The 69119-nt window shown below is 43.0% G+C and overlaps 2 long non-coding RNA genes across 2 annotated transcripts in view; both read left to right on the top strand.

Annotated features, from left to right (window-relative positions):
- The first annotated feature begins 10114 nt into the window (after nucleotides 1-10114).
- On the top strand, nucleotides 10115-49032 carry LOC117079246. The gene is made up of 3 exons (XR_004435335.1): nucleotides 10115-10267; nucleotides 10485-10580; nucleotides 48885-49032. It is a non-coding gene; the product is annotated as an uncharacterized LOC117079246 (long non-coding RNA).
- A 15842-nt stretch (nucleotides 49033-64874) lies between these two features.
- Nucleotides 64875-69119, top strand: part of LOC117079457 — a 24546-nt gene continuing 20301 nt past the window's right edge. Inside the window, exons 1-2 of the long non-coding RNA XR_004435453.1 lie at nucleotides 64875-65100; nucleotides 65500-65608. This is a non-coding gene — a long non-coding RNA (uncharacterized LOC117079457). The remainder of the gene's footprint in view (nucleotides 65101-65499; nucleotides 65609-69119) is intronic.

Here is a 69119-nt window from a genome sequence, read left to right as displayed (position 1 = left end):
ACTCCACTAAGATGCAGTAGATTCACCTTCTGGTTTGACTTCTACTTTTGCCCCTTCACTTGGCATGTACCCTTGCTGCCTCTACCTGCTCCAGTTCTACATTGCTTCTGAGAGGACCAATAGCCTTCTCTCCAGGCTTTCCCCACTGTAACCTCCTCCATACACTACTGCAGATAAAGTCTGATTAACAACACCAATATACAAAGGAATGACCGCTTCAATTTATAAAGCACTTATACAGATTAATATAATAAGAAAATCACTACGACCCCCTAGTGTATGCCTTACCCTCCTGTAAAGTGCACCCAGAGCTCTGCCTCCTTTTTTTTTTTTTTTTGCACATAGTCTCTTCTGCTTGAAATCTCCTTATCTTGCTTCTCTCTTGTTTACTCTTTAAGATGGAACTTAAATGTCACTTCCTGTTGGAAGCCTTTCCAGTCTCTTTTCCAATCCCTCTATCGCAGCTGAACGAGTTTTCTCCTTCTCTGTGCTCTCCTGGCACTTTGTACATTCTTGCATTATAGTATTTATCACACTATATTGTACCTATTGTCACACTTATTTGCTTCATTTCCGCCTCCTCCCATAGGCTATGAGTCCCTCAAGGGCAAGGGCAGTGTCTTCCTTGTGTATTCAGCACCCACACAATGCCAGCCATGTAGCAGGTGTTCAGATTTAAAGGCTGGTCAGGATGACAGTAAATCCTCCCAGTCATCTCTGCTACCCCATAGGTTCCTGGCCAAGTTGTATATAAGGAATAGCAGTCAAATGAAGAACAAAGTATGAGCTTTCACAATGATTTGCCAGTACCATAAAACCCCCAAATGAAGGTCTTTTTGGATAAAAGCTGGACAGTAGATCAGAGCCTTAGATCTGAAGAAAATGGGGCCACCTTTTCTCTGTTCCCTCAAGTCTAGACTGGCTGGCCATGCAGTGCCATTTCTAAGTCCACTTACCCAACCAGCTTCATGGGTAAGGATGGCCAGGTTGCATGAGAAACCCAGTAATGGACAGAGAATAAGACACAGAGAGAAGGCTTCCTTTGGGAAGAGAGCTGTGTGTGCAGATGCAGAAAGTGAAGGGGTGCGGTAGCTCCACCTGCAAGTAAAACAGTCTGATGACCATTCCAGGCTCCGGTAAGTTACAGGAGCTTGCCTCCTTCTCTTGGGGGGCAGCTGTCAAGGAAGTAGACAGAGGTACTAGAAGTGATGAAAGTTCCTCTAATCCTATTGTAAGAGAGAAAAACCACAGATGGGCAGGAGGCCCTCCTCCTCCTGTCCTCAAACCAGGGAAAACGTCCCCAGTGAATGGAAAGATCCTCCATGCAGTCTCCTCCTTTCCTTATGCATATCCTGTATTCCCTCCTCAAAGGATAGTCACTCCTCAAAGGAGAACTGAAATAAGATCTCCAAAGGGCCTAAGGAAAGGACCAGAAATTAGAAAGCCTAGTAGAAATATTGCAGTTTTTTTCCTTTTAAAATCTACTGGTAACTTCATAGAATCAAATCGTTTTAATCAGCCTTCACGCAACATAAACCAGCAGGTTGCCCTAGTTCAATGATTAAAATTTGGAGATAGAGAAATTTACTGAGAAAAAAAAAATATTTGACATCCTTTTCTGACTGTGGGCTGTGTTCTCTCATGGGAACAGCCCGCGTGTTTTCAGAGATCCACGTGTCCCCGATGGGCTCCTTTATGACTGGAGGCAAGCCAGGCTCCTGGAGTTGCTTGATCTATGACCTTTCCTATTAGGGAAAAATACAAACCTGTTTGGACAGGCAGCGATTTGGGTGATGCTCAACCTTCTCATCTCCTCTCTCAGTCGGCAGCTTGCGTGCTGTCAGAGCATCCCTGTAACACATGAATACTGTAGAACATTTTGAAATTACAGATAAGAAAAAAAACCAAGAAAATTAAAATGTAATTCAACCACCGAATTAGTACCACTGGCATCATTTTTAGCCATTATCTTTCCAGGTCGCTGTGCGTGTGTGTGTACATGCCTGCATGCATGTGTGTGTAAGTATTACATTAAACTATTATTAAAACTCTTATTAGGTCATGGCATATACATTAGTTTGTGTGTGTATGTACTTGCTTCTAAAAATGACTTCACGATACCTTACAATCTGTTTTCTGTGACATTAAATATTCTTGCACAAAATCATTTTCAGTGGCTGCTGAGTATTTCACCGTGGAGATGAAAGATGATTTAATTACCTGCTCTTCTGTTGTTGGGCCTTTAGATTGTGTCCAGTTTTTCACTATTATAAACAATTCTGGAAATAAAAATTCTTTAGTGGTATTTTTGTGTACATCTATGATTATTCACCTAAGATAAATTCTTCCAAGTGGAATTGCTAAGTCAAAGTATTTGCACACTCTGGAGGTTTTGTGACAGATATTTGACATCCAGTTGTGCAGTAGTTCCCTTCAGCAGTGGCCCATTTCCTTGAAATATGCCATGCCTGGGCAGTAGTGGGTCTTCAGCATTTCATTGCCTAATTGATAAGTGAGATGTCTCCTGAAGGGGCGCCCAGTGGTTTGAGCTTCAGTTACCCACAGAGATAACTCTCTCATTAGCACACCCTTGCTTGGGGTTTTTATCTCCCTGTCTCACTTCTTGCATTTCCTCATTTGTCTTCATGGGATGACTTCCCAAATAAACTCTTTGCATCCAAGTCATTACTACAGAGTCTGATTTTGAGGGAATCTACACCAAGTTTATGGAACTCATACGAAGACATACGGGAACACAGTGGAGGGAGGAGTCATTCTGTCTTCGTGAGCAGTGGTAGTTGTAGCAGCAGTCATTGTTAAAATAATAATGGTAATAATATTTACAAGGCGGTAACAGCATCACCATTTACTGTGTGCTTCCTGCCTGCCAGGCACAGTGATAAGCTCTTCATGCCCACTGGGCCACTCTACCTTAGAACTGCACGGGGTATGTACTATTTTATCCTATCTGATGGGTGAGGAAACCAAAGCTTAGGAAGGGTAAACAGGCCGGGCGCGGTGGCTCAAGCCTGTAATCCCAGCACTTTGGAAGGCCGAGGCGGGCGGATCACGAGGTCAGGAGATCGAGACCATCCTGGCTAATATGGTGAAACCCCGTCTCTACTAAAAAATACAAAAAACTAGCCGGGCGTGGCGGGCGCCTGTAGTCCCAGCTACTCGGGAGGCTGAGGCAGGAGAATGGCGTAAACCCGGGAGGCGGAGCTTGCAGTGAGCTGAGATCCGGCCACTGCACTCCAGCCCGGGAGACAGAGCTAGACTCTTTCTCAAAAAAAAAAAAAAAAAAAAAAAAGGAAGGGTAAACAACTCTCCCTAGACATGTGGTACAAAGCAGGTGAGCTGGGATTTGGAGTCCAACTCCAGGATCTACAACCTTAGAGAAGGACACGTTTGTGCTGATGCCTTGGTGAACAGTGTGTGGGGTCTGCCAGGTGTATAAGGAAAGAGGGACGTCTCGGGCAGATAGAGGAACTTGCTGGGGCAGTGGGTCTTGCACAGGGGCTTGAAGAGAAAAGTGAGATGTGTCAGGAAGGGTCTAGATAGAAAAGAGAATCGAAGCTGCAGCATTTAGTGAGGCCAGGCTATGATGGACTTCATTTATCCTGCTTAGAACTTTGTACTTGGACGCATTGGATGGCACACTGTGAAGCACAGAAATGACATGCTCAGGCCTGCATGGCAGAGTGGAGAGCAGAGAGGTGGCGGGGAACCCAATTAGCATACAATTGCGATGGGCTTTGCCTCCACCCTGCCATTTTCCTAACCACCTCAGTGGAGAGGGATCCGGGCCAGCTGGCAAGTGAGCTAAGTGGCTCCCCTGGGATTATTTTTTCAGCAACTGGCTGTTCTTCATACAGATTTGCTTCGCCAGGTTTCCAAAGCAGCCCACAGACTGTCCTGATCTATAAATAAGTTGTATCTGTCTCCGTTCACCCCCTCCCCCATTGCTCCAGGTGCAGCCTTTTCTTTCTAGAATTCAGATAACCAGAGAGATGGCCTGAAACCTCTGCTGGGAACGGTGGGGGAGAAAGGGCGTGTGGACAGGCACTGACAGTTCTGAGGATGTAGGTGGTGAAGCTGTGAGTGCTTGAGCTGTGCAGGACCTAAACAGAAGTGACCTATATGATGTGGGGAAACTGAGGCTTAGAGACACGAGCCTGGGTCTCCTGACTCCTTTAACTTACACAGCCTCGCCAGAGGCCCATCTCTTCAGCTATTCCTGTTGCCTAAAAATGCATTTATTCCAGGGAGTCACTTGAACACTCCCTACTTCCTTCAAATCTTTGCTTGAAATCCGCCCTTTTCGACAAGACCTACCTAGATGGCCCATTTAATATTGCAGCCTGGTCCTCCCTGACCCTCATTTTGTCCTCTCTTTTGCTTTAGCATTTATTGCCTTCTAATATCAATGTCATTAACTTGCCATTTTTACCCCTGCCCTGCTTTCCTCAGGGATAAGGTCTATGTCTACTTTGTTCACCGATCCCAAGTTTCTAGAGATGTCTGGCAATAGCATAAGCTCAATAAATATTTGTTGAACTAACCATAGTGCTTGTCTTTCTCTTCCTGGCTGCCTTTAATGGCAATTTGCAATTAGTCTCCCTGATACAAAATGTTAAAGTTGTGTAAATATGAGAAAAACATGGTGGTAGTGATAATTTTAAACTCAGGGCCATAGTCAAATTGCTAAGGAAGAACTTGAGAACCTGCCCATCCAGTCTTAAACATTTAACAAATCACTTCTTTGAACACATCCATCTAAGCTTCAGCATTCGAGATCAGAGCCTTAGATCTGAAGAAAATGGGGCCACCTTTTCTCTGTTCCCTCAAGTCTAGACTGGCTGACCATGCAGTGCCATCTCTAAGTCCACTCACCCAACCAGCTTCATGGGTAGGGATGGCCAGGTTGCATAATAAACCCAGTAATGGGCAGAGAATCAGGCACAGAGAGAAGGCTTCCTTTGGGAAGAGAGCTGTGTGTGCAGATGCAGAAAGTGAAGGGGTGCGGTCCAATAGAAATATAACACAAGGACACACACATACTTTTAAATGTTCTAGTAGCTACATTAAATGAGGAAAAAATGAACAGGTGAAAATAATTTTAATAATTCATTTCATTGAATCCATCATAGCCAAATATTGTCATTTCAACGTATAATCACTGTAAACATGATTAACGAGTTTTTACATTTTTTTTCTCCCTAAGTCTTTGAAATCCAGTGTGTATTTTATGCTTCCAGCACATCTCAATTTGGACTCACCACACTTTAATTGCTAAGCAAGCACAGAAACCAGTGGTTTCCATACTGGACAGGGCAGTTCTGGAGAGGAAGACATGGCCTTTTTCCTCTAGTGGCTTCTATGTGAGCCAGTGGCAGCAGCACATGGTAAGCCCAGGAGTAGAGGTGGGAAGCAGGTACCAAGAGAAGACCAAGGGATTAGTTCTGTTTGAAGGGAGAGAAATTGGCAAAGACATGAAAAATCAGGTGTTTATTTTAACATCATTTACTGTTTGGTGGCAAATTGAATGACTCAGGACATGGAAAAGAACTTGGGGTAACTATGGTTCAACCTCCTTGTTTTATAGGTAGGGATGCTGAGATACAGAAAGCGGAGGTGACTAGCTCTGGGTCACACAGCAAGTCAATTTCCCTCTCTGTAAAATGACAAAACCCCTGTTCCACCCTCCCTTCAGAATTATTGTTGCAACAAATGGGATTGTAAACAGGATGTGTCTTGCATGGAGGAAAGTCTTTTTCTTCCATGCTAAAGTACATTTTCGCCCATGGCTAAAAATGTTATTTCCAAAGGGACTCTTTCTGAGGGGGTGTGGGCCTCAAGTTTCTCCATGTGTCACATGCTTCAGGGCTAAAGAGGCCTTGCTGAAGTCTATGCGCTGCCATGAGCTGTGTATATTGGGGGTTCACGTCTTTGCTGGTCCCAGGGCCTACTCTGTATAGAAAGCCTGAGTGCAAAGTCTCCTGGGAGGGGAAAGAAATGGGTTTGAAGACAGGCAGATTATGGTTTGCATGTTGGCTCAGTCACTAATTGCCTGAATGAGGTTGGGCCAGTCCCTCACTCTGTCTAAGCCTCAGTTTTCTCATCTGTAAAACGGGAGTAATCACAAGGCATGTGCCAGGTACTTGTTGTGAAGGCTCACAAAGGTAGCTCATGGGAGATGCTCACAAACATGTTTCTTCCCCGACCCCTTCCAGCCCCAGCTTTTGATATGACCTTTCACCCATTACACCCTCCAGTGTGCCTGGCACCAGGCTGAGTGATTTGTAACATTACTCCTGAAAATTCTTACAATCGCTTCTGTTAGGTGATTGAGAGGTGTAGGTGGAAGACATAGGAGATTGGCCAGAACCACGTGAAAACCTGCCTTTCCCAAATCAGCCCAGGTGTGGCCTCTCGCAGTTCTCCCTCCTCAGTCATTTCCCTCTACAGCAACTGGCAGGGTAAGCAGGGGCTTGCGGGCCCCACATCTTCCATTTTTTCCATTCCAGCTTCCCCCTGAAACTTCTTGTGCAGGAATTGCCCCAAGGGACAACAGGAGCCAAACTACCTTCTTGAGCAGTGGCAGGAATTCACAGGGTGTCACACTCACCTGACGAGATTTCAGAGGGCGTCCTGGCCACGCCTCTTGGCTGTCTGTCAAATCAACTTTCTCCTTATTTCTATTCATTGCAGAAATGTGAAAATTCAAAGCTAGAGTAAAATAAACAACGATAATACAGCCAAGATTGTTAAGAATAATATCTGTATATTTCTACATGTAGATGGAGATTTAAAGCATGGTGTTGGATTATACCCACTTGTGAAAGTTGCTTTATGTCTATATAATGTATGACAATCACCTTTCTTTTGGTCCATAAATATTCATTTGAAAGTTATTTAACAGCTGAGTGGAATTCTCTATTATGACTATACCCTATTACTGGACGATGAGTTCAGGACTGAGGTTTTGTTGTTAGAAAGCAAAACTTCCATGCACGTCCTTGTCAGCTCAGCCTTTGTGCATGGGCTTAATTCTTTCTTCAATTTAAATTCCTGCATTGAAATTGATGAGTAAAAAGAGTTACACAATAAAAACTCTTAAATAAGAAAATTGTACTTAAAAAAAGGATAAAAAAGTAGGCATGCATGATTTCTATAGTGATAGTCCCCTTACTCTCTGTGCCTCTCCAAACCATCCCTGGAGCCATCCCTGGAGTGCTGGTAACATTCTGTTGGGTATCCCTTCAAAACTTTTTTAGATTCAGCCAAGCATCCTTGTATGCAAATCCCATATGCCCTACACACACACACATAAATATTGCTTCAAGCTTTTGATGTGTAATGTCAGGTTTTATTCCATAAAAATCTTTCTTCCCTTTAAATCTCCACTTGTTTCTGTCTTGTGACCCTGCTGCAGAGCCTTTGTGCCAGGTGCTATGGGATTTTTGGCACATCCAGCCTTTCGGAGCTCTCTGAGGCCAGGCAGAGAAGGTTTGGATTGTGAAGTCTCTGCATTGTGGTGTATGTTGGGAGCAAAGCTCATTCCTGATTCTGCTTTGGCTCTTGACCCAGCCCAATCTGCCCAAGAACAGAAAGGTATGGAAAGATTTAAAGACCATCCTGGCTCCTTTGAAGAATGTAATATACCACTCCCAACTTTGGCAAAGCTTCATGCCTCTTTGTCATAAAGCTCATGTGCAAGAAAAGAAAAACAGAAGGAGAAAAATACTATTTTTTCCCCATAGCCTAACACAGTGAGGGCTAGACCTAGGGCAGAGGCAGGGAGCTCTGTGGCCAAGACTGCTGAGAAGGTAATCATATAACTTACTGTCCAAGTGGGACACTTCTGAGAATGAAGTGGAGAGCTAATAATGTGTATACTTGGACAGCAGGCACAAGCCAGATATCTGGTTACTCTTCCTTACAAGGGATGTCTTCAGCTTATAGGAGACACAGGTGGGGTGCAGTTGATGGGGGCACCAGGTTGGAATGAGAAAGACTGGATTGAAGGTCCTGCCTCTCGTGGTTGGTGAGACCTGAGATAGTCACTTCACACCTAGAGCCTGTTTTCTCCTCTGCAAAGTAAGGGGTAAAACTATTTACCTTACGGAGCTGATGCAGAGAGTAAATAGGATGTCGAGTTTGTAAAGTGTGATTTGCTGTGTGTGTGCTAGGTATTGGGTAACAAATTCCTTCAGCCTCATTACTGAACCCCATATAAGGGTCTTGTGGAAAGAGCCTGCTTAAGGTAACAACGGGGAGTTAAACTAATAATATTGACTTCAACCACATTCCGGTACTCCAAAGAAGGAGCAAATCCTCGTATGAACCCAAGATAGAGATAAAGTGGGTGTTGTGGGCTGAATAGTGACACTCTAACTCATGCCCAACTTGAACTTCAGATTGTGACCTTATTTGGTGCTCTGGTCTGAATATTTATGTTCCTCCAAAATGCATGTGTTGAAATCGAATCCCCAATGCGTTGGTTTTAAGGGGTGAGGCCTTTGGAGGTGACTAGGACGTGAAGGTGGAAACCTCATGAATGGAATCATTTCCCTTAATAAAAGAGGCCCGAGGAAGCTTGTTCAACACTTCAGCCATGTGAGGACCCAGTAAGCAGGTGCCATATTTGAAGCAGAGCCAGTCTCATCAGGTGCCAAATTGACTGGAGCCTTGCCTTCAGAACTGTGAGCAACAAATTCCTGTTGTTTATAAATTACCCAATAGAAGGTATTTTGTTATAGCAGCCTGAACAGACTAAGACAGGATATTTTGGAAATAGGATCTTGCAGATATAATTAAGGTAAAGACTGAGAGGAGATCATGCTGGATTAGGGTGGTCTAAGGTTACTCAATGTGAGTGTCCTTAAACGAAGAGGAGAGGACACACACAGGGAGAGGGAGGAAGGCCCTGTGCAGATGGAGGCAGAAATTAGAGAGATGCTGCCACAAGCCAAGAAATGCCAGGAGCCGCCAGAAGCCAGAAGAGGCAGGGAATTATCTCGAGCCCTGGAGGGCGCAAGACTCTGCTGACTCCTTGAGTTAGACTTCTGCCTCCAGGATTGTGAGAGGATAAATTTCTGTTGGTTTTAGCTACATTTACTGCTCGTCATTACTGGATATCAGCAAAGGTGCGTGTCTTAGCAAAGGCCCAGAAGTTCTTCGAGTAGAAGGTTTAAAACTCACCATCGGCCGGGTGCAGTGGCTCATGCCTGTAATCCCAGCACTTTGGGAGACCGAGGTGGACAGATCACTTGAGGTCAGGAGTTCAAGACCAGCCTGGCCAACATGGTGAAACCCGGTCTCTACTAAAAATACAAAAATTAGCCGGGAGTAGTGGCACATGTCTGTAGTCCCAGATACTCAGGAGGCTGAGGCACGAGAATCACTTGAACCTGGGAGGCGGAGGTTGTGGTGAGCCGAGATCATGCCACTGCACTCCAGCCTGGGCAACAGAGCAGGACTCCATCTCAAAACAAAACAAAACTCACCATTGAAGGCAGAAAATATGTGGCAGTCTTTGATATACACAACAGGTGTCAGCTAGACTTGAAAGGGGTGTAAGATACACAAACATACACACATGTACACCCCCTTTTTTTTTTTTTACCAAATATGAGAGTCCTCTGTTTCCTCATCCTCATTACCGGCAGGCTTTAATTCCTGGGAATCTCTCTATTGTGTCCTTGGTGGGCAGAGATGGTTTCTGCAGGTCTTTTGCTCTGCTTTGCTCAGTGAAATCCTTCAAATTGGATTCCCATTTCTCTTGATCACAAATAGTGCTACAAAAAGGGCCCTGAGAGTTTAAGCAGTAATGTGACGTAGAAAAAAATAAACTGTCTCTGAAGCCAGAAGACTAAGACTTCTTCAAGGACACACACCGAGCACATAGCCCTGAATAGGCCTTTCCCTGTTTTGATGAAAGTTACACATACGGGTGCTCAAACCCTACTTAATCGACAAATTGATGTGTGTCCCTGGAATTGTTTGTGCAGCCAACTGCATGTGAATCCCAGAGAGGCGAGGGCGTCAGAAGGGCGAGCGTCTGGGATATTTTAATATTCAGTATTTTCAGACTCAGCAGGCAGCAGGCTAAATCTGTCCGCTGATGGGCAGGCATGAATTATGAAACCACTCACACAGGTTGAGAGGTTGCCCTGAGCTGGGGAGGTGCTGCCCCCAGTGTCTGCTCAAGGTGGTTGGGGGGTGGATTGCTCCCTACTCAGGAAAGAAGGGGGAATACGAACAGGTAAGTGACCACAATGAGGTTGTGACCCGTAGACAGTGGGACCAGTGGGGGCTTCTCAAATCCTGGGCCCTCAGACTGCAGGATCAGAAGAGGGAAAAAACCCCGTAGGACAGGCTCAGCTTCCCGAGGCTGGAGGGTGAGGCTGCCCCCTAGTGGCTGAAGTTCACGACCGGACGGACGTTCAAGGAGTCTCAGGATTTCCAATGCCTTTTCCCAGGAAGTGGGCTGTGCAGGGTGGAGGTGCCCTAGTGTCAGGCTGAAGGCTGGGAGCCGACATCTAATCATCAAGATGATGGAACTCTGAGGGCTGAAGGTAAGAAAGGAGGTGGTGGCGGTGGAGGATTGTTTGCAATGGCCAGGGGAGAGAACGAAGAAGCGGAGACTCTGTAGTAATACTTAATGACGGTAGCTCATTAAGAATAACTACTTATTGATGTTCTGTTTGTGTCTGACATGGTGTTAAGCATCTCACACATTTTCTCGATTTATCACAACAACCTATTCATTAGTAATGAGATATAATTACTTTCAAATATACAGATAAGAGGCAACATAAATAATTCACTATTATAACTACAATGTGTGTGGTAGTTTATAGCTATGTAATACTTACTGTCGCATAGGCACTTGAGAAGCATTATCTCTTTCAGTCTTTACATTTATTTTCCTGAGGTAGGCTTTATTATTCCTATTTTTATTATTTCTGTCTTATCATTGAAGAAACTGAGGCTTAGAGAGGGTGTATACCTGTTAGCTTTCACAATGTAGCAAATCATCCTTCAAATTTAGTGGCTTGAAACAATAGTTACTTATTTAGTTTGTAATGCAGTGAGTTGGCAATTTGGGCTGGGTTCAGCTGGATGGTTCTTCTGGTCTCAGCTGGTGCAGTGAGACCACTATACCTCAGTGGTCAGATGCTGGTCAGCTAGGTGGTTCTGCTTCAAGGGATTGGTTAGTTGGGGGCTGGGGTAATGGGTGGAGACTGGTCCATGTGTCTCTCATCTAGCAGGCTAGCCTAGGCTTGTAGCTGGAAGGAGTCTGAGAGAAAGAATGGAAACATGCAATATCTCTTGAGGTCCAGGATAAAAACTAGTACAATGCCACTTCTACTCAACTATTGGCCAAGGCAGGTCACATGACTAGTACAGATTTAAGGGGTTGGGAATATAGACCCCACCTGCTGATGGGAGGAGCTGTAAAATCACATAGCAAAGAGTGTGGTTATAGGAAGGGGTGGTGAACTGGGGCCAGTTTTGCCACTTATCACTGAGTGGCTGTGGGGAGTAGAGGATGGCTCCCAGGCAGAAAGAATGGAATGTACAAAGACCCCCCTAAGACTCTAGGCAGGAAAGAGCATGTATAAGCTGGCATGCCTAAAATACAAAAGAGGAGACAGTAGGAGAAGTTGGGATGGAGTGCTGTTCTTAGAACTTTGTATGGGTTAACTAACTTAATTCTCACAACAACCCCATGAGGCAAACAGTATGATTTTATTCCTTTTCTAGGAGGGAAAGCTGAGACATGGAGAGATTGAACAATACCCTAAGTCATACAGCTAGAAAGCAGCAGCATCAGATTCCAACCCAGGGAGCCTAGCTCCAAAGCCCATACCACAAATCACTTGTCACACTGCTGGCACCACAACAGGTGCCAAGAAAGAACATGGGAAGAAAAGGTTCTTGGTGTTGAGTTTGAGGGCTGAATGTTGAAACTACTTTTCTTAGAGGTTTAAAGACAATAAGGCGGAGATTCCCTGTTACCTGTTTGCCCAATATTGGGACTGCTTATTCCTGCTTAAAGGTAGAAAGGAACCAGGAGAACTTGTGTTTCCTTCTGGCTCTGTGACCCTAAAAATTGGTGCACAATACTGTCCAGTGTATTCACTAGGATCCCTTTGGTCTTAAGAAACAAACTGACTCAATGTAGCTCAAGTTTTAAAAAGAGGTGTTCCTTAGTGTCTTACTGGGTGAGCTCAGAGAATTAGAGGATCTTAGGAAGGGCAGGAACTAAATGAGGTCCTGGGACTTCACTCATAGTAGTTTGTGGGTTCACTTTCTAGATTGTAGCCAGCCAGCTGATTCGATTCTAAAGACTTCCCATCACTACGTCTCCTTGTTCAAGTTTTAACTTTCCATGAGAGGGAATCTGCCACAACTTGGGTCACATGTTTTTACACTGGGCCAATTGAACCTGGTGAGGAGAACACATTCATGAGTATAACCAAGGCCACTTGGGGAATCACTATGAAGCCATCTTTATCGGGGTCTATTGCTTGGTGATGGGATGAGTTCTGAGCCCCACTACCTACACTCACCTGGAAAGTTCCAAGGATACATCTATTTCTAAAGCAAAGGAGTAGACTTTCTTCTCCCAAGGATCCCAAAGTTCCAGAGTTTCTGAGCAAACTCATATCCAGTAGCTTTGTTGCAGATACAAATTCTCAGTCAGAGAATTTGGATATAGTTTTATTAATTACATTTTTTGAGACCGGCAAATAGCTTTCATTAAATTATAACAACACAAGGCAGACAATATATTTAAGCCCAAACAATTGTACTGTGCAAAGCTTGTATTTATGCGATAGTACTAGTCAATCCTGACTTCCTAAAAGATCAGGGTGGTAAAATATTTATTAGCAGTTCAAAGACATATCTTTTTCAAATCCATTATCTTCTTTAGGATAGATATGAGGGCAGGCAGCTCTATTTGTTGATTTCACAGCATGATGTTCTTTGGATGGTTCAAAGGTGCTTCCTTGTGTTTCCAGAGAGATGGTGCTGGGTTTTGTAGATTAACAGTTCCTCTTCTAAGCTTCATGTGTGATTTGCCCCCAGACTGAAAAGTCCACTTGCACAGATTAGGTGAAATCCATGATTCAAAAATATATTTTGACTACTTAAATTTCCAGAAGAAAGTTTCTTATACACCAGCACAACTGTCTTGCACATAAATGCTTTATAACACTGATCGTTCTAATTCTTGACATAGATACAATTTTTGTTTAAACATAATCTATTTGGAGAGTTTTGGGGTTGGAAATTTAAGACTCGAATACTCAGCAGGGGTGACTTTGCCACCAATCAATTCATTATGTGACCTTGGACGAACACCCCAGAATTTCTATACCTTTTTCTATTTCAATATATAAAACTGGGATTGGTAAATACCAGTTAGGAATGTGTTCAGCTACAAATAATGGAAAACCTGTTAGGGGTTTATTTTTCTCACCTGAATAGTCAAGATGTAGGAAAAGTAGAGTTGGTATAATAATAAGAGGATGTTATTTAGGACCCAAGATCCTTTTCTATTCCTGTGATCAGCCTGTGGTTTTGTCCTCGTGGTGGCAAGATGGCCACTGCACCTTCAAATAGGAAGAAGAGGAAGGGTCGTGGGTCAAACGAAATGCTAGCTGAGTCTGTTCCTCCTATTTTTAGGGAAGCAACAGGTTTCCTGGAAGATACCCCTCTGATTCCCAAATAGTCTTCTCCTTACATCTCATCTGCCAGAACTGAAATGTGCCCATCCTAACTGTGAAGGTGTCTAGAGAGGTGATCTTGTTTTCCAAGCATATTGTAACCCTGAAGTTAAGGGCCTCTTGGTAAATAATGAAAAATAAATGTTTTGTAGGAAACTAACAGTGTCCTTTTTTGTCCCAAAAAGGTAGATGAAAACTATTATTTATTGGTCTTCTACCAGTTGACAAGCATTGTGCTAAGCCTTTTTCACCAATTATGTCAAATTTAATTTCTACAACATACACACACACACACACACACTAGGTGTGAACTTTATTTTATAGAGATGAAGAAACTAAAGCTCAAGAGATTAGGTAAATTGTTCAAGGTTACAGAGTGGGAAGAATTAAAAATATCTCCTATCTCTATTGAGTTCAGAAAGGCTGGAGGAGGTTTTGAGTTACTTTGAATATTTTCTGTTGGCCTCTTGGGGAGGAGCTTAATTTTCTTTTCTTTTCTTTCTTTCTTTCTTTCTTTTTTTTTTTTAACTCTATATGTCTGAAGAAGGGATGGATGTGGGGGTAAGGGTAGAGCTCCCAGAGGCCCAGGGCCTCCCTGTGAATGCCCACCGTGCTGTTGAGGGGTTCTTGCCTGTGCTTCCTTAAAGATGCCACCAATCCTTCCTAGATTTCCCAGAGCTGAGTTGTGGTGGTCTCCCACCCTTTAAGGTTCCTCCTATGCTTGAGCCAGATCCCTTCCTCATTGTCAGTCCCATTAAAAACTTCATGTAGCTCAACTGCAGTGATTTGAGGGAAATGGAGCAGGACTCAACTGCCCCCCACCCCCCCGACTCTCTGGAGCAAATAACACAAGGAGCCTTGCTGCAAGTAGTCAAGGATGCAGTGTTGAGAGACGATTGCTGCCTTTGAATCACCCCTTGCCACTTATTGGCCATGTGACTTGCCAGTTACTGGATGACTCATCTCAGTTTCCTCATCTGTAAAATGGGCCTTAACAACAGTACCTCTGTCATCAAGTTGTTGTGAGGAGGAAGCCGTGTAAAATACTTGTAACAATGCTGCCTACTACATAGCTAACATCTGTGAGTGCTTAGTCTTGCTGAATGTCCTCTTTTAGACATCTTTGTGATCTACTCGATTTTAGAGATTCATTCTTTTGAATCTTGAGAGCCAAATTTCTTGGGTTGTTCTTTTTTTTCCTTTTTTTTTCAGATGGAATCTTGCTCTATTGCCCGGGCTGGAGTGCAATGGCACGATCTCAGCTCACTGCAACCTCCGCCTTCTGGGTTCAAGCGATTCTCCCGCCTCAGCCTCCCGAGTAGCTGGGATTACAGGCAACTGCCATCATGCCTGGCTAATTTTTTTTTTTGTATTTTTATAGAGGTGGGGTTTCATCATGTTGGCCAGCCTGGTCTTGAACTTCTGACTGGTGATCCACCCACCTTGGCCTCCCAAAGTGCTGGGATTATAGGCTTGAGCCACTGCGCCCGGCCTGGATTGTTCTTAAGTGACTGTTTGATTTTAGTGAATACCGTACTTGTCAATAATTGCCTTTGGTTCTAGCTGTTAATACAAAACAAGAAAAAGGATAGCTAATATTTGTTGAGCTCTTATTCTTATGCTTTTCTAAAATATGGGTTAACAGGACAGTATGAGTTGAGGCCCCTAAAGTTGTGCAATATGGTGGCTCTTTCATAGTCAACTTGGGAGTGATGGGTTGGTAAATAGCAAAGATCACTTTGTTTTCATCATTGTTGAAGCTAAGCCTGCAGTTTTAAATACACTGTTTTGTATCTTCTATGATGTTCTTCTATCTTTCCTCAGCATGCAGCCCCTGCCCAGCAAAATACCATCTGGGGACATGAGGCCAAAGCACCCATGTTCTGGTCCCACTTCTACCACTGTCTTGTGCCATGGCATGGGGCAAGTCACTCTCACATTTTGGGCTTCAGCTTCCCCTTCTAAGAGATGACTCCTAGGGCCTCTTCCAGCTCTACTATTTTCCTATAGTCACTAAAAGATGCTCTATGACTTTGGGAGCACAGGGTGCTTGGGAGATTTTGGTTTTGAAATTTTCCTTCTGAGGATTGCTTTAATTTAATGGGCATCTTGTTGCTGAAAAATACAATCAAGAAAGAAAACACACAAATGCCTTTTCCTTCTCCAAATGTGATGCTTAAATAAAATTCAGTTCCATGGAGCAAACACAGAGGAGTATAAATGGATAGGGTTTCTCTTGTCTTTGAGCAGTCCCAGAGGAGGCTGTAAACAGCAGGATATCCCTTCAACCAGATGGGCTGCCGAACTACGAGAGCCAAGCACTCACAGAGAAGAGAGAAATGACTTGCGGAAATAAGGAAAGGCTGGTTACCGTGATGTCAGTTTATTCTCACAGCTGAATATAGTCAGTCTGGAAGCCAGAAAGAAGATGAAGATTAACCATGCTGAGAGGCTCTCAAACCCGAGCTGATGGGTGTGATGTTCCAAGTCACAGTTCAGAGTCTGATAGGAATACGATCCATTGAGTTAACTTTGGATGTGAGACATCCTTGAGAGCAGGACCAGGTTCAGGAAACACTGGAACAGGGTTAGATGGCACTCCACCCCCCTTTGGTGGTTTTGCCCCATTTTTCTTGGTGCCATGAACAGCTTGGGATACCTAGGGTTTCTTGCTGCCTACAGAGCCCTCTCCTATCATGTCTTACCTAGACCAGCCTTGTCTTATCCAGTGACACCTTGTTTTTAGATTTTTTTTCTTTCCCCTTTCATCTTCAATCTTATTAAAATTTCACTTCAGGGATAGTATGATGAGGGTAGAAAGAGTCATTGTCTTTGGACTCAGGCAGTCTTCAATGGAAATCTTGGCTCCTTTGCTCATGACAGTGAGAACTTAGGCCAGTTCTTTGGTTATCCTGTTTTCTTGCCTTTGAGATGGGTACAGTAAAATCTAACATACAGCACTATTGACAGCATTGGGTGAGATACAAAGCTTATCTAAACAAGCAGAAAACAAGACACACACACAAGAAATGCTATTTTTTCCTTCCTGTCCCATCTTATAGTCCTTGCACATTAGCATTTGGGGAATTTAAAAAGGTATTGATGCCTGGGATCTGTCTCATCACCTGCTGGGAACTGGTCCTCTTTAAGAGCTCCTCAGATGACCATGTGCAGCCTGGGCTAAGACACACTGCCCTTGGGAATTGCTGATTAAGGGTTTGCTTCTCTACTCTCAGCCCTGTTTCTATTCCCATCCCCTTGGATTTGATTCCCAAAGTCAATCTATCTTCTGTATTCCAATCTGACAAACAGTAGGTGATTAATCAAGGTTTGTGCACCAGATCCCTTCCCTCTGCCTGGATATTTGTTTTCCTTGGCACCTTGACAAGAGTAGGGCCATCTTCTCTAAGAGGAGGGAAAGGATGAATAAAGATTTACTGAAATGTTATGGCAGAGATCTTTGGCGTAGAATGAGATGTTCTCTGACACACTGGAGGAGAACCAGAGGGCCCAGGTAGGACCAGTGAGCCAGTTGGCCAGATTTCCTGTCTTCTTTCAGCAATGCTGAGGCAGGAAAACAGGCTGAAAAGCACTTGGTAAATTTAGAAATCAGGGAATTGGTGATTCCAAGGTGCAACGGACAGCTAGGGTATACCCGACCATGAGTTGTGGTCTGGGAAGGGAGACAGGTGTTTAGGGCTGAAATCAGTTCCTGAAATGGCTGACAATGAGCTACTCCTTCTGCCTCCTAGTTACATCTTGGAGGAGACCTTTGAACTATATCCTCTTCGCCCAGCCCAGAGGTTATCTGCAGACAATTTCCTTCCAGCCCAAAGCTTCTGGTGTCCCTCTGCCTGAGGGTGTTCTGTGGCCATGAGCATTTGGTCCTCACATGGGGCAGGCTGGAAGTATCAGGAAGTTAATGGGTTTGTTTCTACCTTCATCATGGAGGGATGACAGTGGGTGGATGTATTAGCCAGGGTTCTCTAGAGGGACAGAACTAATAGGATAGATGTATATATAAGGGGGAGTTTTTTAAGGAGTATTAACTCACATGATCACAAGGTTCCACAATAAGCCGTCTGCAAGCTAAGGAGCAAGGAAGCCAGTGTGAGTCCCAAAGCTGAAGAACGTGAAGTCCAATGTTCGAGGGCAGGAAGTATCCAGCATGGGATAAAGATGTAGGCCAAAAGACTAAAACAGTCTAGTCTGTCCATGTTCTTCTGACTGCTTTTATTCTGGCTGCACTGGCAGCTGCTTAGATTGTGCTCACCCAGATTGAGGGTGGGTCTGCCTTTCCCAGTCCACTGACTCAAATGTTAATCTCCCTTGGCAATACCCTCACAGACACACCCAGGAACCATACTTTGCATCTTTCACTCCAATCAAGTTGATGGTCAGTATTAACCATCACAGTGGATGAACACCCGACTTCCTTGTTCCTTGGAGGGACAGTCCTGAGGCATGTTCCACACAGTTTCTCAGAGGTCTCCTATGTAGCCAAGCCCTAGATACCCAGTGACAGCACATCCACGTGCCCTCTTGCTGACTTTCCTCTGTCCCCTGCCTCACTCCCTGCTTCCTGTGCGTCCTGGTATCACCTTGAAAATAAGCTACTTGGACTCAAATCCTTGTCTTAGGGTCTACTTCTACAGGAAAATACCCACCTTTCAACAGCCTTTACTTACTCAGGGGTTTTTGCATCTCTCTTCATACATCCGCCTTGTGAGATGGACCTGCCAGTGTTCTCTGAGGGGATACATTACAGAGTTCCCCACTTTATATGTGTCTTCATTGTTGAACACACATCTTTCACAGTTGAGGGCAATGCTTTCCAATCTGCAGGTTGTGACCCACTGTGGATTTAAAAATCCACTTACTAAAAAAGGAAAGAAATGGATGCATGTCAGATTGTATTACACATTACAAGGTGCATATTGTTATATGAAAATTTCATTTCAGTTGTGTGTGTAGATGCTCACATACTGGTGAAATATATTTCTTAACGTGCAACATGGTCAAAAAATTTGGAAGCCACTGCTTTAGGGGGGTCTCTGTTTTTTTTTTTTTTTAATTAATTAATTAATTAATTTTTTTATTATACTTTAAGTTCTAGGGTACATGTGCATAATGTGCAGGTTTGTTACATATGTATACTTGTGCCATGTTGGTGTGCTGCACCCATCAACTCGTCAGCACCCATCAATTTGTCATTTATATCAGGTATAACTCCCAATGAAATCCCTCCCCCCTCCCCATGATAGGCCCCATGTGTGATGTTCCCCTTCCCGAGTCCAAGTGATCTCATTGTTCAGTTCCCACCTATGAGTGAGAACATGCGGTGTTTGGTTTTCTCTTCTTGTGATAGTTTGCTAAGAATGATGGTTTCCAGCTGCATCCATGTCCCTACAAAGGACGCGAACTCATCCTTTTTTATGGCTGCACAATATTTCATGGTGTATATGTGCCACATTTTCTTAATCCAGTCTGTCACAGATGGACATTTGGGTTGATTCCAAGTCTTTGCTATTGTGAATAGAGCCGCAATAAACATGCGTGTGCATGTGTCTTTATAGCAGCATGATTTATAATCCTTTGGGTATATACCCAGTAGTGGGATGGCTGGGTCATATGGTACATCTAGTTCTAGATCCTTGAGGAATGCCATACTGTTTTCCATAATGGTTGAACTAGTTTACAATCCCACCAACAGTGTAAAAGTGTTCCTATTTCTCCACATCCTCTCCAGCACCTGTTGTTTCCTGACTTTTTAATGATGCCATTCTAACTGGTGTGAGATGGTATCTCATTGTGGTTTTGATTTGCATCTCTCTGATGGCCAGTGGTGATGAGCATTTTTTCATGTGTCTGTTGGCTGTATGAATGTCTTCTTTTGAGAAATGTCTGTTCATATCCTTTGCCCACTTTTTGATGGGGTTGTTTGTTTTTTTCTTGTAATTTGTTTGAGTTCTTTGTAGATTCTGATATTAGCCCTTTGTCAGATGAGTAGATTGCAAAAATTTTCTCCCATTCTGTAGGTTGCCTGTTCTCTCTGATGGTAGTTCTTTTGCTGTGCAGAAGCTCTTTAGTTTAATTAGATCCCATTTGTCAATTTTGGCTTTTGCTGCCATTGCTTTTGGTGTTTTAGACATGAAGTCCTTGCCCATGCCTATGTCCTGAATGGTACTACCTAGGTTTTCTTCTAGGGTTTTTATGGTATTAGGTCTAACATTTAAGTCTCTAATCCATCTTGAATTAATTTTCGTATAAGGAGTAAGGAAAGGATCCAGTTTCAGCTTTCTACTTATGGCTAGCCAATTTTCCCAGCACCATTTATTAAATAGGGAATCCATTCCCCATTTCTTGTTTCTCTCAGGTTTGTCAAAGATCAGATGGCTGTAGATGTGTGGTATTATTTCTGAGGACTCTGTTCCATTGGTCTATATCTCTGTTTTGATACCAGTACCATGCTGTCTTGGTTACTGTAGGCTTGTAGTATAGTTTGAAGTCAGGTAGCGTGATGCCTCCAGCTTTGTTCTTATGACTTAGGATTGTCTTGGCAATGCGGGCTCTTTTTTGGTTCCATATGAACTTTAAAGCCGTTTTTTTCCAATTCTGTGAAGAAACTCATTGGTAGCTTGATGGGGATGGCATTGAATCTATAAATAACCTTGGGCAGTATGGCCATTTTCACAGTATTGATTCTTCCTATCCATGAGCATGGTATGTTCTTCCATTTGTTTGTGTCCTCTTTGATTTCACTGAGCAGTGGTTTGTAGTTCTCCTTGAAGAGGTCCTTTACATCCCTTGTAAGTTGGATTCCTAGGTATTTGATTCTCTTTGAAGCAATTGTGAATGGAAGTTCATTCCTGATTTGGCTCTCTGTTTGTCTGTTACTGGTGTATAAGAATGCTTGTGATTTTTGCACATTAATTTTGTATCCTGAGACTTTGCTGAAGTTGCTTATCAGCTTAAGGAGATTTTGGGCTGAGACAATGGGGTTTTCTAAATATACAATCATGTCATCTGCAAACAGGGACAATTTGACTTCTTCTTTTCCTAACTGGATACCCTTGATTTCTTTCTCTTGCCTGATTGCCCTAGCCAGAACTTCCAACACTATGTTGAATAGGAGTGGTGAGAGAGGGCATCCCTGTCTTGTGCCAGTTTTCAAAGGGAATTTTTCCAGTTTTTGCCCATTCAGTATGATATTAGCTGTGGGTTTGTCATAAATAGCTCTTATTATTTTGAGGTACGTTCCATCAATACCGAATTTATTGAGCGTTTTTAGCATGAAGGCTGTTGAATTTTGTCAAAAGCCTTTTCTGCATCTATTGAGATAATCATGTGGTTCTTGTCTTTTGTTCTGTTTATATGCTGGATTACGTTTATTGATTTGCGAATGTTGAACCAGACTTGCATCCCAGGGATGAAGCCCACTTGATCATGGTGGATAAGCTTTTTCATGTGCTGCTGAATCCGGTTTGCCAGTATTTTATTGAGGATTTTGCATCGATGTTCATCAGGATATTGGTCTAAAATTTCTTTTTTTGTGTCTCTGCCAGGCTTTGGTATCAGTGATGTTGGCCTCATAAAAAGAGTTAGGGAGGATTCCCTCTTTTTCTATTGATTGGAATAGTTTCAGAAGGAATGGTACCAGCTCCTCCTTGTACCTCTGGTAGAATTCAGCTGTGAATCCATCTGGTCCTGGACTTTTTTTGGTTGGTAGGCTATTAATTATTGCCTCAATTCAGAGCCTGCTATTGGTCTATTCAGGGATTCAACTTCTTCCTGGTTTAGTCTTGGGAGGGTGTAAGTGTCCAGGAAATTATCCATTTCTTCTAGATTTTCTAGTTGATTTGTGTAGAGGTGTTTATAGTATTCTCTGATGGTAGTTTGTATTTCTGTGGGGTTGGTGGTGATATCCCCTTTATCATTTTTATTGCGTCTATTTGATTCCTCTCTCTTTTCTTCTTTATTAGTCTTGCTAGCGGTCTGTCAATTTTGTTGATCTTTTCAAAAAACCAACTCCTGGATTCATTGATTTTTTGGAGGGTTTTTGTGTCTCTATCTCCTTCAGTTCTGCTCTGATCTTAGTTATTTCTTGCCTTCTGCTAGCTTTTGAATGTGTTTGCTCTTGCCTCTCTAGTTCTTTTAATTGTGATGTTAGAGTGTCAATTTTAGATCTTTCCTGCTTTCTCTTGTGGGCATTTAGTGCTATAAATTTCCCTCTACACACTGCTTTAAATGTGTCCCAGAGATTCTGGTATGTTGTATCTTTGTTCTCATTGGTTTCAAAGAACATCTTTATTTCTGCTTTCATTTCATTATGTATCCAGTAGTCATTCAGGAGCAGGTTGTTCAGTTTCCATGTAGTTGAGTGGTTTTGATTGAGTTTCTTAGTCCTGAGTTCTAGTTTGATTGCACTGTGGTCTGAGACAGTTTGTTATAATTTCTGTTCTTGTACATTTGCTGAGGAGTGCTTTACTTCCAATTATGTGGTCAATTTTGGAATAATGTTTGTGGTGCTGAGAAGAATGTATATCTGTTGATTTGGGATGGAGAGTTCTATAGATGTCTATTAGGTCCGCTTGGTGCAGAGATGAGTTCAATTCCTGGATATCCTTGTTAACTTTCTGTCTCGTTGATCTGTCTAATGTTGACAGTGGAGTGTTGAAGTCTCCCATTATTATTGTATGGGAGTCTAAGTCTCTTTGTAAGTCTCTAAGGACTTGCTTTATGAATCTGGGTGCTCCTGTATTGGGTGCATATATATTTAGGATAGTTAGCTCTTCCTGTTGAATTGATCCCTTTACCATTATGTAATGGCCTTCTTTGTCTCTTTTGATCTTGATGGTTTAAAGTCTGTTTTATCAGAGACTAGGATTGCAACCCCTGCTTTTTTTTGTTCTCCATTTGCTTGGTAGATCTTCCTCCATCCCTTTATTTTGAGCCTATGTATGTCTCTGCATGTGAGATGGGTCTCCTGAATACAGCAGACTGATGGTCTTGACTCTTTATCCAGTTTGCCAGTCTGTGTCTTTTAATTGGAGCATTTAGTCCATTACATTTAAGGTTAATATTGTTATGGGTGAACTTGATCCTGCCATTATAATATCAACTGGTTATTTTGCTCGTTAGTTGATGTAGTTTCTTCCTAGCCTCGATGGTCTTTACATTTTGGCATGTTTTTGCAATGGCTGGTACCGGTTGTTCCTTTCCATGTTTAGTGCTTCCTTCAGGGTCTCTTGTAAGACAGGCCTGGTGGTGACAAAATCTCTAAGCATTTGCTTATCTGTAAAGGATTTTCTTTCTCCTTCACTGATGAAACTTAGTTTGGCTGGATATGAATTCTGGGTTGAAAATTCTTTTCTTTAAGAACGTTGAATATTGGCCCCCACTCTCTTCTGGCTTGTAGAGTTTCTGCCGAGAGGTCTGCTGTTAGTCTGATGGGCTTCCCTTTGTGGGTAACCTGACTTTCTCTCTGGCTGCCCTTAAGATTTTTTTCTTCATTTCAACTTTGGTGAATCTGGCAATTATGTGTCTTGGAGTTGCTCTTCTGGAGGAGTATCTTTGTGGCGTTCTCTGTATTTCCTGAATTTGAATGTTGGCCTGCCCTACTAGGTTGGGGAAGTTCTCCTGATGATATCCTGAAGAGTGTTTTCCAACTTGGTTCCATTTTCCCCCTCACTTTCAGGCACCCCAATCAGACGTAGATTTGGTCTTTTTACATAATCCCATACTTCTTGCAGGCTTTGTTCATTTCTTTTTCTTCTTTTTTCTTTTGGCTTCTCTTCTCGCTTCATTTCATTCATTTGATCCTCAATCGCTGATACTCTTTCTTCCAGTTGATCGAGTCCCTTACTGAAGCTTGTGGATTTGTCACGTATTTCTCATGTCATGGTTTTCATCTCTGTCATTTTGTTTATGACCTTCTCTGCATTAATTAGTCTAGCTGTCAATTCTTCCACTCTTTCTTCAAGATTTTTAGTTTCTTTGCGCTGGGTACGTAATTCCTCCTTTAGCTCTGAGAAGTTTGATGGACTGAAGCCTTCTTCTCTCATCTCGTCAAAGTCATTCTCTGACCAGCTTTGATCCATTGCTGGTGATGAGCTGCGCTCCTTTGCAGGGGGAGATGCGCTCTTATTTTTTGAATTTCCAGCTTTTCTGCCCTGCTTTTTCCCCATCTTTGTGGTTTTATCTGTCTCTGGTCTTTGATGATGGTGACGTTCTGATGTGGTTTTGGTATAGGTGTCCTTCCTGTTCGATAGTTTTCCTTCTGACAGTCAGGACCCTCAGCTGTAGGTCTGTTGGAGATTGCTTGAGGTCCACTCCAGACGCTGTTTGCTTGGGTGTCAGCAGCAGAGGTTGCGGAAGTTAGAATATTGCTGAACAGCGAGTGTACCTGTCTGATTCTTACTTTGGAGCTTCCTCTCAGGGGTGTACTCCACCCTGTGAGGTGTGGGGTGTCAGACTGCCCCTGTGTGGGATGTCTCCCAGTTAGGCTACTCAGGGGTCAGGGACCCGCTTGAGCAGGCAGTCTGTCCCTTCTCAGATCTCAACCTCCGTGTTGAGAGATCCACTGCTCTCTTCAAAGCTGTCAGACAGAGTCGTTTGCGTCTGCAGAGGTTCTGCTGCTTTTTTGTTGTTGTTTTTATCTGAGCCCTGTCCCCAGAGGTGGAGTCTACAGAGACAGGCAGGTTTCCTTGAGCTGCTGTGAGCTCCACCCAGTTCGGGCTTCCCAGCAGCTTTGTTTACCTACTTAAGCCTCAGCAATGGCAGGCGCCCCTCCCCCAGCCTCGCTACTGCCTTGTTGTTAGATCGCAGACTGCTGTGCTAGCAATGAGGGAGGCTCCGTGGGCGTGGGACCCCCCCGGCCAGGTGTGTGTATAATCTCCTGGTGTACCCGTTTGCTTAAAGCGCAGTATTGGGGTGGGAATTACGCGATTTTCCAGGTGTTGTGTGTCTCAGTTCCCCTGGCTAGGAAAAGGGATTCCCTTCCCCCTTGTGCTTCCCAGGTGAGGCAATGCCTCGCCCTGCTTCAGCTCTCGCTGGTCGGGCTGCAGCAGCTGACCAGCACCGATTGTCCGGCACTCCCCAGTGAGATGACCCCAGTACCTCAGTTGAAAATGCAGAAATCACCGGTCTTCTGTGTCGCTTGCGCTGGGAGTTGGAGACTGGAGCTGTTCCTATTCGGCCATCTTGCTCCGCCCCCTCTCTGTGTTTTTTTTAAATCCCAGGATTCATTCTTCCCTTTCCCTCTGGTAGTAGCACCTCAGTATTCCTTTCAACAAGGAAAGAAGCCTGTGTTCCTCATTCTGCAGTCTTGGTTGGACTGTCAATCATGGTGTTCTATTGTTCCTTGGTCAAAAGGTGATCACATGACTCATGACAGGTCAGTCAGATGATTGCTGGAGGGGACCAGAAGGAGAAACACAAGGGATGAAAAGAGTTGAAGATGCTTCATTCAAAAGGGATGTCTGGAAGACAATATCTATTTTTTTCTCCTGCTCCCCAGATCTTTGAACTTCTTTGATTGTTTTTTTCCCCATCAACATCTGGTGGTTCAGTTGTTGGGTTGCTTCCACAAAATACCTATGGACTACTGCTTTATTTCCCCATCCTTAGGAAGGTAGAGCTGTTTTCTGTCTCTAGAAATCAAAGAACATTCCCATGGGTGAGGGCTTTGGAGTTAGTTGATCCTGACTCTACTACTTCCTGGCAGTGTTGATCCTGACTTTACTACTTCCTGGCTGTGTAAAATTACTTAACTTCTGCAAGCTTCGGGTTCCTCTCTTGTAAAATGGGGATAGAAATGCCAGGCTGAAGGTTACTGATGATGTTTATGTAGCCACTGGCCCTAGATGCTCAAATGATGGCAGCAACTATTCTGGGCCATATGTTATTTATCTTTGTTTTACTAGTGATTACTTTTTACTTATTTTCCATATCTATGTGGAAAATTAATGAATCCTCATGACAATGTGGATTTTTACAACTAAAACCCACAGTTGAATTTCTTCAGATATTTACAACTCCTTGGTTATTACACATGTGATTTATTGTTCAAAAACATAAAATGTCCATGGTGTGAGGTTAGACAAAATAGTTCTTACACATAATAACAAAAACACAATCCATAAAAGAAAAAATCAATATACTGGACATAATCAAAATAAAAACTTATGCTCTGTGAGAGATAATGTTAAGAGAATAAAAGTCAACCTACAGACTAGGAGAAAATATTTGCACATCATATAGCTAACAAAGCACTTCCATCTAGAATATCAAAACACTTTCAAAACTCAGAAAATATATAACCTAATTAAAAATAGGTGAAAGATTTAGAGTTATAATCAAAGAGAACATTTGGGGGACAAAAAAGCATATAAAAGATGCTCAAAATCATTAGTCATTAAGGAAAAGTGATTTAAAGCCATAATGAGATACAACTACCTATCAGAATGGCTAAAATAAATAAAACTGATAATACCAAGTGCTAACAAGGATACAGAGCAGATGAAACTCTCACATGTTACTGGTGGGAATAAAAAATAGGTCAATTGCTCTGGAAGATAATTTGATAATTTCTTATAAAGTAAAACATACATTTGCCATATGACCCAGCAATCCTACTCCTGAGTATTTACCCTAAAGAAATGAATACTTGTGTTCACAGAAAAACCTGTACACATATTCATAGCAACTCTACTTATAATCATCCCAAACAATTTAAATGTCCTCCAGCAGGTGAATGGATAAACTGTGGTCTGTATACACCATGTAATGCTACTCAGTAATAAAAAGGAATGGACTATTGATGCCCACAATAAACTTGCAGGAATATCAAAAGCATATGCTGAGTGAAGGAAACCTGCCTTAAAACATTGCATAGTGTATGATCCCATTTGTACGGAACAGATCAGGAATTAGACATTAGGGGATGAAGGGATTAGGGGAAGGTGGAAGGTTTGAATGTAAAAAGACAGCACAAGAGAATTCTTTGGGGTGATGGAACTGCTCTGTATCCTGATTATGATGGAGGTTATATGAATCTACATGTATTAAAATTCAAAGAACTATACATCAATAAGTCAATTTTGCTACATGGTAATTTAAAAACCCTTTTCATTATGTAGAGTCATTTGTTGGTTATTTGGAATCCTTTGTTGGTTATGTAGAATACTTTGTGGTTATGTGATTTGCCCTTGTGTTCACCTGGACATTTTGGTATTCCGTAGACCTGCCCTGTCCAACACAGTAGCCACTAGCCACATGAACCTAGGCTAGTCTGAACTGAGGTGTGGTCTAATTGCAAAGTGGATACTGGATTTTGAAGACTTAGAATGGAAAAAGAATGCAAAAGAGCTTGTTAATTTTTAAATAATGATACTTTTAAATAGATAAAATGATACTTTTAAATAATAATACTTCTAAATACATTTTAAATAATGAAAATATACGATTTTGAATATATTGGATTAAATGAAACACATTATTAAAATTAATTTCACCTTTTTCCTCTTCTTTTTAAAAATGTGGTTACTAGAAAGTCATAATTATAATGTGTGGCTTGTGCTATATTTTTATGGGATGGCGCCGCTCCGGATGATACAATTGGGGAAGAACAGGGAAATCTAGATTTTTCTCTCTCCATTAGAGTCAGGCGTAGGATTGCCCCATGCAGTGCTGACTGAGGCCCACCTGGACTCCTATGTTTGGAGGCTGCTCACTTCCGCCCAGTTTGTCTGAGGAGGTGAAAGCCACCCGCAACATCCGCTTTATTTCCCATTTGGTTGGCTTTCCCTAACCTTTGTGGGAAGAAGAAGGTGAGGGGAGGATGAGGGTCATACAAGGTGGGGTAGGATGAGGGGTTAGACCTGTAAGAGCATCAAGCTTTGCTGTTAGATTTGCACTTGAATTCTGTGTCAGCCACCAGGTAGCTGAGCAGCTCTGAATCTTTCTTTTGTTCTTTTTTTTTTTTTTTTTTTGAGACAGTCTTGCTCTGTCACCCAGGTTGGAGTGCGGTGATGTGAATTCGGCTTGCTGCAACCTCTGCCTTCCAGGTTCAAGCGATTCTCCTGCCTCAACTTCCCACCACTACACCCAGCTAATTTTTGTATTTTTAGTAGAGACAGGGTTTTGCTATGTTGGCCAGGCTGGTCTTGATCTCCTTACCTCAGGTGATCCACCCACCTCGGCCTCCCACAGTGCTGGAATTAGAGGTGTGAGTTTTTTCATGTGCCATATATATATCTTTATGTATACATATATGTGTGTGTATATATACACATGCATGTATATAAAGTTCCCCCAGGGGTTTCCTTATGCATAAAGCTTTCCCCAGGACACCCAGGGAGAGTTCATTGAAAGCACCCAGGAGGCCTTCAGGAAGTGATAATTTTGCTACTGCCATTATTGCTTTGTGTGGTATTTGCTCTCCTAACTCTGACTCGGTTCTTCCTCACTCTGTCCTTCCTTCCCTCCTTCTCTCTCTCTCTCTCTCTCTCTGTGTGTGTGTGTGTGCGTTGAGCCTCACAGGCACTCTGCCCAACTTTTCTCCCTGATTCAGCACTGAGAAATGCCAAGGCGAGCGTTCCCATGAAGCTGCTTGTCAGCAAACACCCACTCTCGTTTCAACTCTCCCCAGTGTGTCAGAGCTTGGCCTGGACTCCACGCAAGGCCCAGGGCTGTGCCAGCTCCCAAGACTGATTCACATACACCCTGCTGCACAGAGACTTCAGGGCTACACTCCCAACCTGTGAGATGAGATTGGAGGCTCCGAAGCGATGCAGACATCCAGAGGAAAAAGCCCTCCAGCCATCCACAGAAGGTGCAGCAATTTTCCTGGATTCTGTTTCAAAGACATAAAGCCTTAGTTTCAAACATTTAGCTGCCGCCTGGCCTGCCTTTCTCACTTTCTCTCCTTTGCCTTTCGTTTCAATTGCCCTTTTATTAAATCATTCTTGTTGCTTGCCTCCAACCGCTCAGTGTTGGCATCAAATATTAGGTAGGTGCAGGGAAAATGAATACTTTTCCAGCCTTCACAGCTACATAGATTTTCATCACAGGGACATATTAAGTGTCTCTCTGGGCCTGGCACTGTACGACGCTGTGTGACGGGGAAGTTAAATAGACACGAGTGGTCTCTCAGGGCTCGTCCACAATGGTGGCCACAGTTGTTACCTGGTAGGGTTATGTTGTTCCCCAATAGGGCTCTGAGAACCACAAGACCCTGTCAGATCCCAAGTTCAGAGGGCTGTGGTTTAAAGACTTCAGAAGCAGGCCTCAAGACCCTCTTCCATGAGAGTGGCAGTGTGACAGGGTGGCCAAGCACATGGGTTTTAGAGTCCAGCAGCTCTAGGTTTGCACCTGTAATCTTCCACTTAGGAGCCACCTGGGGGCATAACCTAATCTTCTCGGGCCTCAGTTTCTCATCTGTGAAGTGGGATCACAATATCAACCTTGCAGACTGATGTAAGAAACGTAATACCTGCCATTTATTGAGCTGTTGCTACGTGGCAGGCACGATGCTAAATGCTTTATAGGAGGTTTCAGATTTAATCCTCACAACCACCTCATAAAACAGATATCATTCTTATCCTCATTGGATAGATGAGGAAATGGAGGCTTAGAGAGGTTAACTATGTCCAAAATGATACAGCTGGCAAATGTAGGAAAGGGGATTTAAATGCCAGCAATTTCCCCAGACTTTCCCCATGCCTGTGCTCAGGTGAGAAGAGGGAAGGAGAGGCATGAGCACAGGGGTGGAGGCTCAGATAACTGAGTGTCCTCCCTTGGGAAGTAGGGAGATGCCAGGAGTTAAGACTGTAGCTAAGGCTCTTGGCTTCCAAAGCATGCTACATTGTCCTGTCGGACTTTACTTCCAAAACATATACTCCAAGATAAAATTTGAGAATTTCAAGATAGTGACTGCAGAGCCTTACAGCCCAAGCATGAGGCATTTTGGGCTGGGACCCCACATGGCTGCCCTGGTTGAACGTCCAGGAAGCTGACACTCATTCAATGCTTTTTATGGCATGCATTTTTCCAAAGTGAAAAGTAGATGCTTACTGTTTTTTGTGACTCTTTCTCTGTATTGAGTTTCTTAAACTGGGAGTCGACTCATCTGCATGAATGTGCATTTGAAAACACCTGGCACCAGCTCAGTCCATATGATTCAGTGACAGTGAGTGTCCCGGCAGTCTACTTTACACAGTGTTCCCTGTCCCTTCAGTGGCTCTGCTGAGGGCACCTGAGCTTGCACTGCCCCACCATGCCCAGTTTGAAGAGTGGTTTACACTTTCCTTGGGAGATACAACAGTGATGTAGCTAAGGGCTTCCATTCCAAGGAGTCAAAATACTTAGATTTGTTTACCAAGCTCCTGTCTTTACCACTTTCTAGCCATTTGACATTGGGCAAAGTACTTAGCACTTTTATTTATTTATTTATTCATTTATTTTGAGACGAGTGTTGCTGTGTTGCCCAGGCTGGAGTGCAGTGTTGCGATCTCAGCTCGCGGAAGCCTCTGCCTCCCAGATTCAAGCGATTCTCCTGCCTCAGCCTCCTGAGTAGCTGGAACTACAGGTGCACGCCACCAGGTCCACCTAATTATTGTGTTTTTGGTAGAGAGGGGGTTTCATTATGTTGGCCAGGTTGCTCTTGAACTCCTGACCTCAAGTGATCCGCCTGCCTCAGCCTCCCAAAGTGCTGGGATTACAGGTCTAAGCCACCATGCCAGGCAACTTAGCACTTTTCAACCTTGGTTTTGCTGTCTGTAAAATAGCCACATGCAGCAGGTCCTCCAATAACGTCATTTCATTTGTTCAACGTTGTTTTGTTATAACATTGATGAGGAAAAAAATCGATTCCTGGCTGGGGCCGCTGTTTGTGTGGAATTTGTATATTTTCCCCATGTCTATGTGGGTTTTCTCTGGGTACTAGGGTTTCCTCCCACATCCTAAAATGTGACAGGAGGTGAACTGGCGTCTACATGGTCCCAGTGTGAGTGGGTGTGGGTGTGGGTGTGGGTGTGACTGTACCCTGTGAGGAAACGGTGCCCTGTCCAGCACTGGTTCCCATCTTGTGCCCTCAACTGCCTACTGGTGACCCTCAACTGGAATAATTGGTCAAATAATTATCTTACTTGTTTTTATTAAGCTTCTTAAATACATCTATAGCTCACATTTTGTTGTTGTTGTTGCTGTTGTTGAGACAGGGTCTCTTTATCGCCCAGGCTGGAGTGCAGTGGCATAATCATATCTCACTACAGTCTTGACCTCCCAGGTTCAAGTGGTCCTCCCATCTCAGTCTCCTGGGTAGCTGAGACTCTAGGTGTGTACCACCATGTCCAGCTAAGTTTTTTGGTGTATATATATATAAATATATATATTTTTTTGTAGGGGTGGGGTTTTGCTATGTTGCCCAGGTTGTTCTTGAGCTCCTGGGCTCAAGCAATTTGCCAGCCTCAGCCTCCCAAAGTGCTGGGATTGCAGGTGTAAGCCACTGCTCCTGACCGTATTGCTCACATTTATTACAATGTTTAATATTACAAGTGTTTTAGGTCTTTATTTATGAGTTTGGTGAGATTTCTGTGTCCAGAAATATGCCATAGGAACATAACTCTTGTTTATGTCAATCAGCCTACGATGAAATTGGTTTCCTTATATGCTGTTTTGCTGTTTCGCTTAAAGTCACAGTTTTCAAGAACCTATTGACAATGTTGAGGAGTTACTCTAGTAGAGAACAAAGGGAATCAGTGTTGAGGGGTTACTGTTGTAGAGAACAAGGGAATCAAACTATCCATATAGTTCCTTTCACTGTGACTGAGGCTTGTAAGTCATAATGGCATGGGAAGCACCCAGGCCGGTGCCTGTATATTGACCATTCAATAGAGGTTGGCTATCATCATTATTCCTGAGTTTAAAAACAGCAACAGAGTTCAAGAATTGTGTGTGTGGAGGCAATTCATTATCAAATTGGAATAGTGCCAAGTATATGACAAATGAACGAATTCTGAGAATATTTCTCAGTTGTTTATCATCTAATAATAATGTTTGAGATGTCCATCATTTTATAGTTCACAGAGCACTTTGTTACACATAATTCCAGCTCAGACTCCACAATAGCCCTGCAAAGTGTGGAATGCAAGAAATTGGTTTTCCTGTTTTACAGGTGGGAAACTGGAGGTGCAGAGATTAACAGCTGCTCATTTCTGCAACAGTCATTTAATGAGCACTAACTATGTGCAAGACTCTATGTTAGCTTCCAGGATAAAAATGAATTAAGATTTTTTTTTCTACCTTTTGGAAGAAATTGCTGTGGGTCAGGGTAGCGAGAACGGGCTTAAAAGAGGATGCTGAACTTCAGGTAATGTGTCCATCAGGATAGATTAAATGATGGTGCAGTAAAACAACAATAACAACAAACTTTGGTGGCTTAAAAACCAAAGATGTATTTCTCATTCATGCTATTAGCCCATGATTGGTGTATTGGTGGCTCTGTATTAGTCCCACTGTATTAGTCCATTTTCACACTGCTGATAAAGACATACTCGAGACTGAGAAGGAAAAAGAGATTTAATTGGACTTACCGTTCCACATGGCTGGGGTGGCCTCAGAATCATGTTGGGAGACGAAAGACTCTTCTAACATGGCGGCAGCAAGAGAAAATGAGGAAGAAGCAAAAGCAGAAACCCCTGATAAACCTATCAGATCTTTTGAAATTTACTATCACAAGAATAGCAGTCTCTTGGCTAAAACATAACAAGAGTCACCTATGCTCTAGTTCCCAACAAGTTCCTCATCTCCATCTGAGACCACTTCAGCCTGGACCTTATTGTTCATATTACTATCAGCATTTTTGTCAAAGCCATTCAATAAGTCTCTAGGAGGTTCAAAACTTTCCCGCATTTTCCTATGTCTTGTGAGCCCTCCAAACTGTTCCGACCTCTGCCTCTTACCCAGTTCCAAAGTCGCTTCCACATTTTCGGGTATCTTTTCAGTAGCGCCCCACTCTACTGGTACTAATTTACTGTATTAGTCCACTTTCATGCTGCTGATAAAGACATACTCGAGACTGAGAAGGAAAAAGAGGTTTAATTGGACTTACTGTTCCACATGGCTGGGGTGGCCTCAGAATCATGTTAGGAGACAAAAGACTCTTCTAACATGGTGGCAGCAAGAGAAAATGAGGAAGAAGCAAAAGCGGAAATTTACTATCATTAGAATAGCAATCTCTTGGCTAAAACATAACAAGAATCACTTTTGTTCTAGCTCCCAAGAAGTTCCTCATCTCCATCTGAGACCACCTCAGCTTAGACGTCATTGTTCGTATTACTAACAGCATTTTTGTCAAAGCCACTCAACAAGTCTCTAGGAGGTTCGAAGCTTTCCCACACTTTCCTATCTCTTGTGAGCCCTCCAAACTGTTCCAACCTCTGCCTCTTACCTAGTTCCAAAGTCGCTTCCACATTTTCGGATATCTTTTCAGCAGCGCCCCACTCTACTGGTACTAATTTACTGTATTAGTCCACTTTCACGCTGCTGATAAAGACATATCCAAGACTGGGAAGGAAAACGAGGTTTAATTGGACTTACAGTTCCACATGGCTGGAGAGGCCTCAGAATCATGGTGGGAGGCAAAAGGCACTGCTTACATGGCAGTGGCAAGAGAAAATGAGGAAGAAGCAAAAGCAGAAACTCCTGATAAACCCATCAGATCTCATGAAACTTATTCACTACCAGCAGGGGAAAAACTGGCCTCCATGATTCAATTACCTTTTCCTGGGTCCCTCCCACAGCACGTGGGAGTTCTGGGAAATACAATTCAAGTTGAGATTTGGGTGGGGACACAGTCAAATCATATCACTCAATTCATTATCACTATAAACCAAACTGATGGGGCAGCTGCCAATGGGAGCATTGTTGGTGGCAGAAGAGAGATCTGAGATTGGCAGGGCCTCACACCAGCAACCGAATTCTCCACTCATGTGGCAGACTCTTCCTAGGCCTTAGCTGACCATAGGGAGAAAAGCAGGAAGTAAAATTCTGCTATGTGCCTAGAAGGCAGAGAGCTGGAACTATTGAATGAAATAATGACTGCTCTAGCCAGGTAGACTCTAAAGCATGGGTAGGAAACAGGTGAATATTTGTGGGATGGGATTGAGGTGGGGAGAGTGGAAGAGGGGAAGAGATAATGTGGAGCCTTAAATGAATGGAGGAGGTGGGAAGTGATGGAAGAGAGTTATGGAAAGAGGCAGAAATCTGCAAGAAAAGGGGATGGGATAGTGAGTGTGTCAGTCTGGCTGGAAGAGTCTGATTCAACAATTTAACAAATACAGACTTAGCTCCTATTGTGTATTAAGTGGTGGAGATGCAAAGAAGGACAAATGATGGCGCTTGCTTTGGAAGAGCTTATCGCCTCATAGGAGAGCTAGATTTTGCACAGAGAATGAAGGAAATGAAAGTAACCAAATATAAGAAAGATCAGTGCTTATGTTTGCCAGGTATTCTTCCACTTGTATTTTCATTCATTTAATCATCCTTGTAGTTCTATGATGCAGGTGCTATTAGTATTCCTATTTTACAGATGACAACACAGGCATGCAAGGGCTGGTAAATAGCAGAAGTAGGCTTCAAATCCAGGCACTCTGAGTCCAGTGTCTGTGCCCATCTTAATCCTAAAACTTCACTGCTTTCTGCTTGATGACTTGTGAGTTGGGGCTGTGTTGTACTCTTGGATGGCAAGGAGTTCTGCCCTGAGATCCAGAATGATAGATTGGTATTGGCTGCCTGGAGCTCCACAGTGGGATGGTTTCCAAGACCAAGCTGGGGCTCAGGGAGAGAAGAAAGGTGTGATTAATTAGTAATGTCTGCCATGGCCAAGATAGATGGTACTGTCAGCACAATGTATTTGGTAACCCTGGTCTGTGCAATGCCTAGGGAAAAATGGATTTAATCAATTTATTAACAAACACAGAAAGTAAAAACCAAACAACTAATTCATTGACTGTTTTCCTCACTTTTCAATCTGTTCTTACTTTTAGGCTCCATCACTTTTGTGGCAGCATACGTACTTCTTGTTCAAAGAATTTTTTTTTCATTTCTGGAGATTAATGTTTAATATATCATAACTGTAGTCCCTCAGGCAAACATACACCTTAATTGTCAAAACAATGAAAATGTCAGTCATGGCAAATGTTCAATCCATTGCACTCTTGTGGTCATCAGCTGGGTGTTTAGAGAGAAGTTGGGGTATGTCACGGCAATATGAATAATAAAAAAGGGAATCTAATTGCTGTAGCCAATTACTGCACAAGGAAGAATTCATCAGCTGACTCAGGGAATTCAGTCACAAGAGAATCCAGCTGTAGCATGCATCATTACTGGAATTTCCAGCCTGAAAATGGTAAGAGGCTTTCCTCTGCAGAGAAAGTTCTAGAAACACTGTTTTTTTGTTTTGTTTTTCCCTCCCCCAACCTCTTTTCTTGGCTTTTCTTCTCCCAAATCCTACTTCTTTCTATGCCCAGACGTTTGTTTCTTTCATGGTTTTCCCAGACATTGCTGGGAATGGATTCTACATTCAGTTACATGGAGGTATAGATTCTAACTAGCAGTTTAGCATTTGGATGATGAGTAGGTTTCCTCTCCTTGGCCAGATGTGGTCAATTGCTGTGGCTACTGAAATCCTGACTTGAGAAGGTTTAGTTTAGAAGATGAACTTCACCTAAGAGTACTGTGATTGATTAGTGATGTCTGTTCTGGGTATAAGGGAGGTACAATTATTTGTGTAGGCTTCTATTGGTTCTGCCAAGGTGGAAAGCCAACACTGTTATTATAGTTGTGATTTTAATGAATGAACTTGGGATTTGGTTCCAGGAGATGCCAGTTGAAGTTCCACCTCTTCTCTTTCTATGTGAGTCTTGGATGTTCTTGGATGTGTCACTTATTTTTTCTCAGTCTTATTAAAACTTGAATTAAAATAATCCTCCTTATGGAGTGGTTATAAATATTGTAAGACTGATGCAGCTTCATTTATTCAATCATTCATCCAGAAAATATTTACTGAGCACCTACTATGTGCCAGGTGAGGTGTAACTTGCTGGGAGTACAGTGAGGGGTAATATAGATGTGGTCTCACCCTCATAGAGTGCACATCTAGTGGGGGAATGTGTTAGTTTTCTATTGTTGCATCACAAATGACCACAAACTTAGAGGCTTAAAACAACACACACTACTGTCTCACACTTTCTGTGAGGCAGGAGTCTGGGTCTGGCTTAGCTGGCTTCTCTGCTCAGAATCTTATACGGTTGTAGTCAGGGTGTCACTGAGCTGAGTTCTCAACTAGAAACTTGCCTGGGGAAAAAGTCTGCTTCCATGTTCATTTAGGTTGTTAGCAGAATTGACTTTCTTACCATAGTTATGTCTGCAGGTCCCAGTTTCTGGATATCTGTTGGCTGGATTCCACCCTCAGGTCCTGGAGACCACCCAAGGAAACAAAGAGGCCTCCTGCAGTTCCTTGCCACATGGCCTTCTCCAACCTGACCACTTACTTCAATCAGCCAGCAAGGAGGGTCTCTTGCTCCAGTCTCCTGAAATGGAGTCTAACATATCATAATACTGGGGGTGACATTCCATTACCTTATTGGTTAGAATCAAGACACAGGTCCTGTCCATCCTCTGGGAGAGGGAAATATATATCAAGGCATGAAGAATAGGGGGCAAAAATTACGTTAGAGTCTCTCCACTGCAGAGATAGACACATAAGCAAGAATAACAATAGTGTGTTAATTGCTATGGCAAGGGAGCTCCAGGATGTAAGAAAGTGCATACTGGGGCACGTGAACAGTCTCAGGGTTGTCAGGGAGGACTTCCTGGAGGAAGTGACTTTTAACTGACACCCAAAGGTTGAGTATGATTAGCTATATCATAATGTACTATCTAGATATTAGATTTTTTTTGTTATTTTATATCACATAGAATGGAAACAATTTATTAGATAAGGTCTTTCCAGCCCAGAATACAGTAGGACTCATTCGATACTTGCTCTGAAGACTCTTCTGTTAATGCAACCCCAAAGAAAATCAGCTCCTGTTCTCAGCTTTGGAGGTGACATGGAGATAAGTACTAGGACTGGAAGGGAGATAGTAGGTTAAGAATGGAATTCTGGGGATGTCTCTGTCCAGCCAGCGGCAATTCCCACTGATGTTCCCATGTAAGGGAGAGAGACCAATTGTGGCTGTAGGACATTATGCAGGAGAAACCACCATCTGCTCCAGATTGGGCTGAAGGGTGACGAATCTACGGCCCAGCCAAAGCTTTTCCATGGCACGTGCATCTGTTTAGAAATAACGAGAGCAATCATAATTGTCACCAAAACTCGTGTTCCAATATATTAAGGAATTTTAATAGGGAATTACTTGCCATTAGTAGGAATAGTGCATCCTGTTTTTGAACACTTGCTGTGTGACAGGCAATGGCTAAACCTGATGTGCTTGAGTTGGATAATCTTTCTCAAAACAGAGCTTTCTCCATATCTTCCAACAGCACCAAATGAAATGCCAATGAAAAGGCTGTCTTCCTTTTTTCTTGCTATTAAAATTCTTCTCATCCTGAATGCTCCATCTCCAGTCTCACCTCTTCCAAGAAACCTGTCATGACCACTGCAGTACATATCCTCAGTATTATCAAGTTCATCACCAAATTAACTTCTGTCTTCCACCACTCGCTAATGAGGATAGCTGCATTTTGACGATCCGTCCCATCTGTTCCTTCCTTTCTGTTCTTCCATTTTATGATCTCTATCCCAACTAGTCTGACAACATGAAGCCTGGTCTCTCTGCCAGCAGCCACCCCCTCCCACTGCTCAGCCCTGGGTGGTGCAGACAGATTGGAATTCCTAAAGTTCAGCCCTGATTGTGCCACTTTACAGCTCAGAAACTTCCAGTACCAAATCTTTAATCCACCAGTTTCACTTATCCCAAAGTACCCTCCAGACCTTCTTGCTCTTGTGTGAAATGATGATTGGAGGACTTGTTGAGTGCTGTGTTGCTTACAATAGCAAAAAATCTGAAGCAGCCTGCATATCCATCAATGGGGTCTTGATGGACAGTAAGTTATGGTGGATCTATCACTGTGGTTTTCAAGCCTGGCTGCACATTCAGGTCCCCTGGGTGTGGTACATTATGGTTATAAATTTTCTTCCTATTCAGAGGTGGAGTCTAATTTCCCTTCCCTTGAATCTGGGCTTGTGTAGGGATTTACTTGACTAACAGAATGTGGTTGAAGAGATGGTCTAGTACCTCCAAGGCTAAGGCATAAGAAGCTTTGTAGCTTCTTCACTGGCCTCTTGAAACTTTAGCTCTGGGTTGAGTCAGCTGCTATGTAATAAATTCAATTACCCTGAGACCACCATGCTGTGAGGAAGCCCAAGTTACCTGCTGAGATACACACACACACACACACACATACACACACACAGAGAGAGAGAGAGAGAAAGAGAGACCCATATATCCCCAGCTGTTACAGCACACATAGCCCAGTGGTCCAGGCGGCAGACAAGTGAGTAAGGAAGCTGTATTTGTCTGCTTACATGCTGCTGATAAAGACATACCCAAAATGAGGAAGAAGCAAAAGCAGAAACCACTGATAAACCCATCAGATCTTGTGAGACTTGTTGACTATCACTAGAATACATGGGAAAGACTGGCCCCCATGATTCAATTACCTCCCCCTGGGTCCCTTCCATAACACCTGGGAATTCTGGGAGATACAATCCAAGTTGAGATTTGGATGGGAACACAAGCCAAACCGTATCATTCTGCTGTGGCCCCTCCAAATCTCATGTCTTCACATTTCAAAACCAATCATGTCTTCCCAACAGCCCCCCAAAGTCTTAATTCATTTGAGCATTAACCCAAAAGTCCACAGTCCAAAATCTCATCTGAGACAAGGCAAGTCTGTTCTGCCTATGAGCCTGTAATATCAAAATCAAGCTAGTTACTTCCTAGATACAATGTGGCTATAGGTATTGGGTAAATGCAGCCATTCCAAATGGGAGAAATTGGCCACAACAAAGGGGTTACAGGGCCCATGCAAGTCTGAAATCCAGTAGGGCAGTCAAATTTTAAGGCTCCAAAATGATCTCCTTTGACTCCATGTCTCACATCCAGATTACACTGATGCAAGAGGCTGGTTCCCATGGTCTTGGGCAGCTCTGCCCTGTGGCCTTGCAGGGTACAGCCTCCCTCCTGGCTGCTTTCATGGTCTGGCATTTAGTATCTGTGGCTTTTCCAGGCACACAGTGCAAACTGTCAGTGGATCTACCATTCTGGGGTCTGGAGGATGGTGGCCCTCTTCTCACAGCTCCATTAGGCAGTGCTCCAATAGGGACTCTGTGTGGGGGCTCTGACCCACCATTTCTCTTCTGCACTGCCCTAGCAGAGGCTTTCTGTGAGGGCCCTGCCCCCGCAGCAAACTTTTGCCTGGGTATCCAGGCATTTCCATACATCATCCTCTGAAATCTAGGCAGAGGTTCCCAAACCTCAGTTCTCTACTTCTGTGCACCCGCTGTCTCAACACCATGTGGAAGCTGCCAAGGCTAGGGGCTTCCACCCTCTGAAGCCACAGCCTGAGCTCTACGCTGGCTCCTTTCAGCCATGGCTGGAGCAGCTGGGACACATGTCCCTAGGCTGCACACAGCATGGAGACTCTGGGCCTGGTCATGAAACCACTTTTTCCTCCTGGGCCTCTGGGCCTGTGATGGGAGGAGCTGCCATGAAGGTCTCTGACATGGCCTGGAGACATTTCCCCATGGTCTTAGGTATTAACATTAGGCTCCTTGCTACTTATGCAAATTTCTGCAGCTGGCTTGAATTTCTCTCCAGAAAAGGGGTTTTTCTTTTCTATCGCATAGTCAGGCTGCAAATTCTCCAAACTTTTATGCTCTGCTTTCCTTTTTTTTTTTTTTTTTTTTTTGAGACGGAGTCTCACTCTGTCGCCCAAGCTGGAGTGCACTGGCCAGATCTCAGCTCACTGCAAGCTCCACCTCCCGGGTTCACGCCATTCTCCTGCCTCAGCCTCCCGAGTAGCTGGGACTACAGGCGCCCGCCACCTCGCCTGGCTAGTTTTTTTTGTATTTTTTAGTAGAGACGGGGTTTCACCGTGTTAGCCAGGATGGTCTCGATCTCCTGACCTTGTGATCGGCCCGCCTCGGCCTCCCAAAGTGCTGGGATTACAGGCTTGAGCCACTGCGCCCGGCTGCTCTGCTTCCCTTATAAAACAGAATGCCTTGAACAGAATCCAAGTCACCTCTTGAATGCTTTGCTACTTAGAAATTTCTTCTACCTGGCCAGGCACAGTGGCTCATGCCTGTAATCCCATCACTTTGGGAGGCTGAGATGGGTGGATCACCTGAGGTCGGGAGTTTGAGACCAGCCGGACCAATGTGGAGAAACCCTGTCTCTACTAAAAATACAAAATAAGCTGGGCTTGGTGGTGCATACCTGTAATCCCAGCTACTTGGGAGGCTGAGGCAGGAGAATCGCTTGAACTCGGGAGGCAGAGGTTGTGGTGAGCCGAGATCGTGCCATTGCGCTCTAGCCTGGGCAATAAGAGCAAAAGCCCATCTCAAAAAAAAAAAAAGAAAGAAAGAAATTTCTTCCACCAGATACCCTAAATTATCTTTCAAAGTTCCACAAATCTCTAGGGCAGAGGCAAAATGCCTTCAGTCTCTTTGCTAAAACATAGCAAGAGTTACCTTTATTCCAGTTCCCAACTAGTTTTTCATGTCCATCTGAGACCACCTCGGCCTGGACCTTGTTGTCCATATCGCTATTAGCGTTTTGGGCAAAGCCATTCAACAAGTCTCTAGGAGGTTCCAAACTTTCCCACATTTTCCTGTCTTCTTCTGAGCCTTCCAAACTGATTGGTGTACTGGTGGCTCTGCCCCACTGTATTAGTCCACTTTCACGCTGCTGATAAAGACATACTGGAGACTGAGAAGGAAAAAGAGGTTTAATTGGACTTACCGTTCCACATGGCTGGGGTGGCCTCAGAATCATGTTGGGAGACAAAACACTCTTCTAACATGGCGGCAGCAAAAGAAAATGAGGAAGAAGCAAAAGTGGAAATTTACTATCATTAGAATAGCAGTCTCTTGGCTAAAACATAACAAGAATCACTTTTGTTTTAGTTCCCAAGAAGTTCCTCATCTCCATCTGAGACCACCTCAGCTTGGACCTCATTGTTCATACTACTATCAGCATTTTTGCCAAAGCCAAAGGAGGTTCGAACCTCTAGGAGGTTCGAAGCTTTCCCACATTTTCCTATTTCTTGTGAGCCCTCCAGACTGTTCCAACCTTTGCCTGTTACCCAGTTCCAAAGTTGCTTCCACATTTTTGGGTATCTTTTCAGCAACACCCCATTCTACTGGTACCAATTTACTATAGTAGTCTATTTTCATGCTACTGATAAAGACATGCCTAACACTGGGAAGGGAAAATGGTTTAATTGGACTTATATTTCTGCATGACTGGGGAAGCCTTGAAATCATGTCAGGAGATGAAAGGCACTTCTTACATGGCAGTGGCAAAACAAAATGAGGAAGAAGCAAAAGTGGAAACCCCTGATAAACCCATCAGATCCCATGAGACTTACTAACTATCACTAGAACAGCATGGGAAAGACTGTCCCCCATGATTCAAGTATCTCTTCCTGAGTCCCTCCCACAACATGTAGGAATTCTGGGAGATATAATTCAAGTTGAGATTTGGAGGGGGACACAGCCAAACCATATCAGAAGCCTTCTTGGACATTGCACACCCAGCAGACATGATATAGAGATATAGGACTTCAGCTGCTGTAGAACCAGGGCGCCATATATATAGCTCTAAGTGAACCATTCCTGCCATCTCAACCACCATAGCTGAGGGCCTCAGTCACTGTGGAGCTGAGACAAGTTATCCCTACTATACCCTGACCAAATTATTGACTCCAAAAATTGCAAGCATAATAAAATGATTACTGTTTTATGCTTCTAAGTTTGGGGATGGTTTGTTACAGAAAAATAGATAACTGGAACTCCTGGGCATTTTCCAAGATTCTCCCATGTCATTCTAATAAACACTCATATTGAGAACCAGTGGTCTATAAAATCAAATGCTATGTATCCACAGAGATGAATAAAGAAGGTCTTTTCGTTCCACTGTGGGATATCTACAAGTTTATATTGTTGAGGCCAAAATATAAAGTTACAAATAATTTTTATACTATGCTACGATTTGTGTAAAAAAGTAAAAATTTGTAGATATGAATAATGTCTGAAATAACACATTAAAGAGTGGTAAGTAACATTTGTTGGCTCCAGAGAGGGAAACTGGATGGCTGGGGAGAAGGGGAAAATTTCTACTTAATACCTTATGACAGCTTTCAAATGTTAAGACATGTGAATGTACCAGTTCAAAAGTAAATAAATTCTGCCTGTTTCTTAACTGGAAAAGTCCAGGTTCTTTATCCTGATATGGCTCAGTCTTCATTTCCAGGCTTAATATTCATTTCTTTTACTTTATACTAAAAATAGTTATAATAAGCAGAATAATGGCCCTCAAAGATGGCCACATCCTAATTCTTGGAAACTGTGAGTGTTACCTTACACAGAAAAAAGGGCTTTGCAGATGTGATTAAACTAAGGATCTTGAGATGAGGAGATTGTCCTGAATTTTCTGAGTGGGCCTAGTGAAATCGTAAGTGTCCTTATAAGTAAAAGAAGGAAGTAGAAGCGTCAGAGTCAGAAAAGGAGATTGGGGCCAGGTGTGGTGGCTCAAGCCGGTAATCCCAACACTTTGGGAGACTGAGGTGTGCAGATTACTTGAGGTCAGGAGTTCAAGACCAGCCTGGCCAACATGGTGAAACCCTTTCTCTGCTAAAAATACAATAAAAAGTTAACTGGGCATAGTGGCACATGTCTGTGATCCCAGGCATGGGATCTTGAGGCTGAGGCACAAGAATGCCTACTCTGAAGGCTGAGGCATGAGAATCACTTGAACCCAGAAGGTGGAGGTTGCAGTGAGCTGAGATCATGCTACTGTACTCCAGTCTGAACAGGGGAGCAAGACTCTATTTCAAAAAAGAAAAAAAAAAGAAGATTGGAGGATGGGAGTAAAAGTTGGAGTGATGTTATAGCAGACTTAGAATATGGAGGAAGAGGCCATGAGCCAAGAAGTGCAAGTGGCCTCTGAAAGCTGGAAAAGGCAAGGAAACAGATTATCCCCTACAGAAATAACACTGCCCTTTTGACATTTGATTTTAGCACAGTGAGACCCATTGCAGATTTCTGACCTCCAGAGCTGTAAGATAATAAATATGTGTTGCTTTAAGCCACTAAGGTGATCATATGTTACAACAGCAACAGAAACTAAAGCAGTGGTGTTTCTCCAGATGCTGTTTCAACAGATAGGCCTTTTTGAGGGAATGCTAATGAGAAGAATAAAAAAAGTTATCCAAAGTCAAATAAAAAACAAATTGTTATTATTTTTAATCAAGTTAAATGAGGCATAATGTACCTATTTTATGTGTAGTTTGATGGATTTTGGCACATGTACATACCCTTGTAACCTACCATCACAATTATACAGAATATGGCCATTACCTAGAGTGTTTCCTTGTACCCCTTTGCAATCAATCCTCCTAGTCCCACCTCCAGCCCCAGGCAACCGATGATTTGCTTTTTTTCACTAGGCAAATTACTTTTAATTATAGGACTTCTAAAGATCTTTAATATGTCAAAAGTATTGTGATGCTCCAAGGGAGGGGTTGCGTAGTGGGTTGTAACCCCGGGTTTATTTGGTCATGGGCCCTTTCATCCTGGAGCATCTTACAAGATGAGGGGCTTTAAGAACCCACCTGAGAAATGCTTTCCTGTTCACCTGTTTCGGCTCAGGCAGCTCCCCCTCAGCTTAGAGTGCCCATTTTTATACATCAAAAATTTGCTTATCCTTTAAGGCTTTGTGCAAGAATAAGTTCCTCCATGAAGTAGACCTTTTCTTTGGCTAAGTCTCATACTCTTTGCTTTATATTTCTTGCAGCATGCAAATTGCATAATGGTTAATATTATAACCATATAATGTTATATTTGCTTAGAGATACATAGTCTTACAGTCTTTTCTGAGAACAAAGAATGACTATTTGCTTAATCATTACATGATTGTCAGGAAATGCTCAAGTGTTCAGTAGGGAGTCAAGATACATTACAAGTAACTTTCAAGCTTCCTTGGACTTGGGGCTCTCACTCACTAAGACATTTTGAAGTTGTGTCTCAGCAACCCGCAACTATGTGAGTTCATGGGCTGGTGGTGAATGACTCCCTTATCTTCTTATCTCTGCATCCAGCCCAGCACATCCCTGAGTCCTGTGGGTTTTACTTCAGAACTGTCTCTCCTATCCATGGTTTTCTAGTTCCTCTGCCAATGCCCTTGTCCAGGTTCTTACCATGTCTCACCTGCATTATTTCAACAGCCTCTTAAAACATTCTCCCTGCCTCCAGTCTCATTCCTCCCCCTACCTGTCTTCCACTCTAATGCCAACATCCTGATCATGGTGCTCTTCTGCTTAACAATCTGAGTGCAACTGCCATTACTCACAAGATCAAGTCAGAAGGGCTGGGAAAGGAAATGTGCCCTGTCCCATAAGGCACCCTTTGCTTCTCAAGCTTCACTTCCTGTTACTCTGTTCTATGCACTATCCACTCCATGGCTTCTCACAGGTTTGTGGACACACCATGCGCTTTCAAGGCACCATGCTCTTCTTTCAACCTGGGATGCGATGCTTTCCCCTTCTCCATCTGGAGAACGATTCTGCTGTAGACTGAATGCTTGTGTTTTCCAAAATTCACATGCTGAAATCCTAATCCCCAAAGTGAAAAGGGAGGTGATTAGGTCACAAGGGCAGGGCTCTTATACATGGGACTAATGTTCTTATAAAAGGAACCTGAGAGCTCCCTCATCCCTTCTGCCATGTGAGGATGCAGTGAGAAGACGGCCATCTAAGAACCAAGAAGTGGGTCCTTACCAGACACTAATTCTGCTGGTGCCTGGATCTTGGACTTTACAGTCTCCAGAATTGTGAGAAATAAATATCTGTTGTTTATAAGCCACTCAGTCGATGGTATTCTGTGATAGCAACCCAAGCTGACCAAGACACCTAGTCATTGGAAGACCTTTCCAGATATCACACCTGGGAATCCTTCACTTCATGATACTCCAATAGTATCTGTATATATCTCTTTTGAGTGACTCTTATGAAATCATATTATAATGAAAATTCATTGGTTTTGATCCTATCTCCTAAGCTAGAATATGAGTCTTTGCATCCTTGGCACTTAGTGCAGAACTGGCAAAACATTTATGACTAATAATGACAAACACTTAATGAATTCTTATCTGTGCCAGGCATTGCACTAAGTACTTTCATGTCTAAATTTTGCAGGAGAGAAAACAGCCTCAGAGAGGTTAAAGAAACATCTAAGGACCTCATGCAAATAAGTGGTAGAACTAGTTTTTGAGCTCCAGTTTATGAAATTTGTTTTCTTAGTACTAGTTACCAGTATTTCTTGAGTATTAATAAATACTGATAACTAGTATTTGATATTCAATTAGTATTCATTGAACAAATGAATGAATGCATGAACAAAATCAGTTGTTTGAACATTTGAAGAGTATATCTTCAAGTAGCTGACTGTGACTGTTCCCTTGGCTCAGAAAAGGGAGAGGAGACTTCAAGGTAGAGGTGACAGAACATGGAAAGCCTGAGGATCTGGGCATGGAGGCTTAGAGAAGTGCATATCAGAGTCAGGCTTTGAGCTAGCGTAGGTTTCTAGTGCAGGGACTTGGAAGGTTGCCTTCTGGCTTACAGCAACCCCCTCTCCAGGAAAACTCCAACACAAAGATATTTCTAGTCTGGGGTAGGTTTAAGGAGTCAAGAGGGAGCTCCATGTTCTCTGGGGAAGATCACTCCTCCCAGGCCTCCATCCTCCCCTGCCGGCAGCCGAGATGCCCAGAGCTCTGGATCATTTTCTAGCCTCCATGCTACCTTGAGTGGAAATGAAGAGGGTGTTCTAGAATTCTTTGTGCTCCTGGCAAGAGCCTCGTTTCTCCTTGAACACTCACAGCTTCCCTAGTTCATGCTCCGGGGCTGTTGGGATCCATCTCCCTGTGCCCTTTGTTGCTGTTTACCTCAGGTTATACACAAAGTGCTGCTTCCCAGGACTGCTCACCTGGATCACCTTCCCATGCAGTTCTGCACGGCCCCTTCCACAAACTCATTGCTCACTGTTCCCTGTCTCCTCAAACCCTTCCACTGTCACTCTGGGACACATGGTTAGCCATCAGCAAAATCTCTTCTTTCCTCAACTAAATTTGAATGTTCTCTTCACCTTCTTCCATCATCATCAAAATGATGAGGACATCATTTTCCCTGTAGCCCTGACCTACTATCCTGATTGGCTAATAGGCCTAGACATGCTCTCTCGTGACCCCTCTTCTCACTAAAAATGAGATTTTAAATCATCCCTGTAGTAATTGTCTGCTGACCTCACTCTTCTGACACCTTGAAGACTTTAGCTCTAGCACCACTGGCACTTTCCAAAATTGTTCCTGTTCCAATTTTTGATGATTTCCATATCTGTATAGATAATCCAGGGCCCTCTGATAACCTTGCCCATCACCTTACCTCAGCAAAGAATCCCCATAGTCAAACCCTAGAACAGCACTGCCTGGTAGAACCTTCTGTGACAATGGAAAAGGTCTTTACTTCCACTGTCCAATAGACTAGCCACTAGCCACCCACATGCAGCCATTGAATACCTGAAATGTGGCTAGTTCAGTTGAGAACTGGAGTTTTAACTTTCTTTAATTTTAATAAAATTTAAATAGCCTCAGGTTGCTCATGGCTGCCATGACGAATGGTGCAGCCTGGATCATGGAATGACCACTAATTCTATCACCTTTACAATCCCAGTTTCAAGAATCCCATTCTCTGTCATCTTCTAACTTTCCAGTTTAATTCTTCCAGTTCCCTGACCTTGATATTTGCTTGACTTTACTGGGACCTGCCAGTCAATGATTCTGTTATATATTCACCATCCCTTATTTTGTTTGAGCCCTCAGGCCTTTTTAAAATCTAGCCTTAATTCCATGATTCTTCATTATAAATGACTTCCTTGCATGCAGCCTCAACACATTTCCCCCCATCTCACTTCACTGTGGGTGCCTGGCCAAACCTCAACCCTTGTTAAATCCAATTCTTCTCTCTCTTCCCATCTCCAGACTTGAAAGTGAACATGGCTGGAGAAAAACAAAGGGATGTTGACATATCACAAAGGTGGACTCAAGGCTGCCCAACAAGCACACATTTCCATAGTTGTTTCCTCTTCTAGACAGCTATTTCAAACCTTATCTCCTCTTCCAATACTTTTAATAACCTTCCTCTCCTCTCCCTCAATGGATAAACTAGATTCCTCTTTCAGGGAAAAATCTCAAACAATAGAGGAGACTTCCAGGTGCTCCCACCATTTTATCCACCAGCTTACTCACATTTAGACACATAGGCTTTGCTTTCTCTCACATGATAATAGTCAAACTCTCCATGCTCCTCTTCTGAGCTGGCCTCTCCTCTTGTGTGCTATATCTCATCCTTTTCCAATTGTCAAGAACATCACTGGCAATTCTGTCTTCTCCTTCAAGCAATCCTCAATGGATCCTTCTCCTCAGCATATAGACATGCTATAATTTCTCCTCCTCAGGGCTTTGTATTTGCTGTTCCCTTTACCTGTCATGCTGTTCCAGGAAATAGCCACGTAGCTTGTCTCTTCACTTGCTTTGAGTCTCTGTATCAATATCACCTCCTGACTATGCTGTTTAAAACTGCAAAATTTCCCTCCTCCCTATCCCATTTCATTTTTCTTCATAGGAGCTTCCAACGTCTGACAGTCTATATACTCTGTTTTATTTATTCATTTGATCCTCAAAGGAAGGGGTCTTTCATTTTCGTTCTTGTTGCGGTACCCCCAGCACTTAGAATACTGTCTGGCACATAATAGGCCCTCAATGAATGTTTGTTGAAAGAACCATTCAGTGATTTCCCTTTTCTGATATTCCTAATGGTATACTGCAGTAGTGTCATTTTTCCAAAGGAACAGCTCTTCCGAATGATATTACTTCCCACTGCTCTTATTCAGAAGTTCTTAGTGCAATGCTCCTCACACTTCAATGTGCATTTGAATCATCTAGGGATTTTGTTATAGGCAGATTATGATTTAGCAGGGCTGGGGTGGGGCCTGAGATTCTGCATTTCTGACAAGCTGCCAGGTGATTCAGATGCTGTTGATTCAGAATGCATTTTGAATAGCTAGTCTGCTTTGGTCATCTGAAGCCTAATTCGTCTTCTCCTTTTCTTTTTTTTAATAGAGTAAGAATAAATATTTACATAGAATATTTACATATTTACCATGTAAACATGACCCTGAGTTCAAGTAATAGTGTGGTAAGTGCTTCTATAGCTGCAGGTTACAACATTTGCATGGAGAGCCTCATCCATCACTGGATGTGCCATGGAGGAACTGTTGTCTAGTTAGGCTGTTAAATGATGACTGTCCATTTGTTCTGGGCAGAATTAGGTTTTCTGTGCATGTGTGCATATGTGTGTAAGAATATGATTATTGATGCTAATAAGTTTCCTAGCAATTGCCTGATGCAATTAGCCATGTTTTGGCATGAAATCAATGCAAAGGCAAGTTTTGCCTTTCTATTCAGACTATTGTTATATCACTCAGCTTTTGTCTAGAGAACAGTGTGGAGTGTTTCCTATGATCATCACTGTCATCAATTTGTTTAAAAATCATAGTCAGGGCCTCCCTGTAGAGTTTGTTTGGTTTGTGTGTGCCACAAAGAAGTCCAGTTGGGACGACAAATTAAGACCTCAAACTAGCGAGCACGCTTTTGCCAAGACAAGTGCTCTGGTTGGGGTTGAATTGCCTTTTCCATCTAGCAAACTGAATAAAAGTGCCTGATGTTCGATGGCCTTGATCATAAAGCGAGAAAGAGCTACAAAGGAAAATAGAGAGCTCTGAACACAATATTTTCATTTTAGGGATGTTAAGGCACTGAGGGCCACAGCACTTGTTCTCATCAACATCATCATCAGCATCAGCATCACTGTCACCATAACCAGCATCATTGGCATCAGCATAATCAGCATCACCGCCATCATCATCATCAGTAGCATCAATATCACCATCATCAGCATCACCATTATCATCAGCAGCAGCATCAGTATCACCATCAGCAGCAGCATCAGCACCATCAGCATCATCAGCAGCATCAGCAACATCAGCATCATCGTCATCAGCAGCATCACCACCATTATCAGCAGCAGTATCACCATCTAACATTTTTTGAGGGTTTCAGATGCACAAGGCACTGGGCTGATTGCTTTACATGCATTGTTTCATTTGTTTCCAACAATGACAGCCCACAAAGTTAAGTATTATTATTGTTAATATCCTCATTTACAGATACGTAAACTGAAACTTAGAGAGATTAAGCAACTTGCTTAGGGCCACAGAGCTATGTGAAGTGCAATTTTCAAAAATGTAAATCACAATTCTCAGGAAAATATAAAATGATACCATGTCGGTGGGCGGAGCAAGATGGCCGAATAGGAACAGCTCCAGTCTCCAACTCCCAGCGCGAGCGACACAGAAGACCGGTGATTTCTGCATTTTCTTTTTTTCTTTTTTTTTTTTTTTTATGATTTTTTTTTTTTATTATACTTTAAGTTCTAGGGTACATGTGCATGACGTTTATATCATGTATAACTCCCCAATGCAATCCCTCCCTCCTCCCCCCTCCCCATGATAGGCCCCAGTGTGTGATGTTCCCCTTCCCGAGTCCAAGTGATCTCATTGTTCAGTTCCCACCTATGAGTGAGAACATGCGGTGTTTGGTTTTCTCTTCTTGTGATAGTTTGCTAAGAATGATGGTTTCCAGCTGCATCCACGTCCTTCAACTGAGGTACTGGGGTCATCTCTCTAGGGAGTGCCGGACAATCGGTGCGGGTCAGCTGCTGCAGCCTGACCAGCGTGAGCTGAAGCAGGGCGAGGCATTGCCTCACCTGGAAGCGCAAGGGGGAAGGAAATCCCTTTTCCTAGCCAGGGGAACTGAGACACACAACACCTGGAAAATCGGGTAACTCCCACCCCAATACTGCGCTTTAAGGAAACAGGCACACCAGGAGAATATATCCCACACCTGGCCGGGAGGGTCCCACGCCCACGGAGCCTCCCTCACTGCTAACACAGCCGTCTGCGGCGATCTATCCGCAAGGCAGCAGCGAGGCTGGGGGAGGGGCGCCCGCCATTGCTGAGGCTTAAGTAGGTAAACAAAGCCGCTGGGAAGCTCGAACTGGGTGGAGCTCACAGCAGCTCAAGGAAGCCTGCCTGTCTCTGTAGACTCTACCGCTGCGGACAGCGCACAGGTGCAGTCCATTAGGGGAAAGAGCGGGCCGCTGCAGACCCGAACGACTCTGTCTGACAGCTTTGGGGAGAGCCGTGGATCTCCTAACGCGGAGGTTGAGATCTGAGAACGGACAGACTGCCTGCTCAGGTGGGTCCCTGACCCCCGAGTAGCCTAGCTGGGAGACATCCCCCACTAGGGGCAGTCTGATACCCCACACCTCACAGGGTGGCGTCACCCCTGAGAGGAAACTTCCAAAGAAAGAATCAGACAGGTACACTCGCTGTTCAGCAATATTCTATCTTCAGCAACCTCTGCTGCTGATACCCAGGCAAACAGGGTCTGGAGTGGACCTCAAGCAATCTCTAACAGACCAACAGACAGTCCTTCTGACTGTCAGACGGAAAACTATCAAACAGGAAGGACACCTATACCAAAACCCCATCAGTACGTCACCATCATCAAAGTCCAGAGACAGATAAAACCACAAAGATGGGGAAGAAGCAGGGCAGAAAAGCTGGAAATTCAAAAAATAAGAGCGCATCTCCCCCTGCAAAGGAGCGCAGCCCATCGCCAGCAACGGATCAAAGCTGGTCAGAGAATGACTTTGACGAGATGAGAGAAGAAGGCTTCAGTCCATCAAACCTCTCAGAGCTAAAGGAGGAATTACGTACCCAGCGCAAAGAAACTAAAAATCTTGAAAAAAAAGTGGAAGAATTGACAGCTAGACTAATTAATGCAGAGAAGATCATAAACGAAATGACAGAGATGAAAACCATGACACGAGAAATACGTGACAAATGCACAAGCTTCGGTAACCGACTCGATCAACTGGAGGAAAGAGTATCAGCGATTGAGGATCAAATGAATGAAATGAAGCGAGAAGAGAAACCAAAAGAAAAAAGAAGAAAAAGAAATGAACAAAGCCTGCAAGAAGTATGGGATTATGTAAAAAGACCAAATCTACGTCTGATTGGGGTGCCTGAAAGTGAGGGGGAAAATGGAACCAAGTTGGAAAACACTCTTCAGGATATCATCCAGGAGAACTTCCCCAACCTAGTAGGGCAGGCCAACATTCAAATTCAGGAAATACAGAGAACGCCACAAAGATACTCCTCCAGAAGAGCAACTCCAAGACACATAATTGCCAGATTCACCAAAGTTGAAATGAAGGAAAAAATCTTAAGGGCAGCCAGAGAGAAAGGTCGGGTTACCCACAAAGGGAAGCCCATCAGAATAACAGCAGACCTCTCGGCAGAAACTCTACAAGCCAGAAGAGAGTGGGGGCCAATATTCAACGTTCTTAAAGAAAAGAATTTTCAACCGAGAATTTCATATCCAGCCAAACTAAGCTTCATCAGTGAAGGAGAAATAAAATCCTTTACAGATAAGCAAATGCTTAGAGATTTTGTCACCACCAGGCCTGCCTTACAAGAGACCCTGAAGGAAGCCCTAAACATGGAAAGGAACAACCGGTACCAGCCATTGCAAAAACATGCCAAAATGTAAAGACCATCGAGGCTAGGAAGAAACTGCATCAACTAACGAGCAAAATAACCAGTTAATATCATAATGACAGGATCAAGTTCACACATAACAATATTAACCTTAAATGTCAATGGACTAAATGCTCCAATTAAAAGACACAGACTGGCAAACTGGATCAAGAGTCAAGACCCATCAGTCTGCTGTATTCACGAGACCCATCTCACATGCAGAGACATACATAGGCTCAAAATAAAGGGATGGAGGAAGATCTACCAAGCAAATGGAGAACAAAAAAAAGCAGGGGTTGCAATCCTAGTCTCTGATAAAACAGACTTTAAACCATCAAAGATCAAAAGAGACAAAGAAGGCCATTACATAATGGTAAAGGGATCAATTCAACAGGAAGAGCTAACTCTCCTAAATATCTATGCACCCAATACAGGAGCACCCAGATTCATAAAGCAAGTCCTTAGAGACCTACAAAGAGACTTAGACTCCCATACAATAATAATGGGAGACTTCAACACTCCACTGTCAACATTAGACAGATCAACGAGACAGAAAGTTAACAAGGATATCCAGGAATTGAACTCATCTCTGCACCAAGCGGACCTAATAGACATCTATAGAACTCTCCACCCCAAATCAACAGAATATACATTCTTCTCAGCACCACATCGCACTTATTCCAAAATTGACCACATAATTGGAAGTAAAGCACTCCTCAGCAAATGTACAAGAACTGAAATTATAACAAACTGTCTCTCAGACCACAGTGCAATCAAACTAGAACTCAGGACTAAGAAACTCAATCAAAACCGCTCAACTCCATGGAAACTGAACAACCTGCTCCTGAATGACTACTGGGTACATAACGAAATGAAAGCAGAAATAAAGATGTTCTTTGAAACCAATGAGAACAAAGATACAACATACCAGAATCTCTGGGACACATTTAAAGCAGTGTGTAGAGGGAAATTTATAGCACTAAATGCCCACAAGAGAAAGCAGGAGAGATCTAAAATTGACACTCTAACATCACAATTAAAAGAACTAGAGAGGCAAGAGCAAACACATTCAAAAGCTAGCAGAAGGCAAGAAATAACTAAGATCAGAGCAGAACTGAAGGAGATAGAGACACAAAAAACCCTCCAAAAAATCAATGAATCCAGGAGTTGGTTTTTTGAAAAGATAAACAAAATTGACAGACCGCTAGCTAGACTAATAAAGAAGAAAAGAGAGAAGAATCAAATAGACGCAATAAAAAATGATAAAGGGGATATCACCACCGACCCCACAGAAATACAAACAACCATCAGAGAATACTATAAATGCCTCTACGCAAATCAACTAGAAAATCTAGAAGAAATGGATAATTTCCTGGACACTTACACTCTCCCAAGACTAAACCAGGAAGAAGTTGAATCCCTGAATAGACCAATAGCAGGCTCTGAAATTGAGGCAACAATTAATAGCCTACCCACCAAAAAAAGTCCAGGACCAGATGGATTCACAGCTGAATTCTACCAGAGGTACAAGGAGGAGCTGGTACCATTCCTTCTGAAACTATTTCAATCAATAGAAAAAGAGGGAATCCTCCCTAACTCTGTTTATGAGGCCAACATCATCCTGATACCAAAGCCTGGCAGAGACACAACAAAAAAAGAGAATTTTAGACCAATATCCCTGATGAACATCGATGCAAAAATCCTCAATAAAATACTGGCAAACCGGATTCAGCAGCACATCAAAAAGCTTATCCACCATGATCAAGTGGGCTTCATCCCTGGGATGCAAGGCTGGTTCAACATTCGCAAATCAATAAACGTAATCCAGCATATAAACAGAACCAAAGACAAGAACCACATAATTATCTCAATAGATGCAGAAAAGGCTTTTGACAAAATTCAACAGCCCTTTATGCTAAAAACGCTCAATAAATTTGGTATTGATGGAACGTACCTCAAAATAATAAGAGCTATTTATGACAAACCCACAGCTAATATCATACTGAATGGGCAAAAACTGGAAAAATTCCCTTTGAAAACTGGCACAAGACAGGGATGCCCTCTCTCACCACTCCTATTCAACATAGTGTTGGAAGTTCTGGCTAGGGCAATCAGGCAAGAGAAAGAAATCAAGGGTATCCAGTTAGGAAAAGAAGAAGTCAAATTGTCCCTGTTTGCAGATGACATGATTGTATATTTAGAAAACCCCATCGTCTCAGCCCAAAATCTCCTTAAGCTGATAAGCAACTTCAGCAAAGTCTCAGGATACAAAATTAATGTGCAAAAATCACAAGTATTCTTATACACCAGTAACAGACAAGCAGAGAGCCAAATCAGGAATGAACTTCCATTCACAGTTGCTTCAAAGAGAATAAAATACCTAGGAATCCAGCTTACAAGGGATGTCAAGGACCTCTTCAAGGAGAACTACAAACCACTGCTCAGTGAAATCAAAGAGGACACAAACAAATGGAAGAACATACCATGCTCATGGATAGGAAGAATCAATATCGTGAAAATGGCCATACTGCCCAAGGTGATTTATAGATTCAATGCCATCCCCATCAAGCTACCAATGACTTTCTTCACAGAATTGGAAAAAACTGCTTTAAAGTTCATATGGAACCAAAAAAGAGCCCGCATTGCCAAGACAATCCTAAGTCAAAAGGACAAAGCTGGAGGCGTCACGCTACCTGACTTCAAACTATACTACAAGGCTACAGTAACCAAAACAGCATGGTACTGGTACCACAACAGAGATATAGACCAATGGAACAGAACAGAGTCCTCAGAAATAATACCACACATCTACAGCCATCTGATCTTTGACAAACCTGAGAGAAACAAGAAATGGGGAAAGGATTCCCTATTTAATAAATGGTGCTGGGAAAATTGGCTAGCCATAAGTAGAAAGCTGAAACTGGATCCTTTCCTTACCCCTTATACGAAAATTAATTCAAGATGGATTAGAGACTTAAATGTTAGACCTAATACCATAAAAACCCTAGAAGAAAATCTAGGTAGTACCATTCAGGACATAGGCATGGGCAAGGACTTCATGTCTAAAACACCAAAAGCAACGGCAGCAAAAGCAAAAATTGACACATGGGATCTAATTAAACTAAAGAGCTTTTGCACAGCTAAAGAAACTACCATCAGAGTGAACAGGCAACCTACAGAATGGGAAAAAATTTTTGCAACCTACTCATCTGACAAAGGGCTAATATCCAGAATCTACAAAGAACTCAAACAAATATACAAGAAAAAAACAAACAACCCCATCAAAAAGTGGGGAAAGGATATGAACAGACATTTCTCAAAAGAAGACATCCATACAGCCAACAGACACATGAAAAAATGCTCATCATCACTCGCCATCAGAGAAATGCAAATCAAAACTACAATGAGATACCATCTCACACCAGTTAGAATGGCAATCATTAAGAAGTCAGGAAACAACAGGTGTTGGAGAGGATGTGGAGAAATAGGAACACTTTTACACTGTTGGTGGGATTGTAAACTAGTTCAACCATTATGGAAAACAGTATGGCGATTCCTCAAGGATCTAGAACTAGATGTACCATATGACCCAGCCATCCCACTACTGGGTATATACCCAAAGGATTATAAATTACTCTACTACAAAGACACATGCACACGTATGTTTATTGCGGCACTATTCACAATAGCAAAGACTTGGAATCAACCCAAATGTCCATCTGTGACAGACTGGATTAAGAAAATGTGGCACATATACACCATGGAATACTATGCAGCCATCAAAAAGGATGAGTTTGCATCCTTTGTAGGGACTGGATGCAGCTGGAATCCATCATTCTTAGCAAACTATCACAAGAAGAGAAACCAAACACCGCATGTTCTCACTCATAGGTAGGAACTGAACAATGAGATCACTTGGACTCGGGAAGGGGAACATCACACACTGGGGCCTATCATGGGGAGGGGGGAGGAGGGAGGGATTGCATTGGGGAGTTATACATGATATAAACGTCATGCACATGTACCCTAGAACTTAAAGTATAATTAAAAAAAAAAAAAAAAAAAAAAAAATGATACCATGTCAAAGATTTTATTTAACTCAATAATTAATGAGAGAACCAATAAGAAGTTAAAACTTATTCAAAGAGCATTAGAGAATTTAGATATATACAGGCAATTCAACAGCAAAAAATAAGGCAAGTATGATAGGTTAAATTATGTTCCCTCTGGAAAAAAATCTATCCTGATCCCTGGAATTTGTGAATATGTTACTTATGTTACTTTACAAGTAGAAAGGATTTTACAGATGTGATTAAATTATGGGTTTTTAATTACATCTGTAATGGGAAGATTATTCAGGATTATCTGGGTAGGTCCAATGTAATCACATGCATTCTCATAAGAGGGAGACAGGAGTGTCAACTGAGATGGAAGATATAAGAACAAAAGCAGAGATTGGAGTGATGTGCTTTAAAGATGGAGGAAGAGGCCATAAGCCAAGGAATATAGGTTATCCCTAGAAGCTGGAAAAGACAAGAAAACAAATCCTTTTCTAGAGACTCTAGAAGCAATGGGCTCTGCTTACACCTTGATTTTAGCCCAGTGAAACTGATTTTGAACTTCTGACATCTAGTACTGTAAGATGATAAATTCGCATTATTTTTACACCCTAAGATGTGTTACATTGTTATATCAGCAATAGAAATTTAATACCAAAAGATTACTGGGTGAGATAGAAAGCTAGTAAACGTCCAACAGGGCTATCAACTGTAACCCTTGGAGCTAATTCTTCCACCAGAGTTAAATTATTTGCATCTTTGTGGGACCAAAATTTACAAATAAACCTCTGCCGTTATGGAGATGAAATTTGACTAGTCAGTAGAAAGCCCAGCTCTGCACTGGCAAATCACTCAATAATCTCTTCTGCATGTTCCCAAGTTTAGAGTACTCTTTTGGACAGTTAGCAGATCGAAGCGCTGAGATTTGAACCAGGCTCTTCTAAGTCCAGAATCTGTGCTCTTAATCACTAAGGAACATATTTTTTTTATTAGCATTATTTCATAGACTAGCAGACAATCAGCGGCAAAGAAAACTGTCCATGGAAACTAAGAACGCAGCTTAAAGGTTGCCAGGTTTGGGCACGGTGGCTCACACCTTTAATTCCAGTGTTTTGGGAGGCTGAGGTGGGAGGATTGCTTGAGGCTAGGAGTTCAAGACTAGCCTGGGCAACAGGGTGAGACCCCCATCTTTACAACAACAACAACAACAACAAAAATAGCCAAGTGTGGTGGTATGCACCTGTGGTCCTAGGTACTCAGGAGGTGGAGGTGGGAGGATTTCGTGAACCCAAGTGTTCAAGGTTACAGTGAGCTATGATTGCACACTAGTGTGGGTGACAGCAAGACCCTGTCTCTAAAAGAAAAATCTAGAAAAAAGATTGCCAGTTTGGTTCACTAAGTCCTTCATGGTGCTTCCCCCAAACAGAGGACCACAGAAATAACCTTCTCCCTCCTTAACATGGAAATTCCTACACTAGCTCTCTGAAAACTTACAGCCAAGCTTTTAATAGGTGGTTTAGATAGGTTCCTGGTTGAAGTAACACGAAGGCTGGGGTGAGAAGCTAAAATACACCTCCCCACAACAGTTCCCTTCCTTGCTCAAAAGTAAATGGCCTTGACAGTCCGTTCTTTAAAACTATGTTACTTGGTTAGACATCAAAACACTTTGCCTAGTAAATGCTTGAAAAAGGTTTGCATTGCATTTGGTTTGGTGGAAGTGCAAAATAGACTTTGGGAGTGAGGAAAAGTCAGGAGGGATAAATGAGTAAGTTGTATCAGGAACTAGCATGGCATTCTTAAGAGTCATGTGGGCTGGGTGCAGTGGCTCATGCCTGTAATCCCAGCACTTTGTGAAGCTGAGGCAGGTGAATCATGAGTCAGGAGTTTGAGACCAGCCTGACCAACATGGTGAAACCCCATCTCTACTAAAAACACAAAAATTAGCCGGGCATGGTGGCATGCGCCTGTAATCCCAGCTACTCAGGAGGCTGAGGCAGGAGAATTGCTTGAACCCAGGAAGTGGAGGTTGCAGTGAGCCGAGATTGTGCCATTGCACTCCAGTCTGGGCAACATTGAAGCGTCCCACTGCAGTTGGGAACTTTTATTGGGAAGTGGGATCTGTGGTTGGACAGGTGGAATGTGGCCAGAGTCTTGAAGCGCGGCTGGGCAGTGTAGGTTTTAACTTATAGGGCAATCATTCTTGACGCTGAACGTTAGAATAAACTGGCAAGAGTTAAGAAATATGAATGCAACCCTGTATTCATCTACTGAGGCTGCCATAACAAAGAACCATAGAATTGGTGACTTAAGCAACAGAAATTAATTTTCTCGCAATGCTGGAAGCTAGAGATCAAAGTGTTGGCAGTGTTGGTTTCTCCTGAGGCCTCTTTCCTTGGCTTGTAGATGTCTATCTTCTCCCTGTGTCTTCAGATGGTCTTTCCTTTGTTACTGTCCATGTCTGAATGTTCTTTTCTTATAAGTCTTCCCCTATTGCCCTAATTCTTCCCATTAGGAACCTCACCAGTACCACAGGACCCACCACCACCATCACAGGCCTTATCATCACTCCTGCCTTCTCTATCCCTGAAGCAGTCTAGTGATAGACACAGGGAGAGGACAGTCATCTCACCAGCCAAGGAAATAAGCCTCAGAGAAACCAACACTGTCAACACTCTGATCTCTGGCCTCCAGTATTGTGACTGCTCCTGCCACAGTTATCACAGGGGCAACTATAATAGCAGCAGCCACAGCAGCAGTGAGCCCCATGCCAATAGAGAGACGTAGACAGTCACACCCATTGTAGAACTGATCACTTAGACCAAGTTATTAATTTTGTACTGGAGGAAACTGAAGTCCGGAGAGGTCAACTGACTTATTCAAGGCTATGGAGCTCTTAAATAGAAAACCAAGTCTAAAGATCCTATTATTTGGCCTCGTGTTTTCTTTCTTTCTACTGGCCCACATGACTTCATCCTAGCCCATCAGCCCTGGAGGCTGGGCTAAGGACAGCCCCACTATCTGAGTCTGCTTTTCCTTCCTATTGGGAGCAAACCATCATGAAAAACAGCCCCATTAAACTCTGATTATCTGTGTCTGGGCCCTGTGTTCCCCTTGTCAAGGGGTTGAAATGCTCTGGTTTAAGGGTAGGCAGGTTACTTCTTTTAATGTTTTTAGTTAGGACTTGGTCAGCAAACAGGGACAAACCTGATCAAATGTGGCACAAGAAAAATGCAAACTTGGCTTCTATAACAAGACCAAGGCAGCCCTGGCTTCAGGCACAGCAAGATTCAGGGCTCCCATAATGCGATCACATGTCTCTCCTTTCTGCTTGCTTTGCAATCTGCTGACTCCAGTCTCAGACTCCATTTGGTAGCAAGATGGAAGCTTCAGCTTCTGAATTCTCTCGTGCAGCAGGAAAGAGGTAGCCTGTTTCTCAATAACACAAACAAAAGTCATGGAATTAATTAATGCAAAAATATTTATTAAAGTCCTAGTATGCACCAGGCATTCTTCTATATGCTGGGGATACTGAAGTGGACAGAGAGAAGAGGTTCCTGTCATCATGGAGCTTACATGAGTCTTCCTGGGCTCTGATGTGACTGTTTTTGGCCATGTGTAATCTGTGAGCCATATGTCCAGGAGTATGCGATGTGCTGGGTCATGTGTCCCACTTAAAGAATGCAAGCCTCAGGCCAGGCATGGTGGCTCACACCTGTAATCCCAGCACTTTGGGAAGCAGAGGTGAGCGGATTGCCTGAGGTCAGGAGTTTGAGACCAGTCTGGTCAACAAGGTGAAACCCTGTCTCTACTAAAAATACAAACATTAGCCAGGTGTGGTGCTGGGTGCCTATGATCCCAGCTACTCAGGAGCCTGAGGCAGGAGAATCGCTTGAACCCAGGAGGCGGAGGTTGTGGTGAGCCAAGGTCACACTACTGCACTTCAGCCTGGGCTTTCTCTCAAAAAGAGAAAGCAGGTCTCTTTGAGTGCCAGGACTATGTCATAGTTATGTTTGTGGTATGTCCACAAAATAAGCACATGAGAAGTGACATCAAATGGGTGAACAACTGAGTAAATAAACCACAGAGAGAGAAAAGTTCATGAAAGGCAAATGTGTAAACACACATGAAAAAGGGACACATCCAGGTACATCGAACCATGAAATGCTGGCTCTCAGTTGCCAGTCCAAAAAAGGACATAATATTCACGATAGATGACCTGCTAAAAATATTTGCCCAGTATGTTTCATATCAGGCCAAGAAAATCCTGCTCATTATTCAGAGAAACATTAGACACAAAATCTGAAGTTGCATTTCATTTCAGAGTTGTCCCTGGGGGGTGTCAACAAACCAGGGTCACTCTGGGCCTCACACTTTGAGGAGCAAGTGAAAGAAGAAATGGAGACAGCTCACAGCTGGCAGGTAGAATATGTCGATGATATTATGTAAATGTCTGCCACCCTCAGCCCTCCATGGTCTCTGTTGCAGCCTGCTGTGGGCACCTGGGAAACACTTCTCCCCGTTGTCTGGTGTTCTTGGACATGGCCTCTTAGTTCCTTTGATGTTCTGCCCTTGATGTTCATTTTATGCAGCTCTCAATTGGTAAAAAAGTTTAACGCAAGGAAAAAGTCTGGAAGAAAATTTATAGCTCCTAAATTTGTTAGCACGTAAAAGAGCCTTTCATTGGTCCTAAATCCTAAAAGTGTGGTTCTGTATATCTTGCATAAAGCCTATGTGGGTTGGTACTTGGAGGGATATGTGCAATTTTAGTCATTACACTGCTTAAGGAAGGACCTATAAAGGACACATAGAAAGAGGCAAACTAAATTATTAAGAGGAACCTACATTTGAGCCTAAGCTCAAAGGAGGTGGACTCCAGCATGGAAAGACCAAAGCTTTAAGAAGAAATAAATACATGCGGCCGGGCGCGGTGGCTCAAGCCTGTAATCCCAGCACTTTGGGAGGCCGAGGCGAGCGGATCACAAGGTCAGGAGATCGAGACCCTCCTGGCTAACACGGTGAAACCCCGTCTCTACTAAAAAATACAAAAAAAAAAAACTAGCCGGGCGAGGTGGCGGGCGCCTGTAGTCCCAGCTACTCGGGAGGCTGAGGCAGGAGAATGGCGGGAACCCGGGAGACGGAGCTTGCAGTGAGCTGAGATCTGGCCAGTGCACTCCAGCTTGGGTGACAGAGCGAGACTCCATCTCAAAAAAAAAAAAAAGAAAGAAATACATGCTATGAATTCATGAAGGGCATAGAAAAGATGCCTGTAAATAAACTTATTCACCAAATTTCAATAGAATCAAATAAGAGGAGCACCCATGGGGTTTCAAAAGGGTCAAAATTGTACAAATATTAAGTGCAAGTGGCTTCAAACGATGGCGGCAAACATGAAACTTAAACTAATTTTTATGTTTTAGAGACACAATCTTGGACTTAATAAAACGAGCTTTAAAAGGTCAATGGGTAACAACTGGGGACAATGGGTAAAATTTACAGGTAAGTCACATATTAAATGGCATCATTTAACCAAATAAATGTTAGCTTTCTTAGGTATGGCAGGGGTATTGTGGTTATTTGGGAGAATGTCCGTATTCATTCAAGATGCGCAGTGAAATGTTGGGGAAAACATGACTGGATTTTGTAGCTTACTTTCAAATGAATTAGAAAAAAAGATCTATAAATATATAAGGGAGAATGACAGAGCAATTGTAGCACAATACAGCCATGTGCTGCATAATGACATTTCAGTCAACAATGGATTGCATATCTCGACGGTGGTCTCATAAGATTATAATAGAGCTGAAAAGTTTCTATTGTCCAGTATTTACTATACTATACTATACTTTATTTATTTATTTATTTTTTGGAGACAAAGTTTTGCTCTTGTTGCCCAGGCACGATTTCAGCTCACTGCAACCTTCGCCTCCCTGGTTCAAGTGATTCTCCTGCCTCAGCCTCCTGAGTAGCTGAGATTACAGGTGTGTGCCACCACACCCGGCTAATTTTTGTGTTTTCAGTAGAGACGGGGTTTCATCATGTTGGCCAGGCTTGTCTCATTTATCTATTTATTTTTGAGACAGGGTCTTTCTCTGTTGCCGAGACTGGAGTGCAGTGGCATGATCAGGACTCACTGTAACCTCAAACTCCTGGGCTCAAGGAATCCTCCCATCTCAGCCTCCCAGGTAGCTGGGACTTCAGGTTTGTACCATCACACTTGGCTAATTATTATTAATATTTTTTTGTACAGACAGGGTTCTTACTATGTTGTTAGGCTGATCTTGAACTCCAGGCCTCACGTAATCCTCCCACCTCAGCTTCTCAGAGCGCTAGAATTAGAGGTGTGAGCCATTGCATTTGGCATGGAATTTATTACCTTCAGAAGTAGTACTGTTTGGAAATATAAAATCCTTTAAGAATTTGGATATGTTCACGAGTGATGGGTCGAGTGATGGGTCAGATATGTTCATGAGTGATGGGTCAGAGACTTGAAGATGCTTTTGATACAGCCCTACCCACAGAGGACAATCACACCCACCCTTGATGCATCTGTCAGAGACCGAACGTTAGACAAGGGTCCAGATGGCTCACAGGCAGGTCTAGGACAGGTCTCAGCAATGTTTTGAGAATAAAACGAGGAAGATCTGCTGAATGTTTAAGTTCTTTTTGACAGGGATGGTTTTTAATACCATAAATGGATAATTAAGAGAATAAATGAAGGAAGGAGTAGACGATCATGACTAGGAGGCTTTTGGTAACATTTTTTGTTTTTGTTTTTTGAGATGGAGTCTCTCTCTGTGCCAGGCTGGAGTGCAGTGGCGTGATCTTGGCTCACTGCAACTTCCGCCTCCTGGGTTCAAGTGATTCTCCTGCCTCAGCCTCCTGAGTAGCTGGGACTACAGGCATGTGCCACCACACCCAGCTAATTTTTGTATTTTTAGTAGAGACGAGGTTTCACCATGTCAGCCAGGATGGTCTGTATCTCTTGACCTCGTGATCTGCCCACCTCAGCCTCCCAAAGTGTTGGGATGACAGGTGTGAGCCACCACGTCTGGCTGTAACTTTTTATTTTTAAATAGTTATAGACTCACAGAAAGGGGCCATGAGTACAGGGTCGCATATACCCTTCCCTCTGCCTCCCCCAGCAGTGACATCTTATAAAGCTGTGGTACAATAGCAAAACCAAGGAATTGGCACTGGTACTGTTGAACTACACTGTAGATTTTATTCTGTCCTCAGCATTTTTTAAGCTTGCATTTGTGTGTATGTAATGTTATCCCATGTATAGATTCATGTAACCACCATTCCAATCAAGACACAGAACTGTTCCATCACAGTACAAGAATTCCATTCAGGCCAGGCGCAGTGGCTCACGCCTAAAATCCCAGCACTTTGGGAGGCTGAGATGGGTGGACCATTTGAAGTCAGGAGTCTGAGACCAGCTTGGCTAACATGGTGAGACCCCGTCTCTACTAAAAATACAAAAATTAGCCAGGTGGGTGACACGCACCTGTAATCCCAGCTACTCCAGAGGCTGAGGTAGGAGAATTGCTTGAACCCGGGAGGCGGAGTTTGCAGTGAGCCTAGACCATGCCACTGCCCTCCAGCCTGGGTGACAGAGTGAGACTGCGTCCTAAAAAAAAAAAAAAAGCATTCCATTCTCTGTGTTTGTATTCCTCCCCTCCATCCTCCTGCTCCCCGGCAACCACTTATCTGTGCTCTTTCTATCATTTCATCGTTTCGAGACTGTTGGATAAGTGGAAACAGATCCGAAAGTTATGTAACCTTTTGAGACTGGCTTTTTTCACTAAGCATAATGCCTAAGGTCCATCCAGGTTGTTGCATGTACCAAGAATTCATTTGCTTTTGTTGCTAAGTAGTATTCCATCGTATGGAGGTATCAGAGTTTGTTCCATCTTTTGCCTATTGGACATTTGGTTTTCTTCCTCGAGTATTTTGCCATTATGAATAAAGACCCTATGAATATTTATATGCAGGTTTTTGTGCAAATATAAGTTTTGATTTCTCTGGGATAAATGCCAGGAGTATGACCGTTGGGTCGTATGGTAAGTGTTTAATTTTGTAAGAAACTGGCAAACTGTTTTCCATGGTATCTGTACCATTTTACATGTCTACTGGCAATGTGTAGAGATCTAGTGTCTCTGCATCCTTACCAGCATTTGATATTATCACTATTTAAAATTTTAGCTACTCTAAATGGTGTGTAGGCATATATTATTGTGGTTTTAATTTGCAGTTTCCTAATGACTAACGATATTGAACAACTTTTCTTGCTTATTTGCCATCTGCCTATCGTTTTTGGTGAAATAACAGTTCATGTCTTTCAGCCATTTTTTAAATTGGATTTTTTTTTTTTTACTGTTGAGTTTTGAGAGTTCTTTATATATTCGAGAAGACACAAAACGTTTGTCAGATATGTGGCTTGCAAATATTTTCTCCCAGTCTGCAGGTTGTCTTTTCACCCTCTAAACAGAGTCTTTCACAGCACGAAGCAAGTGGAGACTTTAAATGGCCATTTCAGAAAAGCCTGACCTAGCCTTGAGAGTGCCGGACACGGTCACTCCACTGGTTCCCGCTCACGAGGGCAGATCACGGGTTTAAATCCCATTTGCCTGTGCTAATTCAGCTTCACAATAGCTCATCCACCATGGGCTTAATGCTCTTCAGTGGCCACAGGTGAGTGTATTTCAGGACATCACAAAAAGATAAGCTGAGAAAGAGTGGCCCGCTGCTGCCAGAACCGCTTGAACGGCAAGTCCCCACTGACCCAGAGAGTGAGTCAGTTGCATCACCCCCTTAGAAACCTGGAAAATGCATCATCATCGGTGTAGAGCAAGAGCCAGCATTCAAAACGCCAGGGGGCTTATCAGGCCATTTCACCACAACATCAAGTAACAGGCAGGCTTGAATTCATCTGGCGCCGTTGACCAACACAGAGAGCCAAAACACACACGGAATTCAAAATCAGAAATAACCCCAAGTTTGAGTCATCCGATGTGGTTGTCTGCCTTGATTACATTCACCAGATAAAAGTCCAATGCACTCTGCGGGGTGAAACAGCCTCTGCCTCAGGTTGGGAGTTGCTGCCATGGAGACCACAAGAGTGGAGATTTTCTGACACACGGAAAGGAGTGGATTACCGCTCCTTCTTATGTAAATTTCCATGGAGGGGAAAAAAGATTAAAAGGAAAATAATTCTGCTGTAGTCATTTTCATTTAAGGTAATAAGATCCTTTGATTCCATCTTGGAGAAGAAGGCAACAGCTGTTTGTCACAAATGGTAAGACATTTTATTTGACATTTTGCAGGAACTCAATCTTTAGCTGTAATTTTGACCTAATGGTTACACTGAGTTGTTTTTAAGAGAAAGATAGATTTTCTTGAAGCCAATTGGCCTCAGGAATGAAGAATGAAGAACTAATTGTACCAACCTCAGTTTCTGAAGTGGACAGGGAAATCTTACCTTCCAGCCTCTCTATGTTCAGGCTGAGTGGGTCAGAAGGAGAGTGTATTAGGTAAGAAAATTTCTCAGCATCATTTAATGAACACTGGATTTATCCTTTTGCATTCTGGCTGTAGTCCCCAACTTTCACGTGGCAATGCACCCTCACCTCAGCTCTCAGCCCATGTGGTCCCCTTGCTGAGCACTTTAATGAATGATTGCATCTCATTTTCACAGCTCTTTGATGCACCTGCTATTATTACTCTTATTACCATTTTCCAGTGGGAAGCTGCTTCTTGGGCAGGGTGGATTTCCATCTGTGTCTCCTTTTTGGTGTTGAAAGCTGGTAAGTGAGGACACCAGGATTGGAACCTGGGTAGTCGGAGTGCGGACTCTCTCTTTTCTCGTCTTCCTGCTCTCTGCTTCTGGCAAGTTCAATGTCCACTTTTGATCTTCACCTACATTCCAGAATAATAGCTACTTTTGGTTGTTTTCTCAGCAGCACAAGAGAAGTGTGGAGAGATTTTTAGGTGAGTCGTCTAGAGAAGTTAATCTTATTTTGGGAATTCTACTGGCAGCTTCAGGTGGGGAAAATTTTGTTATTTTCTGTCCTCCTCTAGGTTCTAAAAGAAAGGGAAAAAAGATGGCGAGAGTAGAAAGATGTGACTGTATTCACCCTTTGTCAGGTGATGAGTGAGCAGCTTGCAAAAGCATTGAAGTTTGGAACAATCCAGAGAACCAAACTTTCAGCTGCCAGAGATGGCACCTGGTACACTGGGTACATCTGCCTGTAGGACCCAGAAAGAGCTGGAAGCCAAGTGCATGGATCAAGTCTGTAGAAGGTGGGAGAGCCAGGAATCGGGTGTCAGGGGGCATTTATTACCCATGGAAGCAGGTTTTTGTCAATTCCGTTCACTGCTGGATCACTAACACCTGGAATGGTGCCTGGCCAGGTAGTGGCTTAATAATCATTGAATCAATGAACAAATGAATGAATGGCTGTAGTAGGTGCTAGCAGGGCATCCTACTTCTTCCATCACCATGAAGGTGAAAGACATCATAAACGGGAATTTAGACAAGCCTCAGGAATTTTCAGCTGCCGTATATCTTGACTTGATGCTTCTAGTAGTTATATTATTTGTAATTCAATCTTTCTTTTTAAAATAGTTGACCAAGTGTGGTGGCTCATGCCAATAGTTCCAGCACTTAGGGAGGCTGAGGCAGAAGGATCACTTGAGCCCAGGAATTGGAGACCAGCTTGGGCAACATAGTGAGACTTCATCTCTTAAAAAAAAAAATTAGCTGGGTGTGGTAGTGCACACCTGTGGTCCCAGCTACTCTAGAGGCTGAGGTGGAGCATTGCTTGAGCCTGGGAGGTTGGGGCTGTAGTGAGCTTGGATTCCATCACTGCACTCCAGCCTGGGTGACAGAGCAAGACCCTGTCTCTAAAAAAATTAAATAAATAATAAAAAAATTAAAAAGGAACTCCCTTTTCTTTATTTTTAGGCTTCCTTCCCACCTGCTAATTCAAATGCTTTACAGCCAAAAATATCTTACCTTGATCCTGGTTTTTTCTGTATAACCTCTCTATTTCTGTTTCTTTCAACCGAATTTCTTTGGTCATCTACAGTTTTGTTTCTACTTTTCCTTTTTCTATGCATGCCTCAATCCATTGCGAACTTCTCAACCTGCCCCAAGTCCCCACAACTCCGCCAAAAGTAATTCTAACATTTTACGAATCCAATACATCACAGTTTTAAAAAAAAAAATTTTAAGAAGTATACTTTAGTTGAATTTGAAAAAGTTGCCCACTCATGTTAAATATTTATTTCCTTGTGTCTGGGATATCATTTGATTCTGATTCTGTTCCTAATTCTCTGACCACCCTTTCTTCATAGATTTCTCTTCCTTTGTTCAGCCTTTCACATCCTTAGAGTTCCATCCTCTGGTGATTGTTTGTCCTGTTCCATACATTCTCCTTATATGAGCACTGTGTTTTAGCTCATGAATGGTCACATGACCCAGCCAGGTCAATCAAAGTCTTCCATGGTACTTTGTTTATTTATTTATTTACTTATTCTTCCACATGCCATCTCATTTAACCTGGGACTTTTGTCGGAATTATCAGGAAAGATATTCTCCTTTCTTGGTTACAATGGACTTTTAGGATCACAGTAGTCTGGGGCTGCCAGGGACCATGTTCTTCATGAGCAGAGAGCCTGGCTGAGAATAAAGTCAAAACATGAGAAAGCAGGATGGAGAGACATACTGTCATCATGTTACCCCTGGATCTAACTATATTTGAGGCTTAAACTAATCCCGGACTCTAAAATTATGAAACTAACATATCTTTTTAAATAAGTTAAGCAGATTTGAGTAAGGTTTCTGACACTTGCAACCAACGGTCCTGAAAAAGATACCTCTACTTAGTCTTCCTATTTCCAATTTCATAACTCCAACTTCCCGATGCTGCCAGAAGGAATGATATGAGATACAGAACAGGTAGTGCTATGGCTCTGTGTAAGACCTCTCAATGGCTCTCCAGAGACTATTCAGGAGTGTGAACTCAAAAGCCTTGAGGGAGCAGGCTGATGGCATAACTGAGGGAAACAGTCCAGGTGTAAGATAATAGAAAAGGGGGGACCCAGTGTTCAGCCCTAGAGTATGGTCTGCCTCCAATCATGCATACTCAGAATGCAAACCCCAAGTGCCTGCCAAACAGAACATGTCTGGAGGTTGGATTTAGCCTCCAGCCTCCAAGTTTGCAACCTTTGGCTTATGTTGCAAGTTTAAGCTCCTGCAGACAGCCCTGGAGGCCTTTGTGATCAGGCCTCTGACACTTCACAAGATTCGTTTCCTGTCATTAGATGCTGTAGTGACACTAAGTTGGTGCCCACATAGTGTTCTTTTACAGTCCTATGGTTTTGCTCATGTTGGCCCCTTACCTGGGACTTCAGCCCACTCTATCCTTTCTATCATGATCTTCATCTCATTAAATCCCATTTGTTCTTTAATATTCATCTCAGGTGTCACCAGCTCCAGGAAGCCTCCTCTTGATGAGACAGGTGCCCCTCCTCCATTCTCTCATGGCCTGCTTTATGCCTCTCTGTCATTGCCCCTGACGTATACGGCAGACAATGTTGATTACTCACTTACAACCATTCCTTCTCCTGCTTACTTGCTGGCAGAATTTGCCTCTCTCAATGAAAGCTGAAAACACCTGATATTCTCTTTCCCAACCTGCCTTATAGCTAAAGTCTGGGGATGTGATTTAATTCTCAAAGAGATAAGATGGGAAATCTGCCAAGGAATTCTTGGAGAAAATTTTCCTCCATGACTACAAAGGAATGATCTTTTTCATGTCTGCCACTAGATGTAGTTTTGTGAGGATGTGATGGTTGGAGCTACAGCAGCCACCTTGAAGCTTTGAGGGGGAAAGCCAAGAGAATCATAGAGGTGGTGAACTGGATCCCTGCCATTCCTGAACTGCCGAACCAACCTGAGAACATTCTCCCCCAGATTTTTGGATATGTGAGATATAGTAATAATCCCTGATGCCTAAGTCACATTTTGTGTGTGTGTGTGTGGGGAGGTGGGGGCGGTATTCTCTTACTTGCAGACAAACATATTCTAAATGATTCAGCATACGTGTTCACATTGCCTGTGCACTTTCTCTTCTATTATTCTGTAAGTTATTTGTGGGGATAGATGATCTTATACTCTCTGGTCTACCATAGAGTCAGAATTCAGTAAATGTTCACTGAAATACTCTTTTTTTGCATAATTTTTCCACTGAGAGCTCCAGTAAAGGGTGAGTGCCAGATAACATCTGTCCCGTTTTGGAGATAGCCCCTGAG

The sequence above is a fragment of the Trachypithecus francoisi genome, unplaced genomic scaffold, assembly GCF_009764315.1.
Source record: "Trachypithecus francoisi isolate TF-2019V2 unplaced genomic scaffold, Tfra_2.0 Lachesis_group7, whole genome shotgun sequence".
NCBI classification, from domain to species: domain Eukaryota; kingdom Metazoa; phylum Chordata; class Mammalia; order Primates; family Cercopithecidae; genus Trachypithecus; species Trachypithecus francoisi.
This window is presented reverse-complemented; position numbering and strand designations above follow the sequence as displayed.